The sequence below is a fragment of the Mytilus trossulus genome, chromosome 12, assembly GCF_036588685.1.
Source record: "Mytilus trossulus isolate FHL-02 chromosome 12, PNRI_Mtr1.1.1.hap1, whole genome shotgun sequence".
Lineage (NCBI taxonomy): Eukaryota > Metazoa > Mollusca > Bivalvia > Mytilida > Mytilidae > Mytilus > Mytilus trossulus.
This window is the reverse complement of record NC_086384.1, coordinates 9642078-9714166: the sequence shown is the minus strand read 5'-3', so window position 1 is coordinate 9714166 and position 72089 is coordinate 9642078. Positions and strand designations below refer to the sequence as shown.

Here is a 72089-nt window from a genome sequence, read left to right as displayed (position 1 = left end):
TAAACATATAGTGTCTATATATAGTGTCTTTTAAAACTTACTTTACAGTATATGTTTTGGTATTATTGAAGAAACATTTGCGAATCTTTTTGATAAGTATAATGATTTGACAATTCTACTGGACAAAACTTTTATAAATAACCATAGATTGAAGACTGAGGAGTGGAGTATTTTAAATATACAAGTGTTAATCAAATATCGTTTAAAAGTTTTACTTATTAAAGTATATTCTTGATTTTGTCGTAAACAAGACCTTTAAAGTGTATTCGAGCAGATCTCTAAATATGGGTGATTGTTTGGCGTCATCTATTAACAGGTATATCATATAAAGGCAACGGCAGCATCATTTTAGAAAACATTTTCTCTCGAACAAGAAACCGATAGCTAATATCACCAAATAACCAATCGTTTGATTCTTTTGACTTTCTTTATAATATTTTGACTAGAAAATGGGATCAGCCATTATAAAACCTTTTGAGCATAACAGTGATCATTTAGTTTTCGAAGCAATTCGTAAAAATAAATTTTCCATGGCAAAGAAGCTCATATTTGCAGGAAAAGATGTTGATTGTATAAACTATCTTGGTGCTACTCCATTGATAGAAACATGCAAAGCTCCTGATGTACCGAACACTAGGAAAAAACGTGAAGAGTTTGTACAGTTTCTTATCGACAAAGGATGTAAAACAGGAAAACATGATATATATGGATGGACAGCTGTATTGTATGCTGAGGAAAATGGACATTCATTTATAGCTCAAATGTTGAACAGATGTGAAAGTAAGACTAGCTGCTATAAAAAGAGAGGTAAATAAGATAAGTTATTATTAATAATCAATAATATTTTTATAACTCTTTTTAAAAATTATTTTAATATAACATTACTTATCTATAGGTAGAAAAAAGGTTTCATGATGAGACAAGAGCCGAATATACTGATGTGTGTTTAAGTTTATGAGTGGAAACCAAACATAAAACGTCATGACAAAACAATATTTTATATAAATATAATAAACACTACGCTGCAGTTACCTTCCGTAAAATTGTCAAGGGCAGTTTTTGTCACATCGTCATATACTTTATTATTCTAATGTTCTTTTTTGTCACACTATATTGCAAATATGAATATACAATTAATTGTAAAATCTGTTTTCTTTTCATATGCAGTCTTTAAATTCCAGCCTTTTCTTTTTTCAGAAGATATTTCATTCGTATTAAAGCCTGTCATTGAAGAGTTAGAAGTCCACTTCGAGGAACGAGAATCTACACGGCGACAAAGCACTATATAAAATACTTAAACATACTATTGACTAATAAACAACAAATAAAACCAGCATTTTAAATGTCACTATATTTTTATACAGAAATAAATATGTATATACTATCGTCTTCCATTCCTTCAAAATATATTAATAAACATCTTTTTGTTCATGAAGCGCTAATTTATTCCAAATGTTGAAGTGTCTTTCCACTCACAAGTAGTATTGTATTCTATTTGTTGATCTCAAAACCATGAATTTAATCACTACATATCACATGCATCAGTTTTTAAATTCTTTTGGTTCCTTGTTGTCAAACTAAGATTTAATAATTTCATACATCCGGAGTGATAATCTAGATTAAATTGATAAAGAATTTTTAAAACCTAGAATAAAAGCCAATGACGTAGAACTCAATCAATTGATTAACTATAGGTATATTCACTAATTTCCTAAACTCAGTGAAATACCCTATCATATTCCAATTGTTATACTCATAGAAAATAGAGGTGGCGTATGTTTGGTGGCGTAAACATTTATTTCTTTTGGCATTGATTTGCTCGTCAGTTTTTAAACAGCTTGTTTGTCTGGATTCTAATGAAGTCTTCAGAAAATCTCTAATAACTATCATTTCTATGAATTTATTATTTTATTGATTGACCCAAACACATTTTAAAAAAGGGCAAAATTTGCCTTACTTTCATAAATGGTAGGTAATCTCCTGTAATGTAGCTACTTTACCACTTCATGCATTCTGACATAATTTGATATAAACCAAAACATGTTTTTTCACATATTCGTTGGCTACATGCACACAGAAAAACATATTACTCATTGCGATGATTTTAAAAGTGTATAATAAAGTCGACTTTACCTAATCGTTTTCGTTTATTTAAATATTGCCCATACTTTTAAATTACTAAAATACATTTAAACTGTTACGATCTAAAGAACAAGGTGATCATCCTAATAATATTGATGCTTGTGTTTTTAGTCTTTAGCCTGATTTGATTTGTTTTATGTACTGGTATTTGTCTTTTCAACGTTTTTTTTGTTGCCATGACGTTTTCATTTTGTAATCGACTTCTGAGTTTGCATTTCTTTTTGATACTTTTGCCTCTCATTTACACGATGATAAGTAGATAACAGATTTAGGCGAATAAATCAATAGATTACCAAACGGTATAACTATTACAAGGCATATTCACAGATTACCGCCGACTTTTATATGCTTATCACTGTATATAAAAATACGAACCTTAAAATATCTTTGGTCTTCATAACTTTTTATTCAGGATACATATCTCCTTAGTAGAATGATCAATGCAAAGATAAATCAATCAATGAATATTTGATGGCATTTTCTAACTTTAACATTGTGATATATCTGGTGTGCATATTAATCTAAGACTGATTAACTTAAGTGAGACGTGTGTTATAGGACTTAATCGTTTCACACAAATATAGGCAAATCCATATCGGTTGCGGTCTATAAAATAGAGCCGAAAGATTCGTACGGGTCTTTTGCGTACAAACTTTAATCAAACAACTGACAACGCATTGACAACAAGAACGGGACCGAAAGACACCAGGAACAGGGGTGATCTGAGATGGTTTGAAATGAATGATGAGCAGATCTTACTGAGCATATGGCAATCTTCCTTTTGCTCATGTTAATACAAAGTAGGTGTTATGATTAAGTTGGTAGATCACGTTCGTGGGAGAAGGAGGGGATTGTGGTCACGACGATTGTAACATACTTGTCGTCATCTGTGATACAAATATTCAAATACGGTCAACTAACTCTAAATAGGGTCTGTAAAATTTTCGAACGGATGATTTGATTTCTACTTCACCTTTTGCCATTCATTGAGAACAGCAATAACTATCAAATGTATCAGGCGTATAATTCAATATGTCTGACCCACGTTTGTACATAAAAATCATCAGTGAACCTCATATAAAAATATTTAGAAAGCAAAACAAGTACAAAGTTTAAGTGCATTTAGTTGCCAACCCTCTATATAGGGAATCATTAGAGGAATCGAAAGCGTATCCCTTTTTGATAATCATACTTAAAACAAGATACGTTTTCGATTTTTAAACCTTAAATTTAGTTTTTGGGTAGACTTGGTATATCTTCAGTAGCATTTACAGTACTTTTGAAGAATTACTTATCTATTTTAAAGTTTTTCTCACATGCCGAGAAGAGCCCACCTTAAAAGGTCCCGGCATCCCCCAAACTGATTCACACTTTCCTCGCAAGAATAAATCTGTACGGATTATTTTTTTACAATAGAAATTATCCTTATTATTTAAAGTCAATCTTTCATTGGTGACATGCAGAGTAAACACCTGATATCAACCCCAGTGTTGGTGGGTTTTGTTTTGCTTAGTCTTTATTTTTATATGTTGTGTCTTGTGTTCTATTATTTGTCTGCTAGACTTTTTGTTTAGTTAGTCATGGCGTTTTCAGTTTAGGTTCAATCTATGAGTTTGTCTGTCTCTCTGGTATCTTTTGTCCCTCATTCAAATCTAATTGATTTGTAACAATGCTATGTTAATCAACATTTACTTTGTGGATTTACTGTATTTATTTTTATTACGTTTGTTTACATTGCTGATATTTTGATCGTTTTGAGTTCAAAAAACAAATTGCAGTTTAGTTAAAAATTTAAATGAACAACAATAGACGGAAAGCAACGTTTACATTCAAGTCGCAGTAAAGCATTTAAACAACCATAGTATTCCAATATCAATAAATCGTCATTCCTGCAATTTAAATAATCCTTCTTATGTGTATATTTTGATTCCGTATTTTTGGTTTAAATAATATGAATTTGACTCGAAGCTGTAAATATTCTTTTTCTTTAAAAGATGATCAGTTAAAACATGTCTTGTTTCCGGTCTGTGAATTTTTCTTGTACATTCTCGACTTTTAAATATTTAGCTTAAATCGTTCCGGATGAAGTTGAATCCATAAAAGCGTTTGGACGCATGAAATTGCTTAACGTGCTGTGATGGAGAGTTGTCTCATTGGCACTCACACCACATCTTCCTATATCTATGTGTGTTGTTTTATTTTTTGTTCTTGTTGTCTACCGTTAATGAGTTAACGTTATCAAATGTATTCACAACTTTGCCGTTTGGAAAGCTTATATTATAGCCTGACAAAAAGTAACGAATGCTACTGACTAACACTTATCTGTGTACTATATAATTGTGGTTTATATCTTGTGAACAATGTTTGTATTGATATGTGCTTTTGTTGATTTTTATCAAGGATATCTCCCAATATATTTATTGTTCATTCGAGTTGATTAATTATTTCAACATTTTCTTCACATTGTTTGTTTTTGAGATCACTGATAACATGTCCAAGCTATCATGCGAGTGAGAGGTAAATCTGGCAATAAAACAAGGTTAAACCTACCATTTTCTTCGGGAAAGGTCTGTAACAAGTCAGGAATGTGACCTTTGCTTTTCATTTGTCCCGTTGATTGATACTTTTTAATTTGTCAGTTTTTTTAAATTTACATTCACATGCTTCAGTAGGTGCTTTTTCATATCTCTTTTACCATGATGTTACGTTCTACGACATTGAAATAAAATGAATTAAAACATAAGTGATTTGAATAGAAAAATAGATATGTTTGAGTGATTGAAATAACGTTATTAATTGTTTGCATCTTCCCATTTGTTTTATTAATTATTATTGTGTTTTGAATTTGTAGTGGTCAATGGCCTATAATATTTTTATTCTACCTGTTTTCAAATTTCAGTAAAAAAAATAAGTGTTAAAAAAAATGTCTTCATTGTTATTGGAATGAAGCATTCTTGCGTATGCATTAGCAAAAAAAAAGATGTCAATAGGTATCCTTTTATGTTACTGCGAAAATGTGTGTATTCTAGTCCTCCTTTACACAAGATGTATTTAGCAAGCAATAACAACAATAGACATACCGGCACTGATACATACAGAGAAGTGAAATTAATAAAAAAATCGAATTGTAAGAAAAATTAAGCACAACAGTTAAGTCTCCAATCAAATAGTAAAAATCACTAGTTCAAACACATCAAACGAACGATGGACAACTGTCATATTCCTGACTTGTGACGGGTATTTATTGATGCAGAACATAGTGGCTCAAACCTGATTTTATAGCTAGATACTCCTCTCACTTGTATGCCAGTCGCACGAAAATCCATTATATTGACATGTAAACAAAACAAACTTACATTAATATTAACAACGAAACTTTCAAAAAAGGGAGACAGATGTCAATAGTTTTCAAAAGTACCAGGATTATAATTTTATACGCCAGACGCGCGTTTCATCAGTGACGCTCATATCAAAAGAGTTAAAAAAGCCAAATAAATACAAAGTTGAAGAGCATTGAGGATCCAAAATTCCAAAAAGTTGTGCCAAATACGGCTAAGGTAATCTACTCCTGGGGTAAGAAAATCCTTAGTTTTTCGAAAAATTCAAAGTTTTTTACACAGAAAATTTATAAAAATGACCATATAATTGATATTCATGTCAACACCGAAGTGCTGACTACTGGGCTGGTGATACCCTCGGGGACGAAACGTCCACCAGCGTGGCATCGACCCAGTGGTGTAAATAGTTTTCAAAAGTACCAGGATTATAATTTTATACGCCAGACGCGCGTTTCGTCTACATAAGACTCATCAGTGACGCTCATATCAAAAGAGTTAAAAAAGCCAAATAAATACAAAGTTGAAGAGCATTGAGGACCCAAAATTCCAAAAAGTCAACATTGTATAATAATGTAAATTACTATAAAACAATCAATATGTCAGCAAAGAAAAATGACAGTTTACTTCCAAAAAATAGTTAATGTTGCAAAACCTGTAATTGTATAGGCGTTTTCTTGTAGGGAAACTTTGTCTTTTTACAAGTTACATTAGTTTTATTCAATCACAGGAACAAATCGAAAAGAAAACCCAACAGACACGTGCTGTTTACCGACAAAATGACAACATCTTTAGTATAACGTTAAAATAGAAAACTAAGAATTAGGCAACACGACGCCCTTTCAATTCATAGATTAATGAGATATATTAAGCTTTATAGAACATCCGTTCAAAAATTACTTCGAAAATTTGACACTTGTAAGAACCACAATCCGTCCAAACTTCCATATACATTACATAAACGAGTGAAATTTAAGTAAAGTTTTATGAGCAGGTATGAGTGACACGACATTGGTGGTTAATGTTTTGTGACTGGTTGTATGTCTCGAACACTAAAAAATGTAATGGCGTGCGTACAACTTAAGAAGAAAAAGAACAATTATACCAGATTCAGAATGTTTTTGCAAACGATTTGGTGAAAGAAGTAACCCTCTTAATTGAAAAACTTGATAGGAAACTTCAATTCTCACTTTAACGTGAGTATTCAAATTTATCTTTAGAACAAATAAAAAAAGATGTATGTATTTTTTTTATTAAGTTTTCATATTTTGCACCATGATGTAACTACAGAACAACAGTACCATACGATTTGGTGGCTTTTGGCTGAGCCTCAACTGCCGAATAAATCTTGAGAGTTGTTATTTGTTCTTAATTCAAAGTCGGCTTTGTTGATTTCTAACTCTTCCATCACAGGTGTTAAAACAAATGATATATCATCTGAAAATAAAATACAGTATAATGCTTTTACTTGAAATATAAATGTTATTGGATAAATTATATGTTACATGAATATCCCATTTCTTCACTAAATAACCACTGTGAAAATTATTAAAATTAATTTTTTTTACATAAACTTTTATAACAAAGAAGCATATTATAAAGCAAATAAAATCATCAAAATCATGTTAGAAATTAATTAAAACATTAACAGTGTCTGTGAAAAAAACACTTTTTTACCTCTCTTTTTATAGCAGCTGGTTTTACTTTCACGTCTGTTCAACATTTTGGCGATAGATGAATGTCCATTTTCCTCAGCATATAAAACTGCCTTCCACCCATATATGTCATATTTTTGTATGTTACATCCGTTTTCAATAAGAAACTTAGCAAATTCTTGACGTTTAATGCGATTTTTAGAAATGTCTTGAGCTCGACAAGTTTCTATTAATGGAGTTGCACCAATATCATTAATGCAATCAACATCTGTTCCTGACAATATAAGTTTCTTTGCTAGGGGAAACCTGTTTTTACGAATTGCCTCAAAAATAGGACGATCCTTGTTATAAACATGCTCAAACGGTTTTAAAACAGCTGATCCCATGCTTAATTTTAATTTCAAATGATATAGATTGTCCAACTTAGTAAATGATATATCTTATGTTCCAAAGTCAAAAATCATTTCACAAATTTTATAACAACAGCTTGAATGCTCAATATGATTTTTTACGAATATTGATATATCAGGTTTATGTACAATTGAACATGTGCTTATATATAATAACAATTATATCATGTTGTGTCAAAAATCTATAAAAAAACTGTATGGTAGACATTCATTAAGACTCACCTTTAAAGGTGGTGTTTAAACGTGATTAGATACACACATGTATTATATTCCCCAATATATCAGTAAATACATATAATAGACCTGTTTTCCTCGAATGGAAAATTATTTGATAATACTTTATACTGAATTTCTTCCAACATGTGTTGTACATTTTTTGTATATTGAAGAGAGACGAAAGGTACCAGTGGGACAGTCAAACTCATAAATCGAAAATAAAATGAGAACGTCATGGCGAAAAATGATAAGGACAAACAGACAAACAATAGTACACATCACACAACATAGAAACTAAAGAATAAACAACAGTTATCAAAGGTACCAGGATTATAATTTAATACGCCAGACGCGCGTTTCGTCTTCATAAGACTCATCAGTGACGCTAAGATCAAAGCGGTTACAAAGCCAAACAAAAACAAGTTGAAGAGCATTGAGGACCCAAAATTCCAAAAAGTTGTGCCAAATACGGCTAAGGTTATCTACTCCTGGGTGTGAGAAAATCCTTAGTTTTTGAAAAAAATCAAAGTTTTGTAATCAGAAAATTAATAAAAATGACCATATAATTGATCTTCATGTCAACACCGAAGTGCTGACTACTGGGCTGGTGATACCCTTGGGGACATAACGTCCACCAGCAGTGGCATCGACCAAGTGTTGTAAACAGTTATCAAAGGTACCAGGATTATAATTCAATACGCCAGACGCGCGTTTCGTCTTCATAAGACGCATCAGTGACGCTCAGATCAAAACACACACCCCACCAAAACTAGGGGTGATCTCAGGTGCTCCGGAAGGGTAGGTAGATCCTAATCCACATGTGGCACCAATTGCTTTGCTTACGAGATAACAAATCCGTTAAATAGTCTAATTCGGAAGGTCACATTTATGAAAGGGAAGGAGATGGTAGTTACGACGTACGGAAAATATCCGATATCATTTGTGAAACGGTTATTCCATAACTGTCAACCAACTAGTGATGGCGTCCGTAAAATTTACGAAGAGATGATTTCAACTTCACCATTTGGAACTCTTGATTTAATAACAGCCCTCTATCAAGAAAATCATGATAGGAAATGCAAGCACGGGAATATCGTATCAATTGGGAGATATATACGCCATATGAAGGTGCTGCTGTAATGATGCTTCTTAGAAATTGAAAGTTCCCAATTGGAAAGCTGAAATCATCTCTTTGGTCATTAAGTTTTGTTTACAATCGACCATCATTGTCAATTCCTAGATGTAAGTCAAGATACGAGGCCGACTCAATTGTATCTGTTGTATCCTATATCTCTAGTTCAAAGGGATAGATGCGTTCGACATAATCACCAAATTTTAAATTATGTTGTGAAAAGAACATCATTTATATAGCGGAAAGTAGAGTTAATGGATATTGCTAACTTATTTTTCTTCCTAAGAAGTTCCTGTATGAAATCAGACTCATAATAACAAGTCGGCAAGGAGAGGTGCACAATTTGTTCCCATTGAAATGCCGCTAGTCTGTTGAAAAACACGTCCTCCGAACGTAACACATATGTTGTCAATCAAGAAATTAAGCATCTTGGTAATGTCCGTTTCAGAGAATGTGTTGTTTGAATCAGAGTGATCCTTTACAAAGTAGAATTTATCCCTTCCTAAGACAAAATACTTGTATTTACGGTGGCCATTTTTTTTTGAAACAAAGCAATCTCAACTCTTTCAAGTTGTCTTTTCGTTTGGAATGTGAAATACTTGTATAAAGCGTAAAGAAGTCAAATGTTTTAATATCATTACATGATAAAAGAGAGTTAGATTGTATGTACTCTAAAAGATGGAATTTTTGAGCATTTACATCTGATTTACGCCACCTCTAGAATAGGCAGTTTAACAATAAATTTGAAGCCCATCTTTGATTGCTGATAAAATAGATGTTAATAATTTGGAAAGAGGTTTCGTTGAGCACTTGGAAGACCCAGCAATATACCATTTTCTGTTGTAAGGACACTTATGTAGTTTATGTATCCAATAAAGTGATGGAAGATCCAGTTCATCACCTTTGGTTGAAGTTCCAAAGGAACATAGAACAGAGCTATGATTATCCAGGATTTCCTATTTGGTAATTATCGTGAAGGTATATGTTGGGTTTCCAAGTGAATTATCAATACCTAGTTCGTTTATTAAGAAGTTAGTGTAATGGGGTTTACACACACAAACGATGTTGTTTAGGGCTTTATCTGCGGGAACAACAACATATTTGTCATGAAGGTAGGATAAGTGTTTTGCAACATTAGGGTTCTTAAAGATTGACGTAGCATGGGCATTGATCAACCCATTCAGTTTCTTAATTCTGATTTGTATCAACGACCTCACTGCCTTAATCCATTTGGAAAGTGTGTCTTCGTCTTCTTTCTCACGCTAAGCCCATTGCCTGGCATAATCGTCGACCGAATCCATCAACATTTTAAAGTTGTATTTCCGATTGATGGATTTCGGCTCACAATATTATGGACCTTTCGATAACACATTTCGTAGGGAAGTGTTATTAACAATGTTGAGATCACCGGTAAGAACGTAACCAGCCAGATTATTTGTGAATTGGGAACTAGCCCAAGTGCAATTAGGAGGTTTAGACTTTAAGTCGTCACTACTTAGATCATGCAAAACGTGTTTATAATTGAAAATTTTAGTTGCAATAGGTTTAGAATATGTATAAGAAACGATTGATACACACTGGTTTTTGAAATAAGGAGGTATTTTCGATTGAAGTAATTTATGGTGAAGGCTAGGCTTTCGTTAACGCCATCGAGACCTTTGTTTGCAAAGGAAAAATTAAGGAAAGCTTTTTCATCTATTCCAATGTGGACTTGCTTGAAAAGTCTGTGATTTGCAAAATCCGCAATTATTGCTGTAAGTTTGTAATGGTTTCAATGAGGAATCGTTACATTGGTTTCAAAACATAAACACAACAGAGAATGAAGTTTTGAAAGGGGTTATGAATAAAGTTTGTGCAAATGTGATGAATACCCAATGGCTTTTGTATAAATGGCAGCAAGTCATTATAAATGTATAAATCATGCAACGTAGGCGATGTATAATGACGATGACCATGCGTTACATCGAGGAGTAGAGTTAAAATATTCACCACATTCACCGTGCTACACGAAGTACTAGATAGAACACATATACCATCTATGTTGTCATTGCAACCTTTTCGAAGCATCTACACCAGTTTTAAAAGTTGTTCATTTTCCTCGGTTTTTTATTAGGTCATGCAGACTGATGTTTGTCCTGTGGTCGTCATGTTTTCTTGTTACATGTAAATTGTTAGTTCATTTTCGACTTATGAGGTGAAGTTTCACATCGATATATATCACCTCCCACACAAATATGATTTTTTTAGATGCTTTGTTTAAGTTCTAAAAATATTTCCACTTAAAACATATACATCAGTTTGATCACAGACACAATAAAAAAAGCCAATCAATTTGTGACGATGAGCGTATAACTAAAAAAAGTCAGCATATATATCAAGCTATGATCTTGTATGCCATGTACGCGTTTTTTGACAAAAGACTCATCCATGTCGCTCGAATAAAAGTTATAAGGCGAAAATATAGAAGGCGAAAATATAGAAAGAAAAAAAAATTGACAGGCTAAAATTCATATCATTTTGCAATATACATCTAAGGTAACATATAGTGTTAATTTTTGTGGTTCTTCTCCATGAATCTGGTAGAGACGTTTTTTTTAGTGCACACCACTATTTGTGTTTTCCATATGGTCCGAGAACACAATTAATTCGTAGTGCATTTCTTTTAGAACATAAATGAAAATGAAAAAAATCCCGCCTGCGCTTTCTCAATGAAACTTTTACAGTGTGTTGTACTACTTTTGGGACAAATTATATCAAAATTATAGAAAACTTCATCGTCTCTAACTCAAAATATGGACAATTTTATCTTTAGGGCGTCTTGAAATCTTTTGACAGCTTCCGAAGTGCTATTTTTCAACCTTTTTCACCTGGACCAAATCACTACTTTCCTTTAAAATTCTGGACCCAAATTTTTTTACAGTGTTATTTCACCCCCCTTCTTACAATTTGAGGCATTAAACATGGAGAAATAAATTTGGAAGGGGTATAAAAATTAATGGCAAGTAACCCACTGTTAACACTAGGGACTATATTCGTGAACAACGAAAATCAAGGGACGACAATTGTGGTCTCGGACCTAATATTAAGTTGCTTGGTCCGTTTCTGTGTGTGTTGCGTTTCGGTGTTGTGTCGTTATTCTCCTCTTATATTTAATGCGTTTCCCTCGGTTTTAGTTTGTTACCCCGATTTTGTTTTTTGTCCATGGATTTATGAGTTTTGAACAGCGGTATACTACTGCTGCCTTTATTTAACAAACACGCTTATTATTTTTCTTGGAAATACGTTAACATCATTTGACGAGACTGTTTTACAAAGTAAAAGGTTTATAGCTATAAAACTAGGTTTAATCTACCATTTTCTACATTTGAAAATGCCTGTACCAATTCAGGAATATGACAGTTCTTTTCCATTCATTTTTTAAGTGGTTTATTAGTTGAATTTGTCATGTGACTTTCCGATTTAATTTTCCTCTGAATTCAGTATTTTTGTGATTTTACTTTATGTGGCAGCGTATATATTACTGCTAAGTGCGGAGAAATATACAAACTGATTTTGAAAAGCTGAAATCAACACGTTTGTAAGTGATTGTTGTTTTGAGTCGTCTATGGGTGTCAATATTAAGTATTCAAGATAACAAAATGTCTTCTAGTTTTGATGGTATACTTTATCTCAAATTCAGAGCGTTATACAAAATACATGTACTCTTTTTCAGATTATTTATGAACAGGATATCATCAATATTTCTGTTAGTAAACCTTTATATAGTTGTTTTTAGAAGGTTACATGTATACAAAAAATGTATATGCAATCTGGTATATGAGAGTACAAATACGAGTCAGTCACATGGGGGCACAATACGAACCCATTGGAATACATAAAATTGAGAAAGGAAATGAAAAATGTGTCAAAGCGACAACAACAGGACCATAGAGCAGTCAACAGCCGAAGGCCACCAATTGGTCGTCAATGTAGCAAGACACTCCCGCACACGGAGGCGTCCTTCAACTCGCCCCTTAACATATGTATACTTGTTCAGTGATAATGGGCGTCATACTAAACTCCGAATTATACACATGAAACTGAAATTAATAGTCATACAAGACTAACAAATGTCACAGGCTCCTGACGTGGGACAGGCACAAAATTGCGGCGGGGTTAAACATTTAAACATGTTTGTGAATCTCAAACCTCCCCTTATATCTCTAGTCACTGTAGAAAAGTTAACGCATAACAATTTGCACATGAATTCAGTTCAACAGAAGTCTGAATCCGATGTCAGAAAATGCAACAAAAGAAAAAAACAAAATGACATGCATACATAAATAACAATAGACTACTAGCAGTTAACTGACATACCGGCTCCAGACCTCAATTAAACTGATTGAAAGATAATGTCTTAATCATATGAATATCAGACACAATCCCTCCCGTTAGGGGTTTAGTATCATACTGTCATAAAATATACGAGAAAAACAAAACTCGTGTCATGCCAACAACTGTTTTAAAAAAAAAGATAAAATGTGTTTAGTTCCGGTGCAAAGACCCTATAAGTGAGTCCATATTAAAGCCAAAATATGCAATCTTTAATAACCTGACAACAGTATCGTAACTATATCCCTTTAAAGGTTTTGTAAGATTTTGAGGTGAATACTGACATGTTTGTGCTTTGTAAAGAATATAAACATAAAAGGTTGGAAATACCTCAACGTATAAGATGACTGCATGTTGAGTTATATTTACGAATTATTTCCTAATACTGATGATAAAATTTTGTATATGTTTTGACCATTTTGTGATGACTGTTTATTGTCAATAAAATAGTTAAAAATTGTTTGTTATATCGTCCTCAGTGTTTTAGCTAAACAATCAACTTGCAGGATCTCAAAATATCCTAGCTACATAAGGAAATACGTGAACCAATTCAGGAAAATGCACTTTTATTACACTGCCAATGATTCGTTTTAAATTTACGAAATTTAGAATTCCAATTTGATTTATATTTTGTTGGTTATTTTACTTTTACTGTTTGCATCGATGTGATCTTTTTCGAATTAATCTTTGAAAGAAAGCACAAGTAAATGAGAATATGAAGTCAATATCCGATTGGATTTTGAAAATAAAAGTGTGTAACGACATAGAAGTTTTGATATAACTTTATTTATAACGGCTGTTATTGACGAATTCCAGTACATCTTACATTTTTTTATCAGTACACTTTTTATTAACACTACCAGGATGGATATTCATAATCGCGTCAATTATGTACTCCGACAATTGATTGCAGTCGGGTATAAAGATATGTTTTAAGTCAAACATAATCAAGACCCGGTAATATATCGCTCTTCATTAAAAAAGAAGTTTTAGTGAAATTACGGAATCAATAGTTATCAAAGGTACAAGGATTATAATTTATTACGCCAGACACGCGTTTCGTCTACATAAGACTCATCAGTGACGTTCATATCAAAATAGTTATAAACCAAACAAATACAAAGTTGAAGAGCATTGAGGATCCAAAATTCCAAAAAGTTTACAACATTGAATATATAAATCTAAGATTTGTTGTGCATTCCAAGATATTTAGCTCAGGAATACAATAACACTTTTGCAGATTAAAAAATGTATTCGGGCTTTCACCCAAATTGTCCTTGGAGTTTATTATTTTTTTAATAACAGTTTTGAGGCTTTTACAATTTGGTTCAGTGTTTAAAAGGTACAAATAGGAATCTCTGGCTCTTTTTGATCAATAACGATAATAAGCACACAATAACGTTAGTGTAAACAATATTTTTATTATGATAAATACAAGTATAAATTATAAACACATATTCACAATAACGATCCAGAAACAAGCAGTAATTGCTTATATTAATTTTTCTCTAATTCTATGGAAATTTATCCCTTTCCGAACCCATTGTATAAAAAAATTTAATCAACGTGTGGTTGATGGTGATCTCAAAAGATGATTGGATGATTTTAAGGGTCATGACCTTTTTAGCTAACTGGATGAATCAAAATAAGATAACAGATGTTAATGAAATTGACAACTTCGTGCAATGTGAAAGGCACTCGAAGGGGATTTTCGGTAAACAAATAAAGAAAATGTCTATTTAATCATTAGAGAAACAGATTCTTACATAGTTACTCGTGGATTATCGGATTTATCCAATCTCGATAGTTAAATTATAAATTTTAAAGTCCTCGCCGAGGCGGCTCGGACTTTAAAATTGATAATTTAACTATCTCGATTGGATAAATCCGATAATCCACTGGTATCAATGTAAGAATCTATATGTCTCCTTGGTAAATTAAATACATTATACACAATAAATCAAAACTACATGCTCTGTTACATAATAAAAAATATTGATATTGTCAGTGAGTTACATAATGAACTGAAAAGTAAAGAAAAATGCAACTGATTAGACGAAATGCTTACAGGTTAATTGTGTGAGTCATTAGTTTGAAAACCTTTTAGCTTTGTTAATGAACCTTTGTACCATGAGAAATAAACTAATATTTTCTTCATTCGAAATTGTATCTGAACCATTTAATAGAAGTTCGGTGTCCATAAGTGCCGTTAATTTTAGGCTTCCAAATGACATTATCAGTTCTTGTCTTATGTCCGAGTATAGTGGGCAAAAAAGTAAAAAATGTGAGCTAAATTCTAAGTCACCACAGTGACATTTAGGGGAAGAAACTAAGTTTCTTGGAAACAAGTGACAATTTAAAGAACTACTATTCATTCTAAGTCGCGCGTGAAGAATTTGGCCTTTTCTACATCCAGCATAAAAGTATAAAGGAACGCGATCGTTCTGATTACAAATTTGTTTCTTAAATAGAGAGATAGATTCACAATTTCTAACACTTAACGGTAAATGATTCCATAATTTGATGGATGACGGAAGATAATAATCAGAATAAAGTTTTGTACGTGATTTAACATGTTAAAGATTATTACTTTGTCTTGTACTGTGGTCGTGTCGACCACAGACACAGCCAGGCAATAGCTCTTGCAAATAATTTGTGGTTTTATTATTTACAATTTTATGAAGCAATATTAATTTGTGGTTACTTCTTCGATCTGAAAGTTTCTCCCATTGCGTTTCTTTATATAACATCGACGTACTTGTGAGCTTAGTCCCCCCTGTAACTATACGAGCAGCATCCAACTGGATATTTTCAAGTTTAATCATTAAAGATTGATTTCCTGAATCCCAGATAACATCAGCATATTCAATAATAGGTCTTATAAACGATATATATATTTTTTCCAGGGTCATTCTATCTAAAGTGTGTTTTATTTTCCTTAATATATTAAGTCTTTTGTATGATTTCTGTATAATATAATCAATATGGACATTCCATGAACCATTATTAGAAAAATAGACTCCTAAGTGCTTGTGTTTTTCAACTACATGTAGTTCTTCGTTGTTCATGTTTAAAGGTGGGTGGTAAGGTTTTGAAATTTTACGGGAAATAGTCATGGTTTCAGTTTTCTTGGGGTTAAATTTTACAAGCCATTTCTGGGACAATTCGTGAATAATAACGTTGATAATTGGAAGGATAGCAAATATTAAAAAAAATATATAAAAAGGTGCTGCTACATGAACATCCCCTCTTTTTTGCAAAACTTTTATGAATTATTTCAACTTCGTTCTTTTTTTAGCCTTTTTGATATATTTTTATTCGAGCGTTACTGACAAAACGCGCGTCTGGTGCAAATAGAAAAAAAATAATCATGTTTCTATGTTTATTTACAACCACTTATTCGATGCAACTGCTGGTGGAGTTTTTATTCTTGAGTGTATCAAGAGTCCAGTACGTAGTCACGTATTATATTGAAATGTATCCCGCACAAAATTTGTTCAAGAAATTTTGTGATATTACTTTTGCGTTTTGTTGCATTACGGGATATTACTATCACGACATTTTGACAGTAAACGGATAATTTTTTAGTACGTTCTTCTTATATATGTACTAATATATCATCCATATACAAGGGGTACAATCAAAATCCCGTGATGGATATACACACACCGGAAGTTACAGTCGAACTCGCCGCTTGAAAGGTAAGTAGTTGCATTTTCTTGATTATATCAATTAAATTTTGATTAATAAGTTGGCACACCGAATGTCGGATAGTATGTAGTTTTAAAATACACAATTGTTTTTGCCAGAAAGCGTTCAGTTATTGCAAACACTTCGACACAGTTATCTGTTGAAATTTTGGAACTGTGTCGAAGTGTTAGCATTAACTGCACGCTTTCCAGCAAGGATACTTGTGTTTTTCAAAACTAGATAGTATCCGACATTCGGTGCACTACCTTATTTATTAAATTTTATTGATATAAACAAGTAAATACGACTACTAACCTTTCAAGCGGTCTGCTCGACTGTTACTTCCGGTGTGTGTATATCCATCACGTGATTTTGATTGTACCTCTTGATATAGGTAATTTCAAAACCGATTGAGTTAATCATTTTGAGACATTTATAGGCACGTCATGTAATTGTTTTATTATCTTATACATTAGCTAACACGACTGTGATTCTGGTAATTAAATTACAAAATTGTAGTTATAATGGAAAATTTTAAGGAACGATTAATGGACAGTATGAACAATCGTCCTAATTTATAAATAAAACAGCAGATGGTCCGCCCTTACCGAACAACAATAACTGATACGACATGTGTTCACAGTGTTAATTAAACATACATGTTCACATATCTGCGTCAGTGTTAATTGTTTTTTTTCTTCCATCAAAAATATTTGAGTATTTGAATTAAATAAGATAGGACAATTTAGAGACGAACGAAAGAGGGAGGAGTACATAAATTCAAAGATGAGCAAAATATACCAGAGAGACAATCAAACCCATAGACAACAATATTAGCTGACAACACCATGGCTAGAAAAGTAACAGACAAACAGACAAGCATAAGAACACAATATACAGCATAGAAAATTATAGACTAAGCATTACGAACCCTGCTAAAATGTAGGGTGATCTCAAGTACATCGAAAAGACAAGCCTGCTGAATATGTGGTACCCGTCGTTTTACTCATGTTATTTCAAACCAATGAAATAGTCATTTTGAACATCTGCAAAACGGATGATTTCAAAAGAGGGGCGAAAGATACCCGAGGGACAATCAAACTCGAAATCAGAAATAAACTGACGTCATGGTAAAAAAGCATAGACAACAGACAAATAATAGTACAAAAGACACAATATATAAAAATAAAAACTAAGCAACACGTATGCAGACACTGCCGAAATGTTGCTACATAGAAGTGGAAAGTTAACAATCACAAGTAAATATATATTCGGTTAAATTAAAGATTGTACTATTTTTTTGGAATTTAAAGATCAAAGACAAAAATGTAACTAGTATATTTCTGAAAGACATATCTTGTGTATAATTGACTTAAATCCATTAAAACAACGGTTATGAGACTAAAAGGTGTATTTCGAATCTGATCAAATGCTCGGGAATGTAAGTTTTATCTTTTCAAATTTCAAATACACACAAAAGTTGTAATTTTTGGAAATGTAATACTAGTTAACAAAACCCTTATCGCTGTTTTGTATAACTTTTTCCAGCAAAACCTAAAAACCTGCGAACATTTTAAATTGTTGTGCATCGAATCAGAAACATTTAGAATAGAAATGCTGATAAATTCCATTGCAAACCAAGCTCTGTATGTCACAAAATGTTTAAATTAAAGCATTGCACCTTATGTTACATTAATATAACTCAAATAATATGCCTCCAATGGTGATATGGAAGTGATCACAGATGCCATAATTTAAAATTTAAACACACATTATACTTGTATAAGTCTTCCATGTCTTCTCTTAGGATATTTAAAAACGCAATAATTTGTGTAACAAAAAATGTGACCATTTTGATTAATCATTTACACGATATTTGCAAATTACCTCTGAACTATATGTCCTCGCATTGGCAAATGAATTTGCTTTGATTGATTTGACAGTTATTTCTTTGGACTATGTTTTGTAATAAATGAGAATGTAAACTTCCGCTACTGCTTATGATGACCGGAGGCAAAATTACGATATCTGATAAATGAATTGACAGGAAAAATAAAAAACAAGTATATAATTATCTTCAAACAGATTTTAAATGTTTTATGAATGAAATATCGAAATCGAAGATAATGAGCAAACATAAAAATTCTATATACAAAAATGACCTCAAGCAAAGCTCTCATTTCTTTTCCTAATTGTCTTTGCGGTTACATTTGTATATCAGTTCTGCAATGTTTGTATTCGGTGATGTATTTTCATAATTTCTCTCCTCAATCATCATTTATAAGGCAATTACTGTCGAAATGAGCCCGAAAAGCTGTTGGAATTATACCGTTTAAAGATTGTATCAATAATCTATTTTAAATAAAGGAGCAACTTAAGATAATTTATGGTTAAATTAATATAAGTAAAAATTCAAATCACAACATTACTGAACTCCGAGGAAAACTCATTTGGAAAGTCCCTAATCACATGGAAAAGTGACAAAACACATCAAACGAATAGACAACAACTATCATATTCTTGACTTGGTACAGGCATTTTCAATTGTAAAAAATGGTGGATTTAACATTATTTTATACACTAAACCACTAAAATATGTGTTTCAATACAAATAGTGATGAATGATTATTATTGGTTGCTCAACATGCATCTCAAAAAAATATGTATGTCCGCACTGTATTATTTGAACACATGACATACAGTATACTCTATCACAATCGATAGGTGTTTGGGCTTTGATATTTCGATATTTCAATCTTTTCATATGACAATGGACAACAATGTACTTAACATTTTTGCAAAAAAATAAATGGAGGTGTCTAAAAAAAATGATGAAGACTACGCGTAATGAATACAAATATCAGTAAAAAATATAATAAAGTTGTAAGCTCCAACATTGATTATTTTTTCTCTTATGACAAACCATCATTCATGACTATCACTCTATGTAGATAACATTCAACTAGATTCAAGTCAACGCTTAATTATAACCCGAGGTGAATGTTTGTTTTACTCCGTGTTGAATGTCTCACTGTGACTTTAAGATGAAAATCCGCAAATAAAAGAGCTATTCCTTTTCTTTTTGTGTGAGTTTTTTGTTGTTGTTGTTGTGCATTAACTGATTTTGTGTCATGAAAGGATACTACAACTCCTCTGTTTTTCTATTATATCATATAACTTTCCTTTACATGGTTGACTGTGATATGTTTTGAATAATTTAAAGGTCCAGAGACATCCAAAATCTAGACACAAAAATGACAAAGCACACAAAAAGTCAATAAACAAGAATATTTTACAAACACAGAAATTATTCATAAAATATCACAAATGTACAAAGAAATAAATCAGTTACCAAGACGGCTATTTCCATAGCTTACCATAATACATTGCTTTTACGATAGAAAAAAGCATACCTGACTCCATTTCGTGATATCCGTCCTCATGCGAACATTGCAAAGGACAAGCAAAAATAATCTAAATAGCCGTACAGTAAGCAGTGATATTAAAACGACAACTCTTACACTCTACCGTTTATATTGCAACCTGAAATCTTTTGATGCAAATTGTCCATATTTAAACCGATCCTGTATTTGTCATTTGTTTTTATGTTATATATTAGAGTGACCTTCCTAAAAGAAGGAAGACAAACCTTGTTAGCGGGTTGACTGTATTACATTTGACTGAAAATGTTGTTGCCTAAACATGTATATTTTGCAAAATCAAGAATGGTGCTAGTGTGAGATCTACTAAGTACAATGTCCAGTCACAAGTAAATGTAATTAAAATAATAGAATAAGAGTATATAATAACAGCACCATTAACAACAGGAATGTTTTTAAAAAGTTACACAGTTAGCTATCTGTCATTTAACAAGAACACAACCATCACTAGTTTCAGACAAACGATGAGTGAAATGACCTTTACAAAATAAACAACATATATAACATGTATCGATTAAAAAATATTATTGCATCTTCTTTTCACGACAATCACCTTGGATGGACTACAGCTTCATGGCATGATTTCAATTTCATTTGCTTTGGAATTTTGTATTCAAGTTGATACTCTTTTGATGTATTTTTTCTTCAAATAATTGCTATCACCAATTTAAAAAAAATTCCAAGAAATGATGGGTTTATTCGAATAGCTGTCGGTTAAAAGTATGACTTAAAGATTTTTGAAAGTAAAATTTAAATATTCATGATTCAAAGACAGCTTACAACCATTTATGTGACATACTGAATATTACATTTGTAGCTTAGTCACGCAATTTAGTTAATTATTTACAGAAGGTATTGATTTTCAAAATTTCCGACTGAAAATTTAGTTTGATGAATTCGATGAACTCAACGAAAAAGCAACGACTTGGCGACAAAAATAGCTCATCTAAATTTAAACAATGTAGGTTTTTGAACAATTGTGTGTTTTTTTTTTTTTAATTAAACAAATCCATAGGTAACATCTATATACTTTTGACTTGCTAATTTTTTGGTGAAAATTCGAGAACAATGATTTGCAAGAATGGTAACACTTATAGAGCTTTATGTAGAGGTCTTTCATTTTCTTACCTTAGTTTAGTTTGCTTCATTAAATGCATGTACTATACTATATGTAGAGTCTTTAGCTTTTCGTTAAAACACAAATCGGATGTTCCGTCGCATACACTATTCATAACCCAATGCTTGTGAAACAAACGCGCACAAGTTTGTATCTCTCTCGTGTTCCGAACGCAAAATTTAGTCACCGGTATTTAAATAGATATTGGGGTTTATAACCACATTTGGATTCACCTGGACTGATAGTATGCTTGCTAACTTTTGAATTTAACGTTTAATTATTTTTGGTTCACACCAGCTTCCAAACAGGAAGTGTGAACTTTATGTTAAAGCCTAATTGCAATTATCTAGTGTTGACGCACACACTTATAATCAATCACATTTTACCGGACTTTCCGTTTCAAATTTATGATCCAAATGTTGGAACATTTAATGAATGTTATAGCATCGCAAGAGGATGTGTGGAAAACGTCAGAAGGAAACACATCAAATTGACTTCACGGTGTTTATGATGAAGCTTATTATGATAAAAAGAACATGTAAATGACAAATCCAAAGAGAATCTGAAAAAGATAAAAATTACAATGAATTTATTGAAAAAAAACCCTTACATTATTTAAACGTATACTCCGAAAAAAAACCCGATGAAAGACAAAAAAAGAAAAAAACCAAAAAACATTTTGTCCTTATATTCTTACTCTTACAGATTAAACCGATGCACTTAATTGGCATTACACGAGTTTGTCGTGTGTAAAACTTCTCATATGTTGCTTACATGTATATAGTAAATATGTTGTTAAAGTAAACGACATAAAAAAACTTGACAGTTAAAAATCCATGATTCCCATGTTTGTCAAAAAGAAGAGTAATACATTTGACAGCAACATTTAAATTTGCAGATATCTAACTTATTTAAAATGTTGTTTGTCCGAACCTTATGCAATCTGAGCTTTTGGTCGAATACTTCTGTTCAAGAATATGTTATAAACTAAACCTTTCTTTTAAAGGGGCATCAAGTTTCGTTATCAAATTCGTAAACATAATTATTTGTTATTTTGTTAACATTATTATATTTGTTATTCTAATCGGATTTTGTCTAATGCGTGTTATATTTTAATGTGAAATTTTTACATTTTTTTCTGTTTTGTCGATGATCTCCTCTTGTATTTAATGCGTTTCCTTCAGTTTAAGTTTGTAACCCGGATCTCTTTTTTCCTATCGAATTATGAGTTTTGAACAGTGGTATAGGGAAAACGGCAGTATTACATTTTCCCAGCTTTAGGTTGGCCTTTTGTGTACCCAAGACAGGTGAAGGAAGTCAAATTAGAAGCGCTGTGATTGGATGTGAGGATACAATATATTTTTTTTAAAATTTATCTATGAATAACTACAGTGTGTAAATTTACAATTATATAAATTTTAAAACCTATTGAAATATCTTTCAGAGAATTATTCGAAAAGGCTTCCAAAATTTCATAAATTTGGTGCAAAATGACGGTAGGCATGGATAACATAAACAAGCTCCGTTGGAAATTGGTCATGATACTATTTGGCTTCAATTTTTAGAATACAGTAATAAAGTACTAACACCACACATAACTGTTTTATCTAGGTTTTTATTATAAAAACTGGTAAATTTAGAAAATGTTAGTATTGTTGCCTATGGCAGAATAAAAAGTACCGTTTTCCCTATGCTACTGTTGCCTTTATTTATAATAAATCAATACGTCTTGAAATGATAAAATATTCCGTAGAATGAATAAATTCTTAAATCAACAAAGGTATCACAACTTTAAAATCGTATCATTTATCTTATATATACAGTTTTTAACGTAGACAGTACTTTAATGGTCATCATTACATAGTACTGTTATCTTTTGCGAGAAAAAATCGTTTAAATTCAATCATTCTTTACGTTTTATAGACTGAGAGGTAAATGCAGGAATTCTGTGTATCAACAGATAACACAAATAAAACAAAATAGATCTACAAACTCTATTGTGAAGTAAAGAACATAGTTGTTTACCATACAAATTGTATTGTTTTCACACTTTGAAACCAAAATTTTACAGTTTCAACGACAATGACTTTATGTTCATGTTTGCTTAATGCCAGCAAGTATTAATGTTTCAAAGTTCAATAGCTTTGTTTTGTACTGTTGTGTCAATTTTGTAAACATTTCCTCTTCCACTGAAAATGGTTTGTTTCTTTTTTAGTCATGGCGTTGTTACATTATTTTCCATACATGAAATTGAATGTCCCTCATTTAATAAGGATGATTAAAAATTTTATGCCCACCATCCTTACCTTATTCCGATATAACATTTTTGTTTTCAAAAGCAGATGTGTATGCCGAATGTCCTTAAATTCGTATCTTACTTGACATAGAAACACACAAATTTATCTGTGTTTATCTTTTGTGATGCAATAGAAGAGTACATGGTTCACGGGAGATAACTCTTGATATCTATATTATTAGAAAAGCATTCGTTTCGAACAATAAAAGTTTTGCATAGAAACACACGAGAGAAAACATTTACAGACCAATTAAGCACAAAGTAAAGATAAAGTTAAATGCTATAATTCAATTAGGAATGATATAAACTATTTTCAAAAGTGATATTACAAAAGCATATACGCTATACATACTAGTATCATGGAATTGCTTAAAATGAACTTCCACAAAATTATCTTTCTATAATCAGAATCCGTTTGTTTCCATTAATGCGGTCTATTTATCATATACTGCTTTTAAGATGACGGCACTAAGCTTACAACTGTTTTGATAATTAAAAACTTCCATTTCAAATACTCTTTTCTATTGTTTTGACCTTGGTTTTGAAAACTCCACGGTTTCTTATTAATTTGAAAGAACTGGGAAATAAGGAAAACAGTAATATACCGCTGTTTAATCGTAAAAAACTAGAGAAGTCTATCAATTATAAGAGAAAACAAAGAAACAAAAGAAACACTGAAGAACTCTGAAACGCGTCAAAATATAATGTTAATGAATTCGAATTCATCACTTTGATATTTATCATAGATACTAGAGTTAAATTTAGTATATACGCCAAAGTTTTGCCAAATACAGCTAAGGTTATCTATGCCTGAGGTAGAAAAGCCTTAGTCTATATTTTTTATTCAGTAAGCATTTTTTCGGACTTGTTTCATTAATGTATCATGTTATAATGGATACTTTTTTGGAAGTTTATTTTTTTATGTCATCTTAGTTATTTGATCCGCTGTAATAATCACTTGATATACCTGTGTCAAAACTTTATTACAGTTGTATAACTAATTCGTTTCACTGTTTATCAGAATTCAAAGCTATTTACAAATCTGTGCTGTCAACGCATTGCAATGGGGAATTTTACGTAAACGATTATAAGAACCATCTAGAGTATAAATACTTAAACCCTTTGTCTGCAAGGGAACAAATGTGTGAATCTATTATATAAATACCATATATCTGTTTTACTATAAAATGAGTATGGAAATGGGGAACATGTCAAAGAGACAACAACCCGACCATATAAAACAAAACAACAGCAGAAGGTCACCAACAGGTCTTCAATGTAGCGAAAAATTCCCGCATCCGTACGCATCCTGCAGCTGGCCCCTAAACAAATATATACTATTTCAGTGAAAATGAACGCCTTACTAATTTCCAAATTGTACAGTTCTATGGTTGATTTGAATCTCTCGTAAATTGGATTTTTTTTCTCGCCATCGATTTATGACATTTGAACAGCGGTATACTACTGTTGCCTTACATGTATAGTTTTAATAAGACTTCTGTCGACTAAACCAATTGATTTATCGTCCGTTAACCGTAGTGTAATCAATACGTCAATTAGGAATAAATGTTTTTATCAAATGGGATAGGTATTCACAAATAGGTAATACAAAATGGTGTAGGCTCAAGAAAATTGGTACCGTTAATTTTATTACTACCACTGGGTCGATGCCTCTGCTGGTGGACTATAAGTCCCCGAGGGTATCACCAGCCCAGTAGCCAGTACTTCGGTACTGGCATGAAAATACGGATTTTTTGTGTTATTAAAATTTGCTGTTACAAAATATTATAAATTATTATAAATTAAGGAATGTATCTCCCTCATGCAAAGCTCTGATTCCTTTCACGGATTTGGCTATACTTTTTGGACCTTTTGGATTATAGCTCTTCATCTTTTATATAAGGTTTGGATTTCAAATATTTTGGCCACGAGCATCACTGAAGAGACATGAATTGTCGAAATGCGCATCTGGTGCAAGAAAATTGGTGCCGTTAATTTTTTTACTCATAACCTTTATTCATACCATTGCAAAAGTTATTTGTGTCTTAATGCATTAATTTGGCATTGTTAGATAGCTCAAATTTGAACTCTTTTGTATTATTTATTTTCGACGGTGCGACATTTCTTAACTTTAAGCACATGTTTTTTATGACGTTGAATAATTATATTTAGTATAAGTTTTCATAGTATGGTGTTAAACGTGTTATAAATTACAGAAAGACGTCAGTCGCAACATTATATAAAGGTCATGTTGTTTACATGAAAGTAAAAATATGTAATATGATTGACAACTTTTCACTTACTGATATAGAAGTAAGCAACAATGGTCACTGGACGGCCATCGATAATGAGCAAAACATATTACGCACATCATGCTCTAAAGGTCCCAGCCTAACTAGTAATACAGTTCAATTGCGAAAACTGCAATCTGAGTAATAGATATAATGAAATGCAGTAAAAGTGCCAATGAGAATTCTCTCTTTTCCAGGTGACAATTTGTGAAAGTAATCAATAACATGTCAAAGTACGGTCTTTAACACATAGCCTTGGCTCCCACCGAACAGTATGCTATAAAATGATAACAAAGACATGTGTGAAACCGTTCAAACAAGAAAACCAGCGGTCTACATACAAATACAAAAAAACGAGAAACACATATGACACCCATCAACAAATGACAACTGCTGAACATTAAAATTCCTGACAAAGGGCCAAATGCACAATGAATAATCGGGATACAATTACAACATAAACATAACACAAGGAAATATTACGGGATAATGAGCCTGACAATTAGAACACATCTGTGTCAAAGATATCGTTTAACGGACAACCCACCCGTGATGACGTCTATAAAGATTTCGAAGGGATAACTGTAGCACTTGAACATTGTGTTTATGTGTTATCTTAGGAAAAATGATACCATTGATATTCAACAAGCTAAAAGTAACGTCTGACCCAATGGCAGATTCAACAATTGATATTAACATTGTTATGAAGGTCATGGGAATATAAAATAACTGAAATGGACCACTCGCTTTGACATGCAGTTGTAATTTAATACAAATGTGACTCGGCATATGGATTTAAATAAACTTCGTTGGTTTCCGGTACATGTATTAAGAGGTTTCATTTATCTTTTGATGATTATATTCTCGTCAACCGGTAAAATATCAGTGACTATCATTTTTTTTTGTAAACGTTTGGAACATCATACAAAACTCTTTAAAAGACATTATAGGATAGGATATGATATACTATCACTTATATTCATTTCAAAGGGAGTTCATTACATCTTTCGTACGAATAACCAAACCCAAATCTTTGCTGTCTCGAAGAATAACGAGCAGCTTGCACGATGATATATTTACTCAAGACAAAACTAGTTTACGAGTGTAAACTATTACATTTACTTTACTAGCCAACACATACATAAATGAAACCGAAAGAAAAGAACAAATTTTGAAAAACAATATGATGCAATACAAAATAGTTTTATTTGATATTAAAGTGAAAGTGTCGAAGAAACAACACAATTCCAGCTTTTCTGAATAAATGAAGTCTGGAATACCAATGACAATATAATGAATTAATTACAAACTATTGTAAACCAAATATTGTGAATATCGGGGTCACAGGGGAACTACAAATTTAAATATTCAGAGAAATACAATTTATTTAGTCTTTTGCAAAACCACGAAATCAAATATCCACAAAAAAATCGAAACACGAAAAATAAATGAATCAACAGTACCAATTGCTTTAAGTTTTTTTTTTATTTCTTCTAAATATGGTTAGATACCTTTTGAAATTCGTACTGTTCCTCTCTAATTAATGTGTATCATATGACACTGATATATCTCTTTAATTGAAAACCTGAGTGACCTTTTCTTGAAGAAATAGTACTTTACCAAACAGAAAATCAAAAGCTAAAACATACCACACGAATATATAACAACTGTCATGTTCCGGTCTTGCTACGTGTCGCCTGTTATGACTCCATAAATAATCAAATTCAGTCAAATTATAAAAAAAAACCGCAGCGCAGCATAATATTTAGGAAGGTAACTCTTAACTAACATAAAAGCACAAAATAACAAAAAAAGACTAAATCTCATTTTATTTTAAATGATTTTTATTATGGAAAGGTAATGACTGTGGCTTTTTATATTAGTCCTTCGTCAATATGTGTTGGAGATCATTTCAAAAAAGGGACAACAGATACCAGAAGTACAAACATTCTCCTAAGAAATGTTGGAAAAATTTGTCATAAAATTTTTATAAACAGATCAGGAAAAGTAACTATTTTACTTTAGTACTTTAAAAAAGTTATCCTCTACAATTGTTATAGAGTAGAACTTTCAGAATCAGATCTAGAATATAATTTCAATCAGATCCTGTTTAACGTGTGTCGTTATTAATAATATCACCTGGTGATAGCTCCTAATTCGTAAGGTCACATTCGGAAAAGAGAGGTTGTGATTGTAGTTTTGAAAAGTGGAATAAAACAGTCATCATATGTGAAACAGGTTTTCCTTTATACTGTCAACAATCTCGTGGTGGCATAAGTGATGGCAATTAGAAATAACTATTCTATGTATTCTGTGATATATTGGCTGCGCTTGCTTGTCTTTAGTGATTTTTAACGACTATTGAATTTTGATCATGCACTTTGTGTTTTGCATCACGATGTGGGAGCAGCATATTATCAAGATTAAAGCAGGGACTGAAGGTGGTATATTAGATCAGAAGGAATAGGGAAATAAATACAGTCGTCAAAAATAGTTTGTATGCAGTAAAGTTTAAGCAATGAGAACATAAATGTCAAAACCGTTTTCTCATTAGCAATCATACCATACCTCCTTTTTTTATAATCTAACATTTCAGTAATTTTTTAAATAATAATTTATGAATTATCTAAAGAAAGGCAAATATACTTGAACACTGTCGGTAAGTTGAGTACAGAAGGGTAAAATATTTGTATAGTATATATTTGACTGATATAAAACTCGAAATTATTCAATGAAATGCAAACTCGAAATTATTCAATGAAATGCAAGCAAGTCCATTCTGTATTCTCGGTCACATAATTTTTTTATCGAAATTTCACCTGACCGTTTTCCTTGTTTTTTCAAATTTTTTCTCCGTAAATGTGTTGTTAACCTTTCAAAAGATATTGTTTAGAATGTGACAGATTTCACAGAAGTAAGTGTTATTTTGACGACATTTGATGAGTGTATTTTTCCGATGTACCCGTTAAATAGAATTAACACTACTGAATTACAGTTCCTCTAATACTTTAATAATAAATATATACTTAGATGTTCTTAGTATTCGGGAGAAATTCATGTAAATTTTTTTAATTCAATCAAAGAAGAGTTAAAGTTGGAAGTATATTGTTTGATCGATGCTTTGATGAAAGACATTTCAGTATACAACATCCTGTTCATTAAAAGTCAGTAGTTATTGATACATATAGAGCTTATAATAAAAAACTGAGAACATTAATACGTTCGGTTCAGATAGTTCATTTTATACTTAAATGTAACTGTTTGTTTTTCTATTTCACAACTTGTTTAATATGGTTTAACAGAATAGTTACGTTTGTTAAATTATGACAAGGGACAGAAAAACAAAGTTATACATCATGATCAGTAGTACACTAGACCAATCAGGTTATGTTAGTATTGAAACATGATTTAATTTTTTTTCTAAAATAACGAGGCTCATGTCATGACAAAAAGCATCAGACATCACCTCATTAATGTTTTCTAGCTAAGGATCCATGTTATTTGTCACGGTAGTTGTCTTGTTTTTTGAGAATACAAGTTCATATACTAAACACATATTTTACACATTTAGAAACGTATTAAAAATAATTAAAAATAACAATAGGATTACCCTGTCACGAAATAATTTAAAATGTTGTAAAAATGTTGACGAATCTATGCCAATTGAACTTGACATAAAAGGTACAATGGATTTTATCTTGACTGAAATCTATAAATAGACCATGATGATCGGGTTAGAACAAATCTTCACGATAAAAGAGATGTTTTCCTATTTTAAACATTCCCTTTCTAAATAGCCGTTTTTTAGCAGCGCCTGCAAACAGAAAATGCATTATAATGCTTAATAAGGACATCATATTGACGCAGCTATTATCGAAAAGAATAATTTATTAATTCTCGTTGAAAAAAAACAAAAAATACAATCACAGTCGGAATAGTTTATAGGTCGGCCGTTATGCAATAGCTGTTTCATTTATGACAATGTTATGTTTTGATCGTAGTAGCCATGGCCATCCATCTTTTTCTGAATGAAATATCGCCTAAAAGAATTTGAAAGAGATTTAGGTGCGACGGTTTGAGTATGACCTGATACCGTTCCGCTGTAATTTGACAGTTAAGTTAACGAAACCTTCTGTATCTTCCACCCATCTTTGATTGTTTGATAACATGTTACAATATTATTCTGTTTAACATAGATTTTAAAAAAAAAAAAAGACGAACTGAATTGCATTTGTCACAACCGCTTCTGATATAAAAATAATTTTCAGATTTTCCCACTAAAAAGTTGATTTTTTTTGGCAAAAATTGATATAAGGTTAATATAGTAAGCACTAGTTAAAAACTAAGAGAAAGGACTGTGACAATGGTTTCGCAGATTATTTCCCTTTAGTAAACGTGTATAAAACGATGCATCATAATTGGTAAAAACAAAACCTGGTATATCAAACGTCCATTTTCCTCCAAAAATAATTTCTAGCATTTTCGTACATTCAAATATCACAATGTAAATGGGATCTATCACTCTCATATAAAGCATATAAGACGTAAGACCAAGCTGTATCAGTATGCTCCTAAAGTTTAAACTCGTTTGGCATTTCCATTTTTTTATTTGATCGTTACTAATGCGTCGTTATTTTAGACGAAACGCGCGATGACGTCAAAAATTATAAGCAAGGTATTTCTATAATTCATATGGATAAGATAACCTTTAAATGTGTGAGTAGCCATTTTTGCGTATTCTTGTTTTGGTAAATACTATCATAATCATACTTTTAGTGTACTGAAAGTGCAAACAATGGCAGCATTCGAAAGATATATTAGAACAAGCAATACAAATTATTGTATCCAAGACAATATTAAGGTTAAAAGGGTTAATCCTCCTTTTTACATTGAATGATTTTGAGAGTCAACTCACAACAATATGTTAGATCTCCTACAGCAATAATGTTTTAAGCATACTGCGTGTACTCTATATCGAATACCGTGTATAGCTTTCAATTGCATTACAATTGCACTCCGTACTGTTACTAATGCACATATTTAGCATTTTCTTTAAAACTGTCTTTTAGGTCTTCTTCAGCAATCGTTTCCAACTCATACACAAAATCTAAAATGAAAATATAAGTTTGAAAAGGAACAAGCGTACAAAAAAATTTCAGAAATCATAATATTAAATAGTATGGCGATATTATTTTTTTTAAAATGTATTTGTTTAATAATCCGTTTAATCAGTGTTCAATTTACGTTATAAGGACATTCCATTATAAATAGTGTGTATCCTTTTGAACATGAATAAAAAACAATATATTGAAAACTCAATTAGTGCAAATCATTAACATTTCGCAGTTAATTTATTTCTTTTCAATTATATGGCTCTGTATTTACCGTGCAGTCCTTTTTTTAAATTACATTTAAAACATTCTGATTTTTGTTTCTATACTCATATCTAAATTTCAGGATATAAAAACTAACGGTTATGTAAAACACGTGTACCAAGTATAGAAAAAAAACACAATACCTGTTTTCCTCTTTCTGTTTTCATATCTATCTAAAAGTTCAACTATTGCATCATGTCCATTCATTTCAGCGTACAGTAGTGCTGTACGTCCGTGTATATCAATTCGCATGATGTCGCATCCCATGTCTATTAAAAACTGCACAAATTCTTCACGCTGAATCTGTGTTTGAGGAAGATATCGACAGCGACATGTTTCAATTAGTGGAGTAGCACCAGAATAATTTATACAGTTGATATCTATTCCAGACGACATGAGGTTTTTTGCGCGATTGAAATTATTATGACGTATTGCTTTAAAAAGGCTTACTATTTTCTCATACGGTCTGTCATTGCATGTTGATGCCAATGTTCCCATGTTGAGTGGTTTTGTCTAGAAATTAATAATTAAGTTTCACATGTTTCCATTTCCAAAGTTATTTATTCAAATAATGATTGCAGTATTTTCTTCTTGGATTTGTTAGATTTTACAGTTAACACCCACTGATGATGTATATAATGTGTGAATGTGTTAAGAGCGACGAATCGATAAATATTTAACAAATAAGAGTTTAATAATAAAAAAAGAAAGAAAAAGGTTAAAACTATTAAACAGTGTGACTTGGATGGAGAGTTGTCTCATTGGTATTCTGAACACATCTTCTTTAATAAAAAAATTACATATAATTTTGTGTACGAGATGCAGAAAAACATATATCAAAAATAAGATTAGAAAAAGAAAAATACGTTTTCAATCGCTAACAATGAACACTATAAATATAATATAATCAAAATCTCACGACCTTATGGAATATGACGAAGGAATTTCAAAGTATCCAATCATTTCATTAATAAGCCAGGAAACAATCATAAGGCGGAAAAACATCGCTATTCGAGTTTAAAGTTGATTAATTTTTGTGTTTCTATTTTAATTTTTTTTGGTCTTTCATTTGACATGTTTGATAGTATTTCTTTGTATTGAGCATTTGTCAGTTCATTTTATATACTTAGTATTATTGTTCATTTTGCATGAGAAATGTCAGAGTATGTCGTTCAACCTTGTATAAAGGTAGTCCTGACAAAAGCTATTAATGTGAATTACAAAGAAAAATAGCAAAATACCACATGTTTTATGCAAGTAAAACATACACAATCAAAATCAATGTTGGTCTTCTTGGTAGGTAGGTAGGATCACCAGACACATTTACTTTAAAACTAGATAGCCCAAAAGTGAGTGTGGCCAGGTTTGGTTTTCAGAGACAAAGATTTTGGTAAAGGTTAATAGACAAGGAAATTGGTCATTAAATGGCAGTTGCTCCAATTAGCAGTCGTCGGATGATTTATTCCATTCCGTTTTAATTGTAGACGATTTCTTGCAGATTATTTGTGTTTATTGAAGTCTCTATCCATCTATCATAATTATTAGAATCTAAGGTAAAAAAAACAAAAAATGGTAAAAATAATTATCAAAGGGCAATAACTCAAAAAAGGAATCGACTGACATGGTCAAAATCGTCAGTCGATTCCTTTTTTGAGTTATTGCCCTTTGATAATTATTTTTACCATTTTTAATTGAATATAAATATATTATTTTGATATAAAACGTGATAATGAAGATTATATTCCTGCAAAATAACCTAAATAAAGACAACGATATGTAAAACTGTTTATAAAGGGAAGACAGAAATCTACTAAGTTGGATACAGTATGTTTGGAATGTTTTTTTATCATAAGTTACATCTTTCATTTCTATAGGTACAAATGTATCATGAAGATACAATACATTAAAAGATACGTATTTCTCATGTACGTGTATGCCATGTAAATGATTATCTTCTTAAATCTTGAAAACACGAAGTGTCGTTTGATCTGTAGTTGTATTCTCTTAAGTGACCATTTGACTAGGTGTGGATTTACAGGTCGGTTGGTTCATGCATTTGCCTTTGCTTTAATACTGTTTCATTATAGTGGGGTGCGGGCCACCACTTTGTCTAATTTACCTAGATTTGCTTTTCAATCATTTTTTTATATTGTTATTTGATATCATCGATGAACTACGTAATTATATTGTTGACTCAAAAGAGGGACAAAAGATACCAGAGGGCAACCTAATTAATCGAAAATAAACTGACAATGCATTGGCTAAAAATTACAAAGACTAACAAACAAAATATAGTACACATAACACAACGTAGAAAACTAAAGAATAAGCAGCACGAACCTCACAAAAAACTGAGGATGATCAAAGGTCATGGGTCTTTGTTCGAGTAATTATCAGTTTTAAACTTTGGTTTGTTTAAGACGTTTAAACCCGATGCACTTGTTACAACCTGTCTGTAGTCAGGAACATCATGTTCAGTGGTTGTCGTTTGTTGGTGTGGTTCTTAAAAGTTTTTCGTTTTTCTCTTTTTATAAATAGATTAGACTATTGGGTTGCCGTTTGAATGGTTTTACACTAGTAACTTTTTGAGACCTTTTATAATTTGCTGTTTGGTGTTAGCCAAGGCTCTGTCTTGAAGACTGCACTTTAGCCTATAATGGTTTAATTTTAAAAATTATTACTTGGATGGAGTGTTGTCTCATTGGAACTCATATCACTCCTTCTGATATATATTTATTGCAGAATTGACGAATAGTAATGCTTTAATTCGAAATATGGATAACTTCGGTTCTTTTTTAAATTCAAAAGTTTGTATATGTGATGAGTTTATTTTAATCTAACTAAAACATATAAGCAATGATATTTATGTAGTTCAAACAATTAATTATTCTGATAATCCCACATATATTTCAAAAAAGTTTATTGTATCGCTAAAGATTATCAATGGATTATCTACTCCCTTAAACATATAAACTTTACATTTACTGTCTTCGAACTTGCAACGATCGGTGCCACTGCTGGCGGACGTTTAGTTCCCGAGGGTATCACCAGCCTAGTAGTCAGCACTTCAGTGTTGACATGAATATACCAATTATGTACATGTGGTCATGTTTATAAATTTACTGTTTACAAAACTTTGAATTTTTCGAAAAACTAAGGATTGTCTTAACCCAGGAATGGATTCAGTTACATTAGGCGTATTTGGCACAAATTTAAGGAATTTTGGATTCTCAATGCTCCTCAACTGTGTACTTGTTTGGGTTTATAAATAATTTGATATGAACGTCAATGATGATTCTTATGTAGACGGAACGCGCGTCTGGCGTACTGAATTATAATTCTGGTAACTATTTACTGAGTAGGTTTCTATGTTTCAACACATGGTCTAGTTTTGAAATTTGGCAATTTGTTAATCTTGTAAAACGCACCAAACAGTATGCATGCAAGAAGTCGGTCAATATCTTTATCATATTGTGATTGGTTATTATTGTATTGTAATACATAATTGTTAAAACTTCTGTGTTTCTTACAAATGTTACAGTTTTTAATTCTGTTTTTAAATCATCGTAAACAAAATAAGAGAATCTGCAACAAAATAGATCTTACAAATAACAGCAAACAACACACAACACATTCTTATTAGTATAGCATAATCAATAAAATTGTTAAAAAAATGTTTTCATACATTTTCAAGCGAATGCTGGACATATCACATGACAATTCTACAAGCGTTGAAGATTATTTTTAAATTGATATTCTGACTTTAAAGTTTCCTATTTATAGAATAATTGTTCGTCAGAATCCGTTGTTTCCACTGATGTTGAAAGTATAGGTTTCGATTGAACTTGGTAATTCTTCTGTTGCCAAACTATCAAAGACTGTAATTAATTAATAAGAGAATAGGTAAAAACAAATCAAATACAAATCAATTATGTAGCAAAGAAATCAAACAATCATTTGTCAAGCAATTGGTTAAATAAGTGGTATTTCGACAAGACAATTTGTATTGGCAATATGATGTTCGTCCTTTAAGGGCAAAGCACATTGCATAAGTTGGTTTGTGTTACATTTTCAAAGAACAATTCTTTCTAATTCTTTATGAACATGTTTGCAGCATTGAATTACATGCATATGATAACCATAGTGTCACAGTTCACGATTACAGATTGAAAATTCTAGGCAGTAGTTATATGAATCGACCGGACAAAAAAAAAATCAGTATATCTCATATTGGTACAAGTATTATCGACAGAACCGGATTTTATAATCTCCCTATTGCATTATGATTGTTTATAGATCTAAAAAGTTTTAGATTGTTACTGCAGCGGCAATTATAGTACTATTAAGAATTTTCGCTACATATACAAACAGAACATCAGGGGAAAAAGAAACAAACCTAACAGACAGGCAACAAAATATACAATTATAAGTTGAAATTCAATATTTTGTACTCCTGTTAAGGCAAAGTGTTTTCTTGAGCCAACAAGTAATAAATACAAACAACGACACACTTATACAACTATGGCATTCATCAGAAAATATTGTAAAAAAATACAAAAATATGTATGTCAACTTACCAGGGGAGTGCATTGTAATAAAGCTGCCGGACATTGGATCATAACAGTCCTTGGTGTCTAATAATAAAATAATAATTGTTATGAAACGATTGATGTCTTTATATTTAAAAATAGGCTTAACAAATATATTGTTCATAAGAGTTCGATTTGGTCAATGCATGGTTTTAACTTAAAAGCTTTCCTCTGGTATGTGTTGTGTATGTTATATAAGGTTATAATATTCAAAAGCATACGCTGACATTTTTTAATTTCAAGCCTTGTACTTTCGTTCTGTATTCAAATTGAAAAAAAGGACAAATCAATGTAACGATCACAATTACCACAACTTCTCAGCCCGAATTTAGATTTTGCTGTTTGATATTTCTGTAGACGATTTAAAATAAGTAGTACTTTTACAGCAAAGTTTGTACGACAACAAAAGACACAACCATAGTAGCATATAGAGCTGCTTAGCGTTTTTTCCCCTTCTGTTCAAAATCGATCAGCAGCATATATTTGTTTGATTCTTATAAACATATACATAAGTGTTGAGCTCTCACAACCATGTGTGTGACTTCTCTATATACCTGTTGCATGTGTCTGTCCCAAAGTCAGGAGCCGACAATTCTGTGATGTTTGTCTTTTTGAGGCTGTTTACATAAAAATGCTCGTTTCAGGTGAGAATTAATTTTTACTATCAATATGTACTTTTTTTTATACTGATAAAACGTATAATATAAAAAGTTTATATAGACTTACAGTTTAAAGTGCTAGACTTGTATCCACTTGAATAGCTGTTATCAACATATTCTGTTAATTATGAAAATATTATAGTTCAATATACTGAACAAACAAAAACACTTTGAGTCTAAGCAAAGATAGTCATGTAGACAACATATATCCTTTTAAACTTATGTAAATAAATAAGACGTTCATTGTCGACAGATCAATATATATATATATATGCATGATTCAAGGTACAGAGATTTTAGATATTTGCTTATGTGTTATGTCTGTATGCCTATGCAAGTTTCTTTGCTACATATTTGTTTGTTTTTATAGTGTTAACACAATATTGAGTGTTATACCCTTATTTTGACATGTTTACATATTATATATGTTGGTTTTATTCACACATCAATGACACTATAATGACAATTGATGCGATTGACTTACAAGTTAATTCTATCACTGGGTCGATGCCTCTGCTGGTGGACTATTATTCCCCGAGGGTATCATCAGCCCAGTAGCAAGTACTTCGGTACTGGCATGAAAATACTTGTTTTTGTGTTATTAAAATTTGCTGTTACAAAATATTAGAAATTATTATAAATTAAGGAATGTATCTCCCTCATGCTAAGCTCTGATTCCTTTCACGGATTTGGCTATACTTTTTGGACGTTTTGGATTATAGCTCTTCATCTTTTATATAAGCTTTAGATTTCAAAAAGTTTGGCCACGAGCATCAGTGAAGAGACATGTATTGTCGAAATGTGCATCTGGTGCAAGAACATTGGTACCGTTAATTTTATTAAATGTTTAGTTGGCTATAAAACCATGTTTAATCCACCATTTTCTAAATGAGAATATGCCTGTACCAGGTCAGTAATTTTATAATTCGTTTGATGCGTCCAAGCTTTTACTTTTGTCCTTGGATTGGGAACTTTCCGTTTTGAATTTTACAGGGTGGTCAGTATTTTTGTGATTTAATTTTTCTCTGTATGGCAAATATTATATTAACAAAACAAGCAAATATCGCTTGGTGTACGCATTTTTACAAAGAATGTCAAAGAACAAACACAAAACATGTCATACTCATCACACGACCGTTTTTCAAACCATGAGTAAGACTCATTCAAAAAGTTCGAAGGCCAAATTAATAACGAAGTAGAAGAACATACAAGTATTGTATTCAGGATATAATGTGAGGTAGTAAGACGGTGTTTGTACTATTTATAATTATCATTATCAATTCGAGGTTTACAATGCTCTTTAGGACTTTAAACAACCTCAAATCCCTGTTTGTATAAACATATGCCGTCCTTCATTCTCATGTTTGTTTCTGTTGGTCAGATCAATTTAACCAAGATACGTCAGTAAGAGTTAAATGAAATAAAATATACTGGAATGCCCACAAAAACACATGCACATCATTTAAAAGCAAAACATCATAACATTTTTGAAACTAAAAACATATTTAAATTGATAGCCATCGTCCAAAATCAGGTTAAGTATTTAAGAATGTATAAACATATCACACATAATTCTAGATTACCTTCGGAAGATCCTTGTTGATTATAGGACTGCATTCTTGTCTGTTTATATACACATCCAACGTGTTCATTAGCATCTGTGTTCCTTGATTTTATGTCTTTGTTTGATAAAACATTGTTGCAGTTTTCGTCTTTTTTCTCCAAATCATACATCGAAACCGTTGCCACAGAGTTTTCGTCTTCGGATTCAGTTGGTATTTTTAGAAGAGTACGTCTGTTGCATTGTAGGTTTGTTTGGTTTCCTCTTGAAAATACTTGCAGCTTCAAATTGTCAATCTGATCCTCGATTGATCCATCATTCCTACCGTGGTCCATATCTTTGAAACTTGAGTCTCCAGACATCAGGTACGAATTACTTCCATCGGTAGAATATGATGGCAGATATTTATTAATTAGGTCGCCGTCACCAGTCTGATTTCCCATGGTATTTAAATGATTGGTTTGCAAAGAAGGAATGTTATTACGAAGAGCATCTTGTCGTTCGTCATGTTGTTTGTCTTGTTGTGAACCTGTAATGGAATACAAGCTTTATTTTCTAACAGATATCTGTAAGGTGAAATATTGAGGCAAGTATTTCAAGTTGGATTTGTGAAAGGATATTGCTCCATGTAAATATATGACATTACTGTTATCTAAGTTTATCTCATCAAATGCTTATACAACAATATATATGTAATTATGTATGACATCTACATTATTTTATTTGGACTCAGTTACAAATTATAATAAGAGCTGAACAAGATCAAAATTTTATTTTGTTTTATAGCACCTGTTTACATTTACTAAGTTTAATTCATATGCAAAAATTAAAAAAATTCAGACGAGATAAGGTGAAAACTTCAAAAGTCTTATTTGCTATGGCTTTATAAAAATTTTGATATGAGAGTCACTGATGAGTCTTATATAGACGAAACGCGCGTCTGGCGTACTAAATTATAATCTTGGTACCTTTGATAACTATTTACGTTGATTTACATGCAACAAAGGTGAATGGTAATCATGGAAAGGAATCGGTCTTCCATCCTGTTGTTTATTACCTGTAGTTAGAAAAAATCTGTATTTTGAGAAAGATACGAAAACTTGTAGACTTCCAAACGTTGAAGCAAGTTTTGTTGCAATGGTTTGAGAAAGTCTGAGAAACTGCATATTCCTGTATGTTACATCCGCTGCTTTTGATTGTGTTTAGTCTTTAGTTTTCTTTTTTGTTATTTGAACACTGTTATGCGTCATTTAGTCTTTTTTCGGATTTAGCCCTGCGTTTTCCTTTTTTTTTTTTTTAAATTACGTGCTACAAAGTCCAATTAATGTCTTTCGGGTCTCTTTTATGCATGTCTATCGCTAAGTAAAAACGGCAAAAATAATAAAAGACAAATTTAGAAAAAAATAAATAGTAAGACATGTGAAACTTAAAATCTTACAATTGCAATTGTAATCTCCATATATACTTACCATCTGTTAGGCTGATGCTACCAGAAAAGGATATACCATTTTTTCGTTTACATAATGTTATGATGAAAACTGACAAAACTACCAGCGACACTCCAAGTACTGCGATTCTGAAAGTTATGAATAGTTTCACTTTATCCAAAAAAAATGTATTCTGATATATTTCAGCATCCTATTGTTTAGTGTACTTCATCTTTCATTTTAAATCGATAATCAGATTCATCTTGGATGCATACTTGTTGAATGGTTTTGAGCTTGCTTTCAGTATCTGCAATTACTCTCATATCGGTTTAGTTCAATGTGTGTCTTTATTGTTTTGTTATTTGTACTATGTTTTGTTGGGATAATACCAAACAAGCCTTTTCAATAGATTGTTATAGCTTGATCTTATGTATTGTTGTTTAGCCATTGTTCGAAAAAAGTGAAAGGTTGAATGCCAACACACATGTTTAAGCAAGAAAAATTCTAAATGTGTCTGTTACATTTTAACGTTGTGTTTCCGTTGTGTCGTTTGTTTTCTCTCATTTTTGGGGTGAATTCACATTATTACTATAAGACGTGTCATGATACTTACCTATCCCAAATTTGCGTATTTGGTTTTGATGTTATATTTGTTAATCTCGTAAGATTTTGGCTGATGCTTAGTCCGTTTCTGTTTGTGTTACATTTTCATGTTGTGTCGTTGATCTCCTCTTATATTCAATGCGTTTCCTCAGTTTTAGTTTTTTACCCCGATTTTTTTTGTCCATAGATTTATAAGTTTTGAACAGCAGTTTACTACTATTGCCTTTATAGATCATACATATACATTTTTTAAGATTGATTTTGTTATACTTTGCTAAAATGAAGATTTACTTCACTTATAACGTGTTACTAATGTTTCAGATTTTGTCGTCGTCAAAATACTAACATTATAAACATCTTTGAGTTGTCCTTCTCAGCGGGTTTACTACTTCTCAGCTTTGAAACTGTAATGAAAGATTTGATAATACGTTAATTTGTATGAAAAGGTATTTAGTTTTACTTCTGTCAACAAGACGATTGGTTTTTCAATTTTAATTTGTCAATTAAATGTAGTAGTTTAATGTATCATAAATATGAACATAATTAGTTGTATGAAACTTATAAATATATCAAAATATAGATGGTGCGTTATGCGTTTTACAAGAAAAACATTTATCACAGGTGACTTCCTAGCGTATGTCACAACAACACATGCGCTACTTTCGATCACATTCAACGTTCGAGAATAGAAAATAACTTTAATGTAATAAATTTATTTTAAAACATTTTTAATAAATCAAGCAGAAAATTGTATAAACCTTTATAAAATTTTACAGAGGATTTTGATGTCATCTCTTACAAATCTTGTAATTACCTATAATTAACGGTTCCGTTGATAGCTGTTGCTGTTGTTCTGCATTCTTGTAATGTTCTGTTGGTATTGATTGACTCTTTTTTGCAGGCATTAAGTCTGCACTATAATGCAAATTTCATATATAAGCAAGATAAATACGAAAAGTAAATATAGATATGACAGTGGCCATTGTGATTTTTACTATTATTTTTTTGAAGAACGTGATGGAATTTTTCTATTGAAAAATAAGTGAATAAGATACGTATTAGCTCGCTCAACGTTTAAATACATAAGAACTTTTTAAAGTGTAAATGGTTTCCTTTATAAGTTTTATTACAATAACAATCATTCAAACAGCGACAGAAAAAGACTGATGATTCCACGAAACAAAGAAAATAGAACAATGATACAAAGCCAAATTATTGCATACAATAAGACATACTAGATCTAAATGTTTACCAATATGCACCAAAATAGTGAATTTGTTGTTGCTTTTTAGGCGGGGGACAAATGCATCAATTTACTGATATTGAGACCAGAAACAATTAAAACATATAAAGAGCAAGCATTAGTTTAATAGAAGGAACACATGTGTAGTAGTTTTAAAACACATCAATAGACTCTTTCAGGCAACATTAGCAAACACGATGTTTACGTAGCTTTTCGAAAACAAAATAATGAACTGTTTGATGAAAAATGCAAGACGTTGCTGTGTAAAAGGAAATACTTTTTTGGAAAGATTTTAATTAAATGCCGTTAAATAAATAAAAAACAATTAACGTATACAAAGTTCACTCATATTTCCACTGAAAGACTTTATCGTCTTTAAAATCATAGGATTCATGTGTACACATTTTGAGAGATATTTAAGCAAGCTGAACATATGCTTAATATTGTTTTCTGTAAAACTGTCGTCAATTATATCACTCTCTTAGTAATGTTTTATCCATACTACTTATTTAGTTGTCTACATGGACCGCATCCTGTCACATTTTTGAAAGTGCCTTTTGGACATGGACTACAAACTGAATATTAAAAAATACAATTTAGAAGTTAATTAATTGATTGATCACAAAAAAATAGAAAAATAAAATATCGGTCGTCGTCTCCATATATCGTATAGTAGAAAAGTTGATAAATTGCTATATACAGTTTTTGTCCTTCAAGGATTGACGATCAATACAAAAACGAAAATTGTGTTACAACGTACATCTGGTTAACTTTTCTAGATTTACCATAAGCAGATGAAAAAAACATAGCCAACCATCCATTTTTATTTATTTATCGGCCTCAACATACAGGTACTAGTTGCCGCTGGTTGTGAAATATGCAACACTCAATCAATCGTGTTTTTTTGAAAGACAGAATGAACCAAAATTACAATTTTAAGATAAGAAATAGCAATACTGCATTCATCATTATATTGTTGCTTACATAAAAAAGAAATGGTACAATGCGATATGGGTTATCAACCACTTAAGCGATGATGTATGCTGTATGATAAATGAATTAAGTTCAATTGTTTCGTTTATGTAGATCGTATTTCTGAAAATACCATTATGTGCAAAAAGGAATTTTTAACAACATGAATACTACACACCTCCTTTCTCATTCATCGTGTGTCCTACTGCGCAAGGTTTCTTGTTGTCACACAGACATGGATCCCCAAAGTAACATTTTTTTGTGTCACATTTGCACCATTTCAAAGTGTTACAAAAGACGTCTTTTTCCGTGCGGCTGTATGTTATATCTGATGTGTACATATTAAATCGTAAAATTAATAAGTACATGTAAATATAGAAAATACAGCTAATGTTTTGAAGATACATGGGATAGCACTCCCGAAGGTGTTCATCCCCCAAACGTGCCTGTTTCAAAATGTGTCATGTGGCATTAGAATCATAAATCGCACAAACATATCTAGTTTCACAGTAACTTTCCTAAATGTGTCCGATAATTGTTACTCGCCTAACCTCCTAGCGCTAATATGTCCTCAGTTATGTCATTACCATCAACGACAATTCAATGCTCGGAGACACGATTTATGATTTCGGATTTCGATAAGATCAGTGAAAAACATTTACGCCGCATTTACAAGACATAAATACTATTTTCTTTGGCACAATTACTGGAAAGTAACAATGAATCAATGTTAAAAGAAGAAAGTCAAAACTTTGTTAGCATTTAATTTAGTTTGGCCACACCGGCTATTTATTTAACTTTAAACACAAGACTTAATAGCTCAAAAAATTTAAAGGCCATTTGACAAAATTTAAGCAGATTCTTGATTTGCTTTCTTTTGATTTGAGACAAAAATTAAGCCAATGCAAATATAAGGTAAAGGTCCGAGTCAGCCTTTTCCAGTCATATTTTAAATGAAGGAGAAACAAAAGATACCAAAGGGACAGTCAAACTCATAAATCGAAAATTAACTGACAACGCCTTGGCTAAAAATGAAAAAGACTAACAGACAAACAATAATACACATGACACAACACAGAAATCTAAAGAATAAACAACACGAACCCCACCACAAACTAGGGGTGATCTCATGTGCTCCGGAAGGGTAATAAAATATCTCAAAAATGAGCTCCATGACCTATTGATATTTTTAGTTCATTTTGATCCTTAACTAATATTTTTCCAGCTTAAAGTATCAATTTTGAATTCTTGATTTATCTAATTTTACCTAAGATCACATAGTACATATAGTAAGTACATGTACAATTATTTTAGGCATATTAAGAACGAGACACTATATAAACAATAAATACATAAGGTAGATTTAAGCATTTTTCCTAAAGATTGTGGATTACCCCCCCTTTTACATTATGACAGGACATGACTGCGTATTTTTTCAACCAACAGAGTCGCACGGACGCCCCACTAGGATTTATTTGTCGGTAGGAGGAACCTGGTTGATCCTTTTTCTAATCTCAATTCACGATAATAAATGACAGAATACATTAAAAGGAAAAAAAGCCAAACAGTACAGTACTTAAAAGGCATTAAATAATTTTAATATTGATTGACTTGAAGGGAAGAAATTTAATCAATTAAAATAATGTTTGAAAATATGGTCAAAATTGAGCGCTTATTAAAATAATCGTTCAGCTTTATATGGACACGTTTGGGAGAAGGGAACAGGCTTGTGTTCATAAAAATGACATGTTGCGGCGCCCTTTTCAACTTTAAAAATAATTTTAACAGATTTCAATCAAGACGTTTTTCATAAGACACTTGCTGCAAGTACAAAAGAACTTATCTGAAAATTTTACATGTATCAAATTGGCTGCATATAGATATAAGAGCCTTACGATTTATGCAACGATGCTGGTAATGTTAAAACAAATATAACTCCTTATTGATCATACACAAGCTTTCACATACATTATATAGCAAACAAATATATGTATACAATATGTATTTTCTATATCTTCAATTTCAAAACCTATCTGAACGAACTATTATTACCAACATTCCGGAAATGAAAATACATTGTAAATAAAGGCAACAGTAGTATATCGATGTTCAAAATTCATAAATCGATAGAAAAAAACCAAAACAAATTCGGGTCACAAACCAGAAACCGAGGGAAATGCATTAAATACAAGAATAGAATGGCGACACAACTTTAAAATGTAACATACACAGAAACTAACTAAGCATTTGTAAGCTTTGATATAGATCCAAAGAAAACCAACAACTTTTTTTCATAGCTTGGGACATGTGTGAATATGAAGTTGGTTTATAACATTTCTTTTTATATTATAGTATAAACAAAGCAACTAAAAAAGATACCACTTCAGAAAATGAAAAAAACATTTTCATCTAAATAAATGAGAATATTCATATTCAAAACTTTTTTAAGTAGTGTTTAACTTAAACAACTTAAACGTAAGTAATATTACCTTTTGCAAGACATTCGCTTGATGGTTTAAAACATAAAGATTTGTTAACATTCCCAGTAGAAGAGATTAGATCGGGCTGTTCCATACCTGTCCTACATGGTTTACATAAATCTTGCATGTAATTGTCGGTGCAAGGTTGGATTTCATTACCTGTAATACAAGAATCAGTCCGTTACAATTTTCACTACATGTAAATTGAAAAGTAACAGACGTATGGTGAAATTCAATGATACAACAACACACATACAAAAGCATTCAATGGGTGCATAAGTGTCAAATCTTTCAAAAAAATGCAGTTGCGACAGGGACTTGTTTAATGTCTTGAAATTACCAACGAACATGTGAAATACTATATCAAATAAAAAAAAACAGTTTACCTGGTTCACAATTAAGATAAGGGATGCAAAATCTGCTTAAAGTTTGGTAGTATACATAACTGCTCGTAACCTGAAATTATAAATATTTAGAACTGATATACTATCAATTTATAAAATATTCGTTGAATACTACTTTTTCGTGCACAGTGAAATTTGTCATGGAATCAGCTGTTTTTGCTGACGAGAAATTTTGTGTTTATAACAGTACAAGGGAAATACGTTTTAAAACTGGCTTTTAAAAAACTGAAACGACAGGATAATGCGAGACAAAAAAAAAATGACAGCAAGAGGGTTAAACATTATTTTTTATCACTATAGATGCTAATTTGAAAATTGAGTTATATACATATCAAACAATTTTTCTCGGGGAAATTAGACAACAAAATCTTTGATGTGACTTTTTTTAATGAATGTTACAATGTACGTGAACAGATTGTCTGTGCAAAGCTATATATGCTGGAAGGACACTGTGCTGGAGGGACATATGTTTGATTGTTAATTAATACTAGTTTGTAAAGCGGACACCCTTTTGACAAGGGATATACATGTTCTAAATTTAATAAATTTTAATTTAATATTTAAACTTCAATACCGTGGCAATCCCTGCTGTTTTTTTTTTTTTTAGAGGAAATCCAAATCGATACTTCAGAAAGGACTTATTTACGGACGGAAAATTTCACATTTTTCTGAGAAAAACTTTCAAATAAATATTTATTTATTAAAATCTTTTCTACATGTTCTAAAATTCAAGGTTTTCACTTCATTACCACTGTGATCGTCAATCATGTTTATAACTTAATGCCTGTAAAACTAAATGTTCATGATAATAAAAATAAAATAAAATGGAGAATTTTACAGAAGTAATTAGGAATCGACAAATAAAAATTAATGGCAGAAAAAAAAATAGTTGAAAAAAAGTGTCGAAGCTTTTAAGGGAAATTTCATTCACCTGTTAAAAATCTCTTTCGGTATCAATCCGTTTAACGAACCGGTAACGTGTGGGTTTTTAGTTGTTAAATATATTATTGTATACTTATCGTTTATAAATCTTCCCTGTTCTAAAACTTTCTTGTTTAATTTGTTTTGTATTACATAGGGTTCATTTCTTTCTACACAAACGATGCAAACGACAAAGCGCGCACATATGTTGATCATTTCTTTCCAACATAGTACGTTTGTAAAGTTAACTTTGTTTCTATGTTTGTTACAAGTCTGTTTACCAACAACATGTGCATGCATTATCGAAGTTAATACAGGATAAGGAAAGACTAATTAAACGATGAGTTGTTTCTCCTTTTGTAGTGTTAAAAAACTTTGGTAAGAAAGAAATTTAAATGCGGCCATAGAGTGCATTTCTTTCTTACACAAACGAGACAAACGACTAAACGCGCGTATGCTTTGATCATTTGTTTCTAACATTCGTTTGCAAAATTTACGTAAACTTTGACAAATTATCCACTCGCTTGAAATGCGTCTATAGTTTGTCGTTCATCGTTTGTTAGTACAAACGCTACATTAGTTTCTAACATAAACCTGATTTAACGATGTATTTGTTTCTACGTTTGTATAAAATATAAAAAAGATGTGGTATGATTGCCAATGTAGATTACCGTAGGGCCTTCAACAATGAACAAAGCCCACACCGCAAAGTCAGCTATAAAAGGCCCCAATGTGACAATGTAAAACAATTGAAACGACAGGCTCCTGACTTGGGACAGGCACATACATACATGATGTGGCGGGGTTAAACCTGTTAGCGGATCACAACCCTCCCCCTAACATTGGACAGTGGTATAACAATACAAAATAAGAACGAACTATAAAAATGTTTACCAACAACTTGTGCATGCATTATTTAAAGTTCAAACAGGGTCAGTAAACACTGACTGATTAAACGATGTATTTGATTCTACTTTTGAAGCGTTTAGAAACAACAAAAAACGCCAAACAACGTTTACAAAATGTTGCTTGGAAAGAAATGCACTCATTGTACATGTTTATTAAATTTTACCTCCTCAGATTGTTGTCTACTAGAAAATACGACATATACCTTTATATGTTAATCATGTTTATTAAACATACATGTAATCATGATAATATACATGGAACTATCAAATTGTCATCAATTTTCAGAATTCAGTTTGAGAAACGTTTTACATATTAACATTGACACAGCTTGATATATTAGCAAAAACACCATTAAAAGTGAAGTATATGTAACACTCAGAAACGTGTCCTTCCCCCCAAACGTGTCCGATTCCCCCAAACGTGTCTAGTTGAAAACAGCGCCAAAGCGTGTCATTTGTATAAACGCCCAAACGTGTCTATTTCTCAACTAACTCCCAAACGTGTCCAATCCCCAAAACGTGTTCATGCATATCAAGCGTTATGTTGTTAAAGTTTGTGTCATTTTGGTCTTTTGTGGATAGTTGTCTCATTGGCAATCATACCACATCTTCTTTTTTATATTATTTGGTTATTGCTATTTCATTAACGTATACTAATTTTATCATTTCATTAAAAATATAAATAAGACACGTTAGTACTTTTTCAAATCGGCAGAATTAAACTGGGTTTAAGTGGGGCGTCATTTCGGCTGTATTGCATGTAAATTGTAGGCGAATATGTTTAGTTAAACTGTACAATTAACGGTTTAAAGTGTCCCTTTCTCTGTGCATTAAAACGTTATTGTTCTATCTAATTATGCAACTGGACAATTCGCAATCAACAATCTAAAGTTAATGTATTCAGTAGAACTGAAAACACATTAAGACTTGTATGTTTTTTCTAAATATGCATGAAATACTGGCAACTGGACAATTCGCAATCAACAGTCTAAAACTGATTTATTCAGTAGAACTGAAAAAAACATTAAAACTTGTATGTTTTCTCTAAATATGCATGAAATACTTGCAACTGGACAATACGATACCAATAGTCTAAAGTTTATCTTAACAATAGAACAGTAAAAACATTAAAACATGTACATGTATGTTCAAATGTAAAAAAAATAAAAACAGGTAAATAGAACTGCAAAAACATTAAAACTTAAATGCATGAAATAATTGGCAATGGACGTTTAATATGTCTCTTTATGTCTCTTTATCATGTGTCTTTAGTGATGTTGGAAACCTAAAATTAAAAAAAAAACCCGGATAACTAGTTTATGATTTGATGAGCTTTTGACTCTGAAATATGCATTATAAAACTATTGACAAAAGGAGGGGGGGGGGGGGGGGTGCTGTCCGGCCATGCAATATTCGAATAAATATAAAAGGTATCATCGGAGTTAATAAGTACAAATATTAACAAAGTTAACGATTAATTAAACTCCAGAATTATGTGCATTTTCCCTCTAAATGAATATCAAATACTTGCAACTGGACAATGAGCAATTTCAGTCAAAGTTAATTAATAATAACAGATTATTTTTGCAATTATTATAATCATTAAAAACCTACATTGTACTAACTAAATCGGGTAAAACGTTATCAGCGATTTTATTTAGGAGATACATGTACAGTATTAGCGCTAAAAGACGTGTGACGTTTTGGCGTTTAATATTGGACACATTTTGGTGAATAACAATTACCGGACACGTTTGGGGGTTATGAAATTGGACACGTTTGGGGAATATTATACATTTCGGACACGTTTAGGGAGAAAAGACACGTTTGGGGGAATCGGACACGTTTGGGGGGAAGGACACGTTTGGGAGTGTTACATATATATTGTGCATTTGGATATTTATAGTTGTCCCATCGATATCTTTTCATTTTAATCACTAACGAAAGGAAAGATTTTTGGTTTCAAGTTGTCAATGTTGAAGCCTTTGCTTTGAAAAACCTTTTTTTGGAAGATTCGTTTATTCAACATTTATCTCGTATTCCTTTTTATATCAGTTTTTTTTGTTCTTGTTTTGTTGATAAAAGTCAATCGTCAATCGTCGCAGTTATCATTGTCAAAATCTTTTTCTTTTGGGATTTGATAAAAACTTTTGTATTCCGGTTTATAACAATTCCTTGAGCATGTTCAACTTATAATTTTACTTAAATTATTATAAATGTTTATACATTTATATACATAATATATCGGTGTTGAATGACCAAGCGAATACTACAATTGTGGTAACAGTAATAGTGATGGTTTTAAATGATATTGATGGTGGGATTATGAAAGGAATTGATAACACCTTCATTGTCTTTAGAATTGTTTTACTATATAACTTTTGTCAATTCTGTACATACATATACATACCTCCGACTTCAAACTGACGATGAAAGGAAGATAAAAGAAAACAGTCTGCATTGCACTCTAGATCCTAGTATAAAAATGTTATTACATTTTATATCTGCTATCAACATTTCATATAATATATCACTAAAAAAAATTCATTAAAGCAAAATCAATACTTTTCTGGTTAATTTACTAAAGTTTTAAGACATCATGACTAAATACTTTCGTTTTGGTAAAATGATGATAATGTTGATAGGCATATTATAATTTAAATTTAAACGACGGTCTTCAGATATGATCATTTAAAAAACACTCACCTCAAATACATTTACATTTTAAAGTTTAGCAACCTTAGGTGTAAATAAGCCTGAGGAAAAACGACATAAGACACCATTACACACACAATTAGATATTCAAATTAGGGAAATATTTAACAGTACTGTACTGTAATATTTTCCATTAAAATGAAACTTAGCAACAAGGACATATTCTGAAAATTTGTTTACAGATTTCTTACCTTATAAATTATTTTTGACAAATGTATTTTAACTTTTCACAAGTCAAACAGGTGTCAGCTGAAAAAAATGTTATATTAATATTGTATACAATCGCGGTGATATAAAGTATTCCATGTGTTTTTATACTTGGAGTAGTTACCAATTCATTGTTTGGGTACGCAGACGCTCGGCTATATATAAGATACGGTTTGCAAATAGCATAATTTTTAATATATAACATTTGTTTAGGGGGGATTTGGAACTTGACTCCTTTATCACACCATTACTGTAAAAACCAAAAAAATACTTTTTGAAAATTCTGATTGCGTGGTAGTCTATTTAAGTTAAAAATCATTTAAAAAAAATTAAATTCAAATAAAATGTCAGTGTAAAATAAAAGCGACTGAATGACAAACACGATGTAACAGATCCTTAGTAGTCTAACATGTGACACCCCCATATCAAACACAAACCTGCAAGAAACCATTATTTTACACAAAGTTAAACGTTAGCTTGAGAAATATAGAAACAAAATGTTTTTTCTTCCAGCTATCCGAAAATGAACTGTCAACTTTGTTCACAAAATGTGCATCAGAAGTGTCATAGGCTTATAAGGCAAGATCGAAAAAATTTTGGTGTGTAAATGAAATATGTAAAACATATCGATATTGTACATGAGAACGAAATACACAATACCTTTGATAAACCAATGTGGGATGTCACATTTAAAGTTACCTTGCAACTTGTTTTCTATATATACGAAGAAGAAAAAGAAGATGTGGTATCATTTTAAATGATATAACTAACCACAAGAGCATAAATGAGACATAAATTAATAACTATAAGTCACCGAACGGCCTTCAACAATGAGCAACGCCCATACCACATAGCAAGCTATAAAACGCCCTGAAATGACAAATGTTAAACAATTCAAACGAGAAAACTAAAAGCCTAATGTATGTACAAAAATGAACGGGAAACAAATATGTAACACATCAACAAACGACAACCAACGAATTACATAACAAATCTTAAATCTAAACAAATAGTAGTTTTAGTTAAATAGAATGAAATTCAGGATTTATTCCTATGGTTTAGGGTAGAACTGTTTTTCATCCCTCTCATTAAGTCCATCAGGTTCAAGAGTACGTAGCTGATGCATCCAGGATCTTACTCTCTGATTTCTCCTTACGGAGTCCCAATTTTTGAAAGGTGATGTTATCAAAAGTATGCCCTGTTCTTAGGAGGTGTGTAGTAATTGGACAGTTTCTTCCTTTTGTATAGAACGACCTGTGATTGTAAAGTCTGGTGTTGAATTTAGTTTCTATTTCACCCGCATACTGCAACTTGCAAGTTCCACAAGTAAGAATATCAATACTATTTTCCGTTTTGCAATTAGATGTAACATAGGTGCTGTATCGCTGCTTTGTTACTGTGCTGCTGAAAGAGTGGTCAGTGTTATTGGCTTAACAGCACTTACAATTGCTTCTACCACATTGTTCGTAACACTCAAATTGAGAAGTTTCTTGTTTCTTTACTTTTGATGTCACAAGTATGTCTTTGATATTTGTGGGTCTGCGATAGGCTATAACAGGAGGTGATTGAAAAATTTCTTTTAAGGAAGAGTTCTGTTTCTTCCTTAAAATATTTTTTTCCATCACCTCCTGTTAATGCCTATCTTAGACATTATATATATATCCCATATATCTGATCATCGTTTTTGTCTCATTCATCTAATGTGCTTTATGGCAAATGGAATTCTTAAAGTGACATTTTTGTGAAAAGTCAGTGTATTATATTTTTGTAATGTATTTAAAAAAAACACTTAAAAAGACACAGGTTGTCAAGATTTGTATGCCACATAATGACATGACATGACATGTTAGTAGCATATAACCACTTAAATTACCATAGACATTCAATTAGAGAAACGACAAAAGTCACACAGATGTAACTATATGTAATTGTCTTATGAATAAAAACGAAACATACTATAGTAAAATATCTAATAAAAATTGAATAATCAAAAGGAAACTGAACCCACATTATCTTCTTTTTTACAGTAATTTAAAACCGGAAGTATCAAATATTCTAAGAAACAATTAATTGACAGGAAACTTTACAAAATCTAATATCATATCGATAATAAAAACTCAAGTGTCTATTTATCTAAATAGTTTAAATTTCACGTTGAGTATTGTACTGGATGTATCAAAGTTGAATAGTATGTGAAACAGAAGAGTAAAATATGTGCGTTTATCTTGAAATATCGCTTTCGTTACGTAGAATGCTACGCTAAAATAAGAAAATTTCTCGTTTAAAATAAGCCCTTTAACAAACCCGGAAATATTTACAGAAAGGTTAAAGAAGTACGTTATACCGGAAACGTAAAATGCACACGTATTGAAAGAATAACTGAAAAGTTCATTCCATTTAAATGAACGACAACCAGGAAATTATATAATTTTTATAAACATTGATATGAATATCATTAAGTATCCGTTATAAATACAACCTTTTGTGAAGAAATTTTTATTCATTTGAACTTACGTCTTTTGGTTTGTATTTACTTTAAGAATGTATTTTACTCATAAACTGTTCTCGTTTTTTCTTCACAAAATTATAATTCAACAAAATTTTACAGTACATTGTAATGATTTGTCCTGAGGAGGTCACATACAATTTGAAAGTATTACAGTTTCAAATACATATAAAATTGGTGTGCGATTATACTGGAACCGAATAAATCTAAAGACGTTTTCTTTCGATTATTTTAGGATTGTAATATAAATTATTTTTTTTTGTCTTTTTATGTTTTTTGTCGTGTGGTTTATGAGTTGAATGCTTAATAATAACATACATCTCGTTTTCGTCATAATAAATTGAACATTCGAACATGATGTCACATTAGCTTAAATATTGGGGTTACATAATGAAAATGTTGCCGTATTCTAAAATTTCTAACTCGCAAAAATTTGTTTGAATTGAATCGCCTCCTTTAGATAAACCTCTTTGTTACTAAAAAGGGCCAATGAAAGAATGTGTGTTGCTTTTGAAATATTTCAAACTCTGATTGTAATGTGCGTTGTTTGAGAGATCTAAATTTCTAAATTTTATCTTTCACACAGTTTAACCTTTTTTTTATAGAACAGAATAATAACGTAATAGGTATACCACGAGGACGCGGTGTGTCAGTGTCAGATCACCCCGATGGCCAGAGGTGATCTGATTCTGACACACCAAGTCCGAATGGGATAAATATTTTAAATCCCAGTTGTTTTAGATAACACGAAAAAACATTAACAATTCATAAAAATTTAGTTTCGAACGCCACACAACCATTATAATAATCTTTATATATCATAATCGTACCTTTAAAGACACCCGAACAAGATGATTAAATATGAAACAATGTAACTCGCCCCACTGGTCAATCGGTCCACACTAGATCACCACTTTATAAAAAATCGTATCGCTCTTGTTTATCGACTCGCCCCACATTTTTAAAAGTGTTAATAAATTGAACAATCAGTTTGGCAATTTACTAAGTTACGAAAAGGGTTAAAACCCAACTGAATAAAGAGCTGCCAAATCGCTCCACTTATAAAAATATCTAAATTATTATCAGTAGGGTATCCAATCGTCCTAGTGAAGTGGTATGTGTCGTGGATTGATTTGCTTAAGGTCCCAGCATAGTACGTAAATCTTCATTGATAGTCTTTTGTGGTATAATTAATTATAAATTTTATATTGGATGTGACATTCCCGCCAAAATGTTACTGAACAAAGGAAAGCATGCAATACAAAGAAATTCAAGCTGGGGTGATCTGGTTGGGTAGATCCGGCTCAGATCACCCCTGGTAGGACAAAGGAGCTGGAATGTAATTATATTGAGGCTATTAAAATAATTATATCGACTTTAACTATGACATTAAACAAAAATATATTGGTCTAAATGTGTTTGTACTTAAACTAGCAGATGCTATGGATAACCTACAGTAATTTGGTATAATATAACTGTTCAAGAACACTTTACGCGTATAATCATGACCATATGGGTATACACGTGTTTAGTTATCAACAGACTGAACCATAGGAGTATTTAGACGAAATATGTATTTTTCGAAAAATTAAAACTTCCTTTAACAGACACAATTCGGTCTATGAACCAAAATTGAAACAAATTATTAACCACAATTCTTTAACTTTGTTACATGTTGTCTGAATATATATATATATTGGTTGTCTTGCCTTCGATATCAAGAGTAAATTTTACTCACCTTTATTGTGTTGCCAGTTTCGTCCGTACGTGTACATGAAACGACACATGTCGGGTGCATTGATATTTGATTATATTTTTTTGCTTCTAATTGCCACTTTTTCACTTAATTGATTTTTTCATACTCTTATGCATACGATGTTAAAATAAAAGTGGTTTCAGACGTTATACAAAAGAATAGAGGAGCAGCTGGTATACAATACTGCGATTGTAAAAAGTAACAAGAGCAACATGAACAAATTGAAAAACTTAAAAATATTTAACACTTTAAAAACATGTTGATTAAAAAATGATTAATGCCTCTGGCAATTACGGTGCAATGTTCGTAGAATTAAAGTGATATGAAACCTCCTGCCTCAATGTTTAGTATATTGTCTATGTTCTACTAGGTGTTACGACTAAAATGGTACCTTAGTTTTTAAAATTGGTTCAGTAATAAAAAAATTATGAACGTTAGCAGTTGATGTTGATACGCGACAAAAAGTGAATTAAAAAAAATGCTGGATCATAGTGAACAAACTTCAAGTCTGTCTCATTTTTAGGGTAAAATTCAAAAACTTTTCCCTTTTTTTCTGTTTAAAATCATAAAACTCTATTAAAAGAGGAAAAAATGTACATTATTTAGGTATTTGAAAGCACTTATATGTCAATTTTGCTGTAAATAGCATACCTTACCTTGTTTTAGAAGCTCTCAAGCAGGGTATAAATTTCATACAGTATCGGCATCATTAAATGTATTTAATGCCAAATTATAATATAAAATCTTGCTAAAAATGTTTATTTGACTTATTCGCATTCAAAAATATAAAGCGATACATTCTGAGGATATCATTTAAAGCGCAATACAAATGTATTTGGTTACAAGAGCGAAGCTGATGGAGTACAAAGTTAAGACCGCAACATGTCTAAGTGTCAAAATGTGTATATTTGGTTGCTAAGGACAGTAAACAATAAAATAATCATGACTTGCAATCCTAGCAGAGTGTTTACCTTCAGAACTAAAACAAGAACATAAAAGACTTCAGACTTGTGGTGAAATATATCTTAAAAGGTGCATTTCTGTGCTTTCTGGTGTGCCATAAGGCGGCACTCCACAGTTAGAAAATAAGATTAAAAATGAGCCACAAAATGTTTTATCATCTCCTATTCCTGGATTTCTAATACATTAACCTAACTGTTTGTGTTGTACATGTACATATGTATGTAAACAGTATCTTCCATAGATTTGATTTTCCAAAGTTAAAAGGGTGAAAAACATTTTTTTTTATGTGTATCCATGGCAACATTCTGCATTTATTTACAATAAAATATTGCAAAAAGGGGGTAAACATGTCACATATCCCCCCAAAATTTGGATCAAACTAGAATTTCAATGTCTTTGAGTGATACCTTTTTAGAAACTGTTTGCATAGATCTTCCTAATGATCAAATAAAAAATGGGTGTCTTTCGCCTCATTTTTTCGTAAAATCTAATCACAAAGTTTGTGCCAGAAAAAGTTGGAAAAACTCATTGCAATAATTGCCGGACCAATGTATGGTATGGGCATGCAAATACGGACTGTCATACAGAAAACAGCCTATATTACATGTACATGTATAACATAATCTTGATGTTCATATATACACCCAATACGAAGGCTATTTTAGTACTCAGCTATTCAAAAATGAATTTTATTTCACACTAGCTCTCATATTTTAAAAATCCACAGGGGCCAAAGTGCGAAACTACACACCTAACTGTGGAGTGCTTCCTAAAGTGACAATCTGTAAACCTCGGCTTCGAAACACGGCATTTAATGAGTAGCCATATTTGTTAATTCATAACAGACAGAGAGAAAAAACAATTGACGATTATACGATATAGTTGCGCAAAAAAATGAGAAAATCGTGCACAGAGGACAAGGTTTAATATATGCTTAATACATGAAATGGTTCAAGAATTGGCTAAACATTATTTTTCACCACTCACTCGTTTCTTATGACTTTTATAACCCGGACAATACGCGTATATTTCAACTACATCAGTGTATATATTATACTAATACTCTTACCTCAGTGAAAACAAAATGTACGTGAAAATGTACGTGTGTTAACGTCCGAACTAAATTTTAGCATTATTGTATGAAAGCATTTGCTTTTTGATCCAAAATAACGACTTTATAGAGGAATAACCTGCACCGCCTATTTCTTAGAAATTCGATCAAATGATCTAAGAAGCAACTGTTTCCTTCTAAGATTTATTATAATTTCTTTATTATGTTAGCCTTTTAACATGAATGTTTACAATGGTTTGACAATACATTTTAAGCTGGATAGAACGTTTTCCAGGAAGTTATTTAGTTATACTTAACAGTATTTAAAGTATCTTTTTAGCTATACTATACACGTTATTAATGTATTCTTTTAAGTACAATATAATTGTGAGGTGGTCTAGATTTTAATCTTGCTGTGTTTAAAAAAAAATAAAACAATAGCAGTTTATTTTCAACCGTACTATTTTATCTACCTTTAACACAACGAATAACACCACGTATATGGTAGATAATTTGTATCGACAAACGAAACAATGTAAATTTTTGGTTTGCTTTCGATGATCGAAATGAATGAAGGGCTACATATTTAAAAAAAACAAAACAAATTGTAAATAACAATAACACGTAAAGCAACAAAATTTCTGATAATATCAATCAAAGTTAAACATGTATAGCGATATTCTGCTACTCTGTCAGGATCTAGTTTTGAATATCGTATGCATTATGTTAAATTTTGACGTCTTACTAGAGTTTGATTATCCAAATCAAGTATTTGAAAACGCAAGAAAAAATCAAAGAATTTTTTTACGAACAGGAAACCTTTAAAACACCATACATGTATGAGGACTTAAATTAAGGCAACAATAGTATACCGCTATTCAATAGTCATAAATCGATTAAGAGAAAACAAATCCGGGTTACAAACTCAATCTGAGGTACATGTAATCACATTAACTCCATATATAAGAGGAAAACAACGACAAAACACCGAAGTGCAACAAAAAAAAACATAAATAAAAATGCAACACACACAACAGAATAGAACTAAAAATAACAACTGCATTAAACGTGTGAGTTTTCTACCATTTCTGAACTAGCTTCCGGCTTTTCTTACGTCTCTATGATGTGAGTTCTATCTAGTGTATCATCAAAGGGATTCTGCCGATTAAAAGGAAAAAGGCAGTAAAAATCCTTCGTAATTGCTTTATACCTACCATACGTAAAACAGGGAATGTGGAAGAAGTTTGTATGAATAAAAAGAGAAACGGAAATACTGTAACGTTTCCGATTTTGGTTCTGTTGTTAGGGATGTAAGTTGTGACATTATTTAAGTTATGACGTCATATTCAATGTAAACAAAGAAACGCTTTTATCAGGTAACGTTATTTTATAACAAACAATTTTTGAAAATGAATTAGTATTAAGTTCCCTTTTTAGACTGATAAATATTCATTTTATTCAAAGTCTCAGGCAAACAAAACCGGAAACGGTAGTAGATTTCTGCGCAGATCCTGATATTCAAAAAACGTTACAACAAAAATCTTTTTAAGGTGGCTCACCCCGATAGTGACCCCCGGTAGATTTTTTTAATTTTCACATATTTTGTAGATTTTTTTATGCTGAATTCAAAAATGTTGAGAAAAAGGGGGGTCACCAGGCTCGTTTTTTCGCTAGAGTGCCTCGAAAAGTGCATTTTAGGGCCTTATTTGCAAATAATCGTGTCTCGCTGTTGAGTGTGCTAGACCGTATATGTAAAATAATATAACTGTCTGATATAGACAATTTTCTTCAGTGATATGTATATTTATATTCTAGCAACTTTTTTTGACAGTTATTTCTTGCATATCACATTAATGAGCATAAAATACTTCAAAATGTCCCATTCTTCACGTTTGATTTCTACTAAAATTTTCAAACAAACCAATACTGCTCAGAAATTTCCCGGTAGGATTTTTAAAAAAACGATTATGTTAAACAGGTGTGTTTTTGGAACATTTTTAGCCAAAAAAAAAAGGGGGTCACCAGCTTTGTTTAATTGGTACAGCTCGACAAAGCTCCCTGTACCCCGAATTTTGTGTAAGTTGAAAATATGGCCTTATGCCACTTTATACTTAATATTTCTTAACTAAATCTACGTATTACTTTTTAAACGTGTTCAGCATAAATAAGCCTATTATTTTCAAAATGAAAAAAAAAATTTAATTGTCCGTTTGGAATATTTTTACTTGTTTTTTTTACTATTTACGGTATTGTTATTCTTTTGATATCTCCCTTTACTAATTCGCGCCAATTCTCTACGTCACGAAGAATCTACAAGCATGAGGCTGGATGGACAGAGAAGAGTGGAATTACATCATATATACCAATTGTAAGTTTTAATTGATGATATATAACGTGCATATCAATATATTATATCATTCGGTTAACAGTTTTTCTTATTTAATGTGCTTAATATCCTGATATTAGAAATTTCTTCTGTGAAGCGAATGTGAGGGATCGTCTCAAAAGTATAATTGCAATGCAGCCTATGAAGAAACTCCAGAAAGAGTGTTTGCTTCGGTCTCATGTACTAATTTTGCTGAAATGCTATCAATTGATTCACGTTATAATTGAATCATTTATAAAAATGACCCTCTTGTCATCTTCGTCTTGACTATTCATAAAGGGTCAGTGGTCGGGCCGCATGTCGTGTGTGGAGGCTTCTTTCTGTATACTAATTACAACATTGTCCATGTTGTAGTATTATTAGTTAAACGTTGTATGACCATAAATGTATTATTTATGTTATGCCTTGAAAAAACAATCCCTTCTCTTTGTCCTCATTACCCTGATGTGACACATAGGAGCACTGAAACCCCCTATCTATACTCTGACGGTGGTTAATCAGTTAAATAATAAGACATTCAGGATGGAGTGGACCAAACATAACTTGTCATATAAAAAAGGAGATGTGGTATGATTGCCAATGAGACAATTATCAACAAAAAACCAAAATCACAGACTTTACCAACTATAGGTCAGCGTACGGCCTTCAACAATGAGTAAAGCCCATACCACATAGTTCGCTATATAAGGCCCTGATAAGACAATGTTAAACAATTTGAACGAGAATTTCAGATAACTAACGGCCTTTTTATGTAATAAAATGAATGAAAAACAAATATGTAACACAGTGACTGTCACATAAACAAACGACAACCACTGAATAATCGGCTCCCGACTTGGGACAGGCACAAACATGTACATTAATAATGGGGCGGGGTTAAACATGTTATGCTGACTATATATCACTGTACTAATATGCATATTTTAGGGGCCAGCTGAAGGACACCTACGGGTGCGGGAATTCTCGCTACATTGAAGACCCATTGGTTGCCTTCGGCTGTTGTTTGCTCTATGGTCGGGTGGTTGTCACTTTGACATATTCACCATTTCCTTTCTCAATTTTATATATGCTGTATGGGCTTTGATCATTTTTGAAGGCTGTATGGTTACCTATAATTGTAATTTTCTGTGTCATTTTGGTCTCATTTGTAGAGTTGTCTCATTGGCAATCATACCACATCTTATTTTTACTATGTTAATGTCTATAGCTTTAAAGATGTATTGTATGCTTAAATAGCACCTCAGCACAAATTTATAAACATGAGCTCGTAGGTGTACAATCTTTTAACTTTAAAGACTTGGAAGAAGAAATATTGTCTCTTTTTGACCCGAAATCAATCTCTTGCCAAAGAAGGGTATTTGTTTGACTGGAAAAAAATGTACAAGTTACATATATGCAGGCATCTCATTTTTTTAAAGGGTCAGTATGTACTAGTCCAAATTTCACTGACCTTCATACTGGCTGATGGAGGACTTAGATTAGGATCTAGCATTTGCAATGTTGTTCATTTGTTTGCGTCATGAACATAGAGGAAATATATGTATATGTAACTGGACATTGACTACATATACCTGATCTAACATTAATCAATGAACAGTGATACAATATTTCAAGTTCTTGTTCCCTGCAGATTATGGTTAATTGTTATTTTTGAATGAGATATTCACATTTGTAACATATTTAAAAAAAAAAATTACATAAGCCTAGCATGGCTAGCAAGGCCTTCATAAGTGATGAAATATTATCTATGTCTCCATGCATCCCATTGAATTCAGGTGTAAAAATTAGATTTGGAACTTGTGGGTGTGCAAAGAAAAAGAAATGTATATATCTATAGTATGTAGGTTAGTCACAGCTCAGACTTGGTAGCAGAATTTTTTTTTTGCTTTATTTCATATCTAATGTGAACTGAATTTATTTAATTGTGTATGTGGTTTTCAAAACTGGTACTGCCTCAACAAACTACAACTGTACTGTGTACATCAGCAATCTTTTTGATATAGAGGAGGAAAAACTAAATTGACTAACCTTTACAGCTAATTTCCTAATGCACGTAAAGCAAAACTTTGGATGGCTTGCTTGCTTTGTTTCCATAATTGTTATTAATACAAGCTTTGTAAATAAGATTGACATCTTAAAACAATATATATAGGCATAGTTTAACCTGTATATATAATATTTGAATTTAATTGGGTGTTATCCTAATGTTTGTACAATATAAAAACAAAGCAAGCAAGCTAACCAAAGTCTTGCTCTACATGCTTTAGGAAATTAGCTGTAACTTTTGTAGATGTCAGCTGATGTTGCAAATATTATATGTTCAAAAGAGGTTTACTTTAATTGATTATTACTTTAAACAAGGCCCTGGAAAAGAAATTTTACTGGAGCTATACACTTACTTTTTACTTGAAATTGTGAAATATGTTTTGACCTTTTATGGTCTGAGCTGTGACTAAATAACAATTTATTAAGAATCATGATTATAATTTTTAAGTAAAACATAGCAAGTACAAATGTATCTACAACATAGTAACTATTACATCAATTTCAGGATGCTAATGCAGGTACATCATATAATTTCATACATGTAATTTGATGTCTAATTTTATATCAGTAGAAATAAAATCTTAAAGCATTGTTCTCCATTAACTGATAATACAATAAACAATTGTACATGATTTTAATGTACATGTATAATTTTTACTTGTTGGCTTCCATTAGCAAATATTACAGTTTGTGGACTGTTTCTTTCCTAGTGACATACATCACTTAATTTTTTTTAGTTATGATCATGAGACTCATTCGATATTACAACTAAGTTAATATATCAATCTAGATTTTCATTAAAATTTTAATTCATAACTGGTTTTTATTTTTATTGTACATTGTACATGTACATGTAGAATTTGCAGGCAAGTTTAAAGTTGTGATTCTCATAAAGGGATCAAGTTGTCAAATCAAGTCCATAAAACGGGATCTAACATCATGAAGTTAACTATTGAATAGTAATGCTAAAATGGACATTGATAAGTTTGAATAACACATAATATACTACAATAATATATTCTGGATTATGGTTCATAGAATTATAAATTTTTTTTTTTTTTTATAGTAAGAAAAAAAAGCTCCACTTGAAATTGGAGAGATGGATAAATGTAATATACTGAGAGTGTAAACAGTGCATTGATAGCAAAATATGGAAGCAACATGAAGGCAACAGCTCAAAAGCAACTTCTGGTGGAAAAAATGCATCAGGTAAAAACCAAATATTTATTGAAATAGTTGGTATACTTATATTGTATTCAAATGTTGGCGTTCAGTGAATTGTAGTCTTCTTTTACTTACACAGATAATGTGAGACCAAATATAATATATACATACGAAATATCTGTAAATAAGATACAGATACAGATATTGATCCCATTTTGTTGAATTGTATTTTAATAATTTTATCATGTTTATTCAAGACTTCTGTAATCTTGATTTCTAATAAAGAAGTATCCACTTTTTCAAAAAAAAATGTAGAGAATCTGTTTATTCTTCTACAAACATAGGAAATGTGGATTTCCAATATTATACAGGAAATGGACTACATGTACATTGTATATGAACACGCATGTCACTATAATTAGTGTTTTAACAACGTATACCCTTCTACAAACCAAATAAGATAACATGTCTATGTATTTTTTTCCTTAAAAAAATATTCAATTTGGACTCTTTAAAAAGTAACCAACCTAAAATGTCCACTGATATCGGTATCACATCGTCAACGTCATCGGGAGACATATGGTTTGCAGACAAAAACTTTGGTATAAGTGAAAAGAAATTTTGTGAAATTTCAACAAAATGTTTATAAGCACAAAAGGAAGGTTAGGCTTGGATGTTGGGGGTTGTGGTCCAAACTGTGTAAGGCCAAAATTAATAATAGGTTTGTTTGCCCAAACGCTACCTACCCAGAAAAAAACTGCCTACTCAAATTCTTTTATTGTCCTGATTTGAAGAAGTTTTTTTTAATCAAATAGGCATGAAGACTTATTAACATTTGATACTTCAATTTCTTTTTTTGAAGAAAAAAAAAGAAAATGCCTACCTACCTACCCACTGTCTCAACCTTTGGGTAGGGTTTGGGCAAACCAAAATATTTTTAAGTGTGGCCTAGGAAAAAGGGACCAAAGTTTAATTGATAATTTAAACTAAGTTTTTGTTTTAATATTAGAAAATTTGCAATTTTTATTTTCTTTAAAATTACAACGAAAATTGACAAAAAATTATACTAGCACTGCACAGCCATGACAACATGCCATTTCAAATTGATCTCCATTATATATTCACATTACTATGCACCATCTTTTATACAAATGTATATGATATATTTACATGTACATGTGAAGATTTCCATATGCCAAATAAGATAATTAATGTTACTGCCTAGCTACTGTTCATTGGCTTGGTTTTGTGATGTCAGTTCAAAATATTCACAAATTTTTTCAATCGTCTTTTTACATGAGGTAACTCTAGGTTTCCCATTATTTTTTTTCTTTCAGGAGCATTCTAATGCCATCAGTGCCATTTCTTCTATAAACCAACAGTAAATGCCTGAAGCCAAGGCCAGAATCAGCTATTTTCGTAGCAATGGGGTTTGAGATGTATGTTGTTGATCCAATTCTGAATTTATTTTTGATGGAGTCCAGTAAAGGTTTGTGATGAAGAATGAAGTCCTGTTTGATGCAGAAAGAAGTAAATGTAATAGTTGATGATTTGAAGAATTCAACATTGGAGATCTGAAGAAGTTTGGCCAGTGTTGTAACATCATGAAGTGCATTATGTGCATCTGTTTCATTGAACCCATGCACAAATTTTTTGGCTAATGTGCTTTGTTTATAGTTGGGTAAATCTTTATGTATTTTTTTAAAGTGAGCAAGTGTATCACCAATGCCTTGAATTAATTGTAAGCCTTCTTTAACTAGATTCATTTTTTTCATATGATTGTAAAAAACTGGAAAGTCAAAAGCATACGAGTTATGTCCAACCAGGGTGATTTTATTTTTTTTGTTCTTCCTGTATGTTAGTCAGCCATTGTAGAAATTCATTGGTCATTGTGATAGGTGTAACAGTTTCTACCCAGGCGCCATTAAAGTCTAGTCGTTTAAGACCATCTTTATCATATCTAATCGATAATTTCGTAACTTTTGATGCACCTGGTGTTATATCTTTTTCTGGGATTGTATATCTATTGAAGGTTGTCGTTTGGTCAAGTGTTGTTGCTGCAATTTGGACTATGTCTGCATCTCTTCCTGTAATACAGAAGTACATAGACAAAAATAAGCAAAGACCCATCAAAACAACATCTGATAAACAAATTTAATAATACTTTTAGATATTTGGATGATATTTTGGCTCTCAATAATGACGACTTCAGTATGTATATTAATGAAATTTATCCTGGTGAACTCACTTTAAATAAAGCTAATACTAACAATGACCACTGCCCTTTCCTCGATCTTGATATCTATATCACTAACGGAAAGCTGAATACTAAAATTTATGATAAAAGGGATGATTTTTCATTTCCTATCGTTAATTATCCGTTTTTAGATGGTGACGTTCCCTCGTCACCATCTTACGGTGTTTATATATCTCAACTTGTACGATTCGCTCGTGTATGTAACAATGTTTTAGATTTTAACGAGAGAAATTTATGTATTACTGAAAAATTATTACACCAGGGTTTTCGATATCACAAACTAGTCAAAACATTTACTAAATTTTATCATCGGTATAAAGACATCATTCGTAAATATAGCTCAACATGCAGACTTTTCATACGTTCAGGTATTTCACATCCAATTTTTTATGGAAATATTCTTTATAAAGCACAAAGGTGTCAGTATTCACCTCATAAACTTACAAAACCTTTGAATAGACTTATTAAGAAGGGATATAATTACGATACTGTTGTCAAGTCATTAAAGATTGCATATTTTGGCGTTAATATTGAGTCACTGATAAGGTCTTTGCATCGGAACTAAACACATTTATTCTAAAAACAGTTGTTGGCATGACACGGGTTATGTTCTTCTCATATATGTTATGATGGTATGATACTAAACCCCTTACGGGAAGGATTGTGCCTGATGTTCATATGATGAAATCATAATCTTTCAGTCAGTTTAATTGAAGTCTGGAGCTGGCATGTCAGTTAACTGCTAGTAGTCTGTTGTTATTTATGTATTATTGTCATTTTGTTTATTTTCTTTGGTTACATCTTCTGACATCAGACTCGGACTTCTCTTGAACTGAATTTTAATGTGCGTATTGTTATGCTTTTACTTTTCTACACTGGTTAGAGGTATAGGGGGAGGGTTGAGATCTCACAAACATGTTTAACCCCGCCGCATTTTTGCGCCTGTCCCAAGTCAGGAGCCTCTGGCCTTTGTTAGTCTTGTATTATTTAAATTTTAGTTTCTTGTGTACAATTTGGAAATTAGTATGGCGTTCATTATCACTGAACTAGTATATATTTGTTTAGGGGCCAGCTGAAGGACGCCTCCGGGTGCGGGAATTTCTCGCTACATTGAAGACCTGTTGGTGACCTTCTGCTGTTGTGTTTTTTTATTTTGGTCGGGTTGTTGTCTCTTTGACACATTCCCCATTTCCATTCTCAATTTTATATAGTTAAATCTTAAGAAATAGCAATTAATGATAAAATTTGGTATAAGAATAGTATTTCAAATGATATGTTCACCAAAATCAAATGTGCACTGTAAGCAATAATTTTTACTGAAATAATGTACTGTTTATGAATAAATGTGAGGTGTAGAAGATTTGGTATGATTGCCACTGAAACAACTGTCCACAAGAGACCAAATGATTTGTGTTTATGCAGGAGGTGTCATAATAATGTTCATCTGGGTTGACCTCATTTTCATGGTTCATAAGTCAATGTTACATTTTTGTATTTTGGTATGTTATTCAATAGTGTGCACCACAATGTTTTAAGTTATTTTGAATAGACGGAAAAAATAATACAGTCGTTTCTTATAATTTAATTCTAAATTCCATTTTAAACCCTAGAAAACCATGAAAAAACGTTGATGACGTCACATTCACATGACTTAATTATGTCTATAGGTTGATAACAAAATTACGTTAGCCAGTCAAAAGACAAATAATTTTTGTTTTGGATTATTTGTATTCTGTATCAATTTGCATTTTTGTTTGAATTGTATTACATATATGTATGTCTTTTTGTAGCTTTTTACATGTATCATCTGAGTGTAGAACAAATTTGACATCATTTTCATGTTTAGATATATAATCAGTTATCATCCCTGTCCTAAAATATAAAATCAAAAGATCTAAGTGCTTGCCTAATCCTGTAGTTTCCAAATCAAATATTATGATGGAGCTATCGTTTTGTGTTCTGAATGATTCCAATTCTGGTCTGATTTCTGCAATTGGAAGTTCCTCTATTTGGTCTTCTTCTGTGTTGTTGTTGTTCATGATGATAGAAGTTTGGTATGTCGGGCCTTCTCTAACTTCATTTGTCAATTGTTTGCAGCACCTGTCCATGAAAAATTTGGTACTAATTTTTATATTAATAATGTTAAATAATTATTGGCAATGTGTGTAACATTGATATTTTGTGTGACATATTTTATTTTTATGCTCCCGTAAAACCATTGTAAACTGATAACTGATATTACTAGGGGTGAAAAACAAATATTCTAATGCAATTTATCTGTAATGGTAATTTTAATTATATTTTGACAAAAAAATTGGACGCGATAGATTCAATGTTCTATTCTACCAATCAGTATTAACTTAAAATAAAGCATATTCAATTTTTAGGACAAAAACAAAATAACTTGATGTCAGCGTTCAAAGTAGGGTGGGATCCGGTTACCGTAAACAGACATAATTTTTGTTTGGGCTTGAGTAAAGGTTTTCCATGTAAATGGCACCAGAATTCATAATCAAAATACATTTTACTGTTATTGGTATTTCAGAAAGTGGTCATGGGTTCACATCTCTTGCTTTTACAGTTAAAATTGAAACACTTAAAAATATTCATGTTGAATAGTTACCTGTCAGATTTTAAAATAGATCTTTTCCTTTTAAAAGGAATGGTTGTTTTCCTGGCTGCATCAAGTTTTCTTTTCCTGTCTATATGGCATACATATTTAGCTGTGTTCGAACCAATAGTTACATTTAGTCTTTGTAAGACTTCTGTTGTATATTTACGGCCATTGTTGATTTGGCTTACTGCTGCAGACACTCTATAGTTGAGGGATCTAGATCCACCAAAATGCATGCTTTTTGGGGCTTTTTTGGCAATTACAGAATTGATTGAATCATTTTTTTGGCTTGAAGCTAAAGGAGATAATCTGAAAAATGGTAACACAATTATAAATATAAGTAAGCCATCATATATTTGAAATTCATAAGCATGCCAATATAGGTTTATATTAGTTCGAACCCTACACATGGCAGGTTCGTTTCACTACTATTGACTAGGATTATCAGTTTCACTGCTGTAGGTCATGGTTTGTTAACCGCACTAGAACCAGTTAGATATGAATGCCACGAAATAGCCAATAGTGCTGACCGCCAATAGTGCTGACCGTGGTGTTTATCATCAATCAATCAATTAAATGTATAAGAACTTTACTATTATGTATGCAAACTGTTTAGTAAAGCTGGAACTCGGTGAGCCTTTTTCGGTTACATGTAAATTTTGTGTTAACTTGTATAGGATCTTAATCATAAATGTTTTACAAAAATTTGTTTTTACATGTGGTGTAACTTGTATGCTCATTGGCAGTTAGCCTTAAGTTTAATATTGCATTACTATACAGTTTCTCTGATAATTTTCTATATTGATTTGAATGATAAATTTTATCTACAGATTCAGCTTTCAAAAGAGTTGAAAGAGTTTATGAAAAATGTATGTTACCTGTCTGCATTATTTGCATAGACGTCAAACAAGGAAGTCAGTTTGTCTTTCAGTAGGTTGTCCGTTAACGGTTTTCCCCTTGGGAGACCAGTGTGTCTGTATGTGGTAGGGTGTATGCTGTATTTGCACCAATTTCCACATTGGATATGATCACCAAATGCATGCATAGGTATTGATCTAAATGTTGATCCAAGTTGCTCTGGTTTGTCCTTATTCTGATAGAGTGCATGTGTGAAAAGCCTTTTGAAATATGCAACAACCATGTCAGTACATTGGTTGTTTTTTTTTTTCAAATTCAGCAGTTGGCCATAAAGGGACCTTTTTGTGTGTTGTATGTCACTCCACTTTGTTATTTGGTACTTAAGATTTTTCCGAACATGAAAAAGAGTGGTGGAGTCATCATCTCCTATAAGGGTGGTGTATCTGAGTCCCTTTTCCTCCGACCTCTTAAACATGGTAACTGCGGCAGCAGCTTCCATGCTTTTGGAAGAACCAGCATGGTTTCTTTGGCATTTGTGTTTTTTTACGTTTTTGTTTTTGCATTTTCTGCAATCTTTGTTCATGATGTTTAAATCGAGCACTTTGTTGGTAGCTGCTCCTACTATTACGCCAACTCCTGAAAGTGATATACAAAAGATATTTTACAATTGTATTTGATATTAGATTTGATGTAAATTGTAAAGATAATTGTATATTTGTTAAATGATTTATTGAAATGTTGATAAACTTTTTGTCTAGTGACAAATATTTTTAACTTTCATAAATATTGTTTAATTTTGTATGATGCAACTTGAATTAAATGTTATTTTTATGCCCCACCTACGATAGTAGAGGGGAATTATGTTTTCTGGTCTGTGCATCCGTTTGTCCCTCTGTCTGTTCGTTCGTCCGTCCGTGTGTTACACTTTAGGTTAAAGTTTTTTGGTCGAGGTACTTTTTGATAAAGTTGAAGTCCAATCAACTTGAAACTTAGTATAAATGTTCCCTTTGATAGGATCCTACTAATTTCAATGCCAAATTAGAGAATTTAGTCCAATTTATCAGTCCAGTAAACATAGAAAATGATAGTGCGAGTGGGGCATCTCTGTACTGTGGACACATTCTTGTTTATCACTAATATGTAAATGATGCAACTTGTATTAAATGTTATTTTTTATCATTTATATGTACTGTAAATTCAGAAATTAATGCGAAGTTTTTATTATTGGGAAAATTGTGACAGAGTTGCAAACGCAATAATTTAAACTCGCATTTTGAAATGTTTTATATGAATTAAACAGCATTTTCTCTCAAAATCTTAAAAGTAAAAATCGCAATAATAAATGCACGCAATAATTTCTGAATTTACATATTAGTGATAAATGATGCAATGACTTATTTGGTTTCTGGATAATAACTTCAGTTTTAAAGAATATATCTATATGAAATTTACTGAGAAGGTTCAATACCAAAAAAAGGAAGTTTGGGATTTATTTACTGTGTAATGGTTAACATTTTTTTAACAACCTCACTAAGGGATTTGATTGAGAGCCAGTAAGGCCAAAGTGAGAAAAATTATTCTTCTGACTTCTATAAATCTTTTTAGAAGATAAACATTTTTTTTCTTCATGTATGTTATTGTATGATGTATACCGTACGAACTCCGACTATGAATATCATAATTTTAAACCTATAGTCAAATAAGTTACTCATTAGTGACTGCTTATTTGAATAACTCATGTCATGTGATTGCTGAGCTTTCTGTATTCAATTAAGACTTGAATGCTTGTTTTTGTAAATTTATTGGAATGTAAAAGAGTTGATCGAAGTACATTGTATGGATCGCGGAAGCGCTTCAAACTAAAAATGTGCGCACGGTCAACAATTTTACAACCTAATAAAGTTACAAAAAGAAGCATTCAATACTTATAATTCCATTTTTTAGCTATGATCATGAAAATACGAATTTTATAATTTTTGTATTTTATTCACCTGTGCACTTTATTGTGGGACCACGTGTTATCATGAATGAAAAGTTTTATTGAGTGATGGAATTGCTTACGGAATAACATGTGATATGCATTCAGCCAATTAAAATAAAGTATTATAATGAAACATACATCTAACGTAATTATTGAGAAATACAAAAGCTTGCACACATGACCATAGTCATTTAAATGAAACAGGTTTAGAGCACATGTCTAATGTTTTTCTTTTTGAATGGAAGGCTGTTATGCTACTCATACTTACTCCATTGAGTATTTTATATTGAAAAAAATAGAAGTGTGTGTTGATTAGTACAATGAAAAATTCGGGAAATTTTCCCCGATTTCAATTTTTTTTTTTATTGAATTTTCTACTGTAATAGGGGACTTCGTCCCCATATTATGTTACATAAAAATAATATGAGGCAGGCATTAACTGTAAATGGGGACGAAGTCTGTATGAATTATTTTTTTGTAACTTAAATATTTAAAAAAAAACAAAACAAACGGAAATACCGTGACGTTTCCGGTTTTGGTTCTGTTGTTAGGGATTTTAGTTGTGACGTTATTTAAGTTTTATACATATATTTTACTCAAAGTTTCATACAAAAGAAACCGGGAAAAGGAAGTACATTGTAGATTTCTGCGCAGATGAGGGAATTCAAAACATGACATCAAAAAAATTGAACGATTTTGAGTTTATTAGAACAATGAAAATTTCGGGAAAATTTTCCGTTTTTATTTTTTTTTGATTGATTTTTCTACTGTTATTATACATGATCTAATAAAAGTATAACACTTATAAGGAAAAAGAAAAAAAAACCTTTCACAGCGAACAACCTCTGTGTCAATCTAATGGACAATTCTTTGAAATTGATTTTCTTTCTTGCGCCAGTACGGCGAAAGCGAGAAAAGAAATTGAGTTGAGATGACCAATGGTAATCTCTTTATCGCTATTTTACCCTATTCCTGACATTTCCATTAACAACGCCGTGTGCTTCCTTAGTTTCTAGTGATAATTTTCCATTTCAAGCGAGTAGCATAATATGAAAAATTATGATAAATTAGATCAAAGGAAACATGCACAAAATAGCGATAATGGCGCATATTCTGATTAATAAACAATTTCATATCTCACCTATACAGTTGAACAACTCATACGCAAATCCAAAATCATTGCACATGTGTTCATTTTTATCTATACTATTAAACGAGAAGACCTAATTTTTGGTGTCGCTTTTCTTCTTTCCACAATAAATTAATCAACACGCCTCTGTGTCCTTTAGGTACAGTGCATAGTCGCATTTGTCATCCATTCATATGATTATTTAGATTGAGTTATTTTGGGAGAAAAACAAGAAAAAAGGCATCCGGATATTGTCCCGTCATTGGACGAAATTTTAAGTCTGATTAGACTTCCGGTTTGCGTTTTTCTGTATACTGCAGTTGAAGAATTCTATCTGCTATCATTTTCAAATTTACTATCCACGGCAGTCACATAGTTTATTAAATAGAGAGGGTCTGTATACATGTATACTATATCAATGACCACCAGGGATCGATTAGTTAACTTAAAATTGAAAGTAAATACACTATATTTATATAGTATTGAATTTTCATAATATACAGATAGGCGCTAACAATGTAAACTTTTGATACCTTTTCTGAAATTCTCCAGTTATTAAATCTTTTACAAAATTCATTGATTACAAAAAAAGAAGATGTTGTATGATAGCAATTTTGAGACAACTCTTCACAAGAGACCAAAATGACACAGAAATTAACAACTATAGGTCACCGTATGACCTTCAACAACGAGCAAAGCCCATACCGCATAATCCGCTTTAAAAGTCCACGAATTGACAAGGTAACACAATCCAAACCAGAAAACTAGCGGCCTTAGGGAGCTACCATTTGATTTTTATGTGGGGGCTAGGATGAAATTTGAAAAAAAGGCAGGACAGGAGTTTTGAGTAAAAAAAAAATGCAGGATGAGACACTTGCAAAAAAAAAAGTCAGAAAAAACTAAAGGACAGAGATTACAGCTAAAAAAAGGCAGGACAAAATTTTTCATCCTAGCTTCCCATGAAGTTCAAATGGTAGCTCCCTTATTCATGTACAAAAAATGAATGAAAGACAAATATTTAACACATAAACAAACGACAACCACTGTATTACAGGCTCCTCACTTAAGTGTTTATAACAAAATCAATGTATTATGTTCATATTGAAATTGATAGAAAACCTAAAAATGGGAATTTTGGAAATAAAGGAGGAGGGATATAAAAAAAAACATTTTCCTGTCCCCATAACCTATGACTTATGATACTTTTGCTGAAATCCCC

General features: G+C 31.6%; 4 protein-coding genes and 1 long non-coding RNA gene across 6 annotated transcripts; 2 read left to right on the top strand and 3 right to left on the bottom strand.

Moving 5' to 3' along the window:
* Positions 1 to 376: 376 nt before the first annotated feature.
* On the top strand, positions 377 to 1300 carry LOC134692994 (uncharacterized). The gene is made up of 2 exons (XM_063553662.1): positions 377 to 807; positions 1198 to 1300. Exons 1-2 carry the CDS (start codon positions 450 to 452, stop codon positions 1287 to 1289), a joined length of 450 nt encoding a protein of 149 aa, XP_063409732.1. The 5' UTR covers positions 377 to 449; the 3' UTR covers positions 1290 to 1300.
* Positions 1301 to 30981: 29681 nt separating this feature from the next.
* On the bottom strand, positions 30982 to 31978 carry LOC134692865 (uncharacterized). Its single transcript, XM_063553474.1, has 2 exons — positions 31614 to 31978; positions 30982 to 31202 (listed from the first exon to the last, which is right to left on the bottom strand). Exons 1-2 carry the CDS (start codon positions 31966 to 31968, stop codon positions 31123 to 31125), a joined length of 435 nt encoding a protein of 144 aa, XP_063409544.1. The 5' UTR covers positions 31969 to 31978; the 3' UTR covers positions 30982 to 31122.
* Positions 31979 to 34350: 2372 nt separating this feature from the next.
* On the bottom strand, positions 34351 to 56543 carry LOC134692881 (uncharacterized). 2 transcript variants are annotated; one of them, XM_063553500.1, is made up of 14 exons: positions 56454 to 56543; positions 49648 to 49711; positions 45391 to 45460; positions 45014 to 45163; positions 42703 to 42852; positions 42055 to 42127; positions 41124 to 41224; positions 40656 to 40713; positions 39749 to 39855; positions 39265 to 39336; positions 38302 to 38808; positions 36786 to 36836; positions 36048 to 36104; positions 34351 to 35348 (listed from the first exon to the last, which is right to left on the bottom strand). In XM_063553500.1, exons 2-14 carry the CDS (start codon positions 49696 to 49698, stop codon positions 35266 to 35268), a joined length of 1530 nt encoding a protein of 509 aa, XP_063409570.1. In that variant the 5' UTR covers positions 49699 to 49711; positions 56454 to 56543; the 3' UTR covers positions 34351 to 35265. The 2 variants fall into 2 exon arrangements, with proteins under 2 accessions (XP_063409570.1, XP_063409569.1); XM_063553499.1 differs by lacking the exon at positions 56454 to 56543 and adding an exon at positions 49944 to 50016.
* A 2194-nt stretch (positions 56544 to 58737) lies between these two features.
* On the top strand, positions 58738 to 64131 carry LOC134693277 (uncharacterized). The gene is made up of 3 exons (XR_010102381.1): positions 58738 to 58803; positions 61934 to 62076; positions 63369 to 64131. It is a non-coding gene; the product is annotated as an uncharacterized LOC134693277 (long non-coding RNA).
* Positions 64132 to 66009: 1878 nt separating this feature from the next.
* On the bottom strand, positions 66010 to 68397 carry LOC134692188 (uncharacterized). Its single transcript, XM_063552638.1, has 3 exons — positions 67781 to 68397; positions 66912 to 67211; positions 66010 to 66388 (listed from the first exon to the last, which is right to left on the bottom strand). The coding sequence occupies exons 1-3, from the start codon at positions 68341 to 68343 to the stop codon at positions 66010 to 66012; spliced, it is 1242 nt and encodes a 413-aa protein (XP_063408708.1). The 5' UTR covers positions 68344 to 68397.
* Positions 68398 to 72089: the final 3692 nt, after the last annotated feature.

Coding starts and splice junctions, on each gene's coding strand:
- LOC134692994 (XM_063553662.1), top strand. CDS start 450: ATGGGATCAGCCATTATAAAACCTTTTGAGCATAACAGTGATCATTTA. Junction 808..1,197: donor TAGCTGCTATAAAAAGAGAG/GTAAATAAGATA, acceptor TTCTTTTTTCAG/AAGATATTTCATTCGTATTA.
- LOC134692865 (XM_063553474.1), bottom strand. CDS start 31,968: ATGGGAACATTGGCATCAACATGCAATGACAGACCGTATGAGAAAATA. Junction 31,203..31,613: donor AAACAGAAAGAGGAAAACAG/GTATTGTGTTTT, acceptor TTTTCATTTTAG/ATTTTGTGTATGAGTTGGAA.
- LOC134692881 (XM_063553500.1), bottom strand. CDS start 49,698: ATGCAGACTGTTTTCTTTTATCTTCCTTTCATCGTCAGTTTGAAGTCG. Junction 45,461..49,647: donor TCGTCAGTTTGAAGTCGGAG/GTATGTATATGT, acceptor TTATAATTTCAG/GTTACGAGCAGTTATGTATA. Junction 42,853..45,013: donor AAGCGAATGTCTTGCAAAAG/GTAATATTACTT, acceptor TGTACACATCAG/ATATAACATACAGCCGCACG.
- LOC134692188 (XM_063552638.1), bottom strand. CDS start 68,343: ATGAACAAAGATTGCAGAAAATGCAAAAACAAAAACGTAAAAAAACAC. Junction 67,212..67,780: donor TATGCAAATAATGCAGACAG/GTAACATACATT, acceptor ACCATTTTTCAG/ATTATCTCCTTTAGCTTCAA. Junction 66,389..66,911: donor TCTATTTTAAAATCTGACAG/GTAACTATTCAA, acceptor TTTCATGGACAG/GTGCTGCAAACAATTGACAA.